The sequence below is a fragment of the Sus scrofa genome, chromosome 2 (assembly GCF_000003025.6).
Source record: "Sus scrofa isolate TJ Tabasco breed Duroc chromosome 2, Sscrofa11.1, whole genome shotgun sequence".
In the NCBI taxonomy this organism is placed as follows: domain Eukaryota; kingdom Metazoa; phylum Chordata; class Mammalia; order Artiodactyla; family Suidae; genus Sus; species Sus scrofa.
In genome coordinates, this window is record NC_010444.4 from 77,692,689 (window position 1) to 77,744,794 (window position 52,106).

General features: G+C 58.8%; 3 protein-coding genes across 11 annotated transcripts; 1 reads left to right on the forward strand and 2 right to left on the reverse strand.

Annotated features, from left to right (window-relative positions):
* On the forward strand, window positions 1,583-15,411 carry POLRMT (RNA polymerase mitochondrial). 7 transcript variants are annotated; one of them, XM_021084303.1, is made up of 21 exons: window positions 1,583-1,770; window positions 2,595-2,693; window positions 5,066-5,637; window positions 7,653-7,783; window positions 7,868-8,060; window positions 10,116-10,268; window positions 10,442-10,606; window positions 10,716-10,886; window positions 11,067-11,291; window positions 11,457-12,263; window positions 12,555-12,677; window positions 12,910-13,032; window positions 13,232-13,411; window positions 13,582-13,668; window positions 13,815-13,928; window positions 14,020-14,072; window positions 14,163-14,261; window positions 14,752-14,824; window positions 14,974-15,065; window positions 15,153-15,214; window positions 15,303-15,411. In XM_021084303.1, exons 1-21 carry the CDS (start codon window positions 1,683-1,685, stop codon window positions 15,350-15,352), a joined length of 3,660 nt encoding a protein of 1,219 aa, XP_020939962.1. In that variant the 5' UTR covers window positions 1,583-1,682; the 3' UTR covers window positions 15,353-15,411. The 7 variants fall into 7 exon arrangements, 5 of the variants coding, with proteins under 5 accessions (XP_020939962.1, XP_020939960.1, XP_020939959.1 ...); XM_021084301.1 differs by having other exon boundaries at window positions 1,597-1,770; window positions 7,653-8,060; XM_021084300.1 differs by having other exon boundaries at window positions 1,597-1,770; window positions 10,716-11,291.
* On the reverse strand, window positions 15,471-38,193 carry HCN2 (hyperpolarization activated cyclic nucleotide gated potassium channel 2). Its single transcript, XM_021084305.1, is given in 9 exon segments — window positions 15,471-16,832; window positions 17,931-18,095; window positions 18,280-18,520; window positions 22,425-22,571; window positions 23,681-23,899; window positions 24,915-25,076; window positions 25,709-26,132; window positions 37,557-37,839; window positions 37,842-38,193. Coding segments are annotated over 9 exon segments (2,694 nt in total). The 3' UTR covers window positions 15,471-16,131.
* BSG (basigin (Ok blood group)) lies at window positions 42,898-50,763 on the reverse strand. 3 transcript variants are annotated; one of them, XM_021076684.1, is made up of 9 exons: window positions 50,563-50,763; window positions 45,659-45,815; window positions 45,110-45,192; window positions 44,827-44,963; window positions 44,480-44,756; window positions 44,264-44,278; window positions 43,961-43,985; window positions 43,740-43,806; window positions 42,898-43,666 (listed from the first exon to the last, which is right to left on the reverse strand). In XM_021076684.1, exons 1-8 carry the CDS (start codon window positions 50,627-50,629, stop codon window positions 43,743-43,745), a joined length of 825 nt encoding a protein of 274 aa, XP_020932343.1. In that variant the 5' UTR covers window positions 50,630-50,763; the 3' UTR covers window positions 42,898-43,666; window positions 43,740-43,742. The 3 variants fall into 3 exon arrangements, 2 of the variants coding, with proteins under 2 accessions (XP_020932343.1, NP_001116558.1); NM_001123086.1 differs by lacking the exon at window positions 44,264-44,278 and having other exon boundaries at window positions 43,596-43,666; window positions 50,563-50,646; XR_002339547.1 differs by having other exon boundaries at window positions 43,961-44,756.

Consider the following 52,106-nt stretch of genomic DNA (forward strand, 5'->3'; position numbering starts at 1 on the left):
GGCTGTCTCTAGGACTTGGGGGGCCGGGCCCAGCTGATTCAGTCCCCCCACCCTTGGGCCAGGAAGGCAACCCTAGGTGTGAGCAAGGGCTGAGGTCACTGCCCCCCAGGGCATCTTGGGGTGGGTTGGGGCAGGTTGGGGAGGACGCTGCGTCTGCTAAAAACATTCCCAGCCGATGGCATCACAGTGCACAGACTCGCGTGGGCAGCTGCATCTTGAATGTGCTGTCAAGAGGCTTCCAGATCTGGGAGTCTGGCACTTCTAGAGCACAGGTCCAGTCTCTAGTCTGGGTAGTGGGGAGACTGAAGTCCAAGTGTCTGAGGACATGCGTGAACCTGAGCCGAGGTTCCTGAGGCTCACTGTAGTCTGGGCCCTGAGCATACCCCCAGGTTTGTCATTGCTTCCTCACCCTAAAATGCTGCTCAAATTCTAGCTATCCACATGTGTTCCTGCCTCAGGGCCTTTGCACTTGCCATGACTGCTTCCTGGAACACAGTTATACTGCATATTGTCATCCTCCACGTGCCAACTGATCCCAGTTCACATGCTTCCCTCCCCTGATCTCAGTTTCCTGAACTCAGCGGTGAGATGGGCATGCCTTCCAGGACTGATTCTTTTTTTTTTTTTTTTTTTTTTGTTGCTATTTCTTGGGCCGCTCCCGCGGCATATGGAGGTTCTCAGGCTAGGGGTCCAATCAGAGCTGTAGCCACCAGCCTACGCCAGAGCCACAGCAACGCGGGATCCGAGCCGCGTCTGCAACCTACACCACAGCTCACAGCAACGCCGGATCGTTAACCCACTGAGCAAGGGCAGGGACCGAACCCGCAACCTCATGGTTCCTAGTCGGATTCGTTAACCACTGCGCCACGACGGGAACTCCCCAGGACTGATTCTAAAGCTCTGGCCCTCCTTACTCCTGAGTGAGATCTCCATGGAGACCAGGGTTGGGAAGGTACAGGATCCAGGGATTATTTCATTCCACTTGTCATCAAATCAACTAAGTTGGAGGTTAGTGCGCTCCTCCCGTCCACTTTGCCCCTGGCCTCAGGAACTTGGGAACTAGTAGTGGGTAAACTGAGACCAGAAAGAGTGGATGACAGAAATGTCCAGGGAACAACATGACCCGGCTGACCCTTGGCTTTAGGGCTTGGACTCAAACAGATCTGGGCCTTCATTCTAGTGCCTCTAATATTGTGCTGTGTGACTTTGGGCATTTTGATTGACCTCTCTAAACCTCAGCTTCCTCTTCAGTAAACTGTAGACGGTAATAGTTCCCTCCCCAAAGCTATCGTTGGACCAATTAAGATCGTTGACAGGAATCTCTAAATTGCAGAACGCAGTCATAATTACCCGGCGACTATTTCTTAAACAACAAAACCCACGTTCCGGGTCCTCCCAAACATGGCTTGTATTCATCCCGTGCTGCTCAAACAACAACTCTCTCCTGCCCCGCCTCGCCAGCGAATAGCCAATCAGAGGGCTCCATCGGCGCGCATGCCCCTGTGCCTCGGGGTGGGGTTGTGGGGCCTTGCCCCGCTGCCCCCTGGGAGTTGTGGTTCGGGAGGCCCTTTCTGGGCACACGGTTCCTTCGCGGCCGCCGTAGGCCGTGCAACTATAACTCCCGGCAGGCGCGGAAGGTGCAGGCGCAGTGCGGTGGGGCGGCAGTGCCGCGTGCGGGTGGCATGTCTGCCCTCCGCTGGGGCCGCGGCGTGGCGGGGCTCCGGAGGGCCCTGTGGCCCGCGGGCCGCCATGGCCTCCTGACGGAGGAAGGTAATGCGGCGGAGACCTGGGGGCCACACCGCGACCCTGCCCCGCCTCCTCACCCGCGGCCGAGACCTCAGGCTTTTCGGCCCGGGAGTCCAGCTACTTCCCGACTTTTGCCTTTTGCCCTTGGGGGGTTTCCGGGAACCCAGTGACTCGACCCCACTTTCACTCGTCCTCGGCCCAGTCTCCGAACCGTCTGCGGACGGGGGTCGGCAGGGTACTTTGACCTCTGACACTTGATTTCTTTTGGAGCCCTCAGTCCACTCTTTACGGTTTAGGGATTTTGATCTTTGAACTCTTTACTTTCAGTTGGAGGAAACCTTCGTCCTCGATCCCACGCCCCAGTTTCCTTTTTTTTCTTAGCTGTGATGCCCCCTTCACCTTTGGCTTGTGGGTTTCTTTCATTTTATTTTTTGGCTTTTTAGGGCCTCAGATACGGCATACGGAAACTTCCAAGCTAGGGGTCAAGTCGGAACTACAGCTGCCGGCCTACACTGCGGCTCACGGCAACGCTGGATCATTAACCCGCTGAGTGAGGCCGGGGATGGAACCTGCGTCTTTTTGGATACTAGTCGTGTTCATTTTCACTGAGCCACAAGGGGAACTCCCTGGCCTGTGGGTTTCTTTCCAATGTGAGACCGGTAGCCACTGACTTTAGGGTTCCTTTGCCCCCAGATCCTGACATTTCTGTCCCTTCAAGGGCCCTCCTTCCCTTACCGACTGGGCGCCTGCCACTTTAGGGTTCCTTTGCCCCCGGATCCTGACATTTCTGTCCCTTCAAGGGCCCTCCTTCCCTCACCGACTGGGCGCCTCCCTGGTCTCTCCTGCAGGAACCCTTGGTGTCATTGGGGGCCGGAGAAGAAGTTTGTCTGCCAGCCCTTGTGAGCAGGACCGCAGGAAGGACTGGGGCCATGTTGAGCTGCTGGAAGGTGAGCCTGGTCCCTGAGGTCACTGTTCCCACCCCCCCGCCCCCTGCCTGCTGGCCACTCTGCCCGGAGCCACCTCCCTGGTTCTTCACGATGAGCCCAAGGAGAAGGCATGTAAGTCTGTAAGGTGGAGGGAGTCGTACTGTCCCACTCTGGTGGTCCAATTGCCCACTGCAGTGATGATGTGAAACAAGAACTGTGCGCATTGAGTTCTTGTAGTGCCCTTGTCCCCAGACCCACCAGGGACTCCCATTTTCCGAATGAGACAGTGGAGGCCCCAAATTGTGGCTGAAGAGACTGGCCTAAGGCCACACAGAGGTACATGGGCTTGGGTCGCTGTCTTTGTAATCCTGGATGGACAGCCTAGTTCTGGCGGCCTCCCAAGCAAGCAGGGAGCATCTGTCCTTTCTCACCATCTGTTATCTCCCTCCCAGTTGGCCAGTGCCTCCTGCTTCCCCTCCTGCCCCACGTTCAGTGTGTGTTCAGCAGCCAGGAGGGGGTTGGGGAGCCTTGGAAAAGAAAAACCTAATAGAAAATCCCAGGTGTGCAGAGGTAGAGACAGGAAACTTCTTTTGATTTCTCATCCATCTCTTTTTTTTTTTTTTTTTTTTTTTTTAATGGCTACATCTGTTGCATGTGGAAGTTCCTGGGCTAGTAGTTGATTCTGAGCCACAGCTGTGACCTATGCTGTAGCTGTGGCAGTTCTGGATCCTTTGACTCCCAGCCCCTGCATTCAGATTCCTAACCCACTGCTCCACAGCAGGAAATCCACCCATCTCATTTTATTTTTTAATTATTATTATTTTTTTTTGGTCTTTTTGCCTTTTCTAGGGCCGCACCCATGGCATATGGAGGTTCCCAGGCTAGGGGTCTAATTGGAGCTGTGGCCACTGGGGTTAGGGTTAGGGCCACATCAATGCAGCAACACAGGATCCGAGTGGCATCTGCAACCTACACCACAGCTCACGGCAACGCCGGATCCTTAACCCACTGAGCAAGGCCAGGGATCGAACCCGCAACCTCATGGTTCCTCGTCAGATTCATTAACCACTGAGCCATGACGGGAACTCCAACCCATCTCATTTTAAAGTAAAGCCCAGATTCTGGAAATCTGAATCACTTTCTGGCACAATCCAGCCTAGACCCCTCCAACTGGTTCCTCTCTCATAGAATAAATTTTATCCCCCCGCTGAGGGCCACAGAGCGCCGAGACCTCTGTCATCAGGAGCTTTGCACCCACTTGTCCCTGGTCACCCCCTCAGGGAGATCAGACGTGGCTGCCTGGGGTGAGGGGGTTGTGCCCATGTCCCTGCTTCTGCCTTGTGTCCCTCCTGGCACTTTGTAGCCCCCAGTTGCCTGTGTGTTCTGAAAATGTCTTCTGAGTTTTGAGCCACTCTGAGGCCTAGGTCCACACCTGCCTTGTGACTGTTTCTGCCCCGGGCCAGCTCTCTCCCAGGGCTCATGTTCCAGTGAGAGAGGCCCAAGGCAGATCTGCTTGGTCCTTATGTTCGCGAGTTCCGTGTTTGCAAAGTCTCCCACCAGCCCAACTTTACTTGTGACCCCAAAGACAGTACTTTCAGGGTCACTTGCAGACGTGAGCAGCAAAACCCTGAGCCACCTGACACATGGCTTCCCCCTGAAGAACGTCCTTTTCAGGGTGTATTTAGTACCACAGCTTTGCACTTTTGTGTGCTTTCCTGGTAGTTTTGCTGTTTACGTGCCCCTGGTGTGCTGAGGCGCCATCTGGTATTCTCAGCTCACAGGGGCTGGGACCCCGAGCCTTTTGAAGAAAACGTGTGTTCGATGTGTTTTGTTCAGGAGTGAGTGCAGGGTGGTATGGCCCTGCATTCGACATTAATGGGTCGACAGTATATGTGAAATAAGGCACCCATGTGAGAACTCACAAAATAAGGTTATGTGCTGATCCATTGGTGGAAATGAGACCACAGGCTCCCAGGAGCCCTGCGTTTCCCTGCGATCCGTGGTTCCCTGTTCACCAGCTCTGACCACAGCTTTATAGAACAGAGCTTTGAATTGTCGGGTAAGGGTCTGTGCAAAGGCCCTGAAGCCGTCGTGGCTGGAGATGGAGGTGGGGGTGGGAGGCACTGGGTAGCTTTTGTGGGTAGTGCTGCCCAGCTGGGTATGGAGGGAGATAGTTGTAGAAGACCCTCGGGCTCTGGGCAGAGCTCCTGGAAGGACTAAGTGGCGGGCGGTGGCGGCTGGGAGACAGGAGCAGGTTGCGGGTAACACCAGGAGCTTGTTTGGGACATTGCGTTTGAGAGGCTCAGGTGACTGGTGGTGAGGGGGTGGGTGGTGCGCGCCTCTTGCCACCTGGACCTTGGGGGCCTCCTGACTTCTGTCCTTCTGTCCCACAGTGCTTGAGGCGAGGGTGCGCCAGCTGCAGGCCGAGAGCGAGGCGGAGGTGACAGTGAAGAAGGTGGCCATGGCTCAGGCCTCGGAGGCTGGCGGCATCCAGCCACCCAGGAAGGCCCAAATGGGGGCTGGTGACCGCTGGGCGCAGAAACTAGATGAGGAGCAGCGGCTGATGGAGAGGCGCAAGGAGCAGCTGCGGGAGAGGGTGCAGAAAGGCGGCAAGCGGCTGTGGCGGGTGGAGCTGCGCAAGGAGCCCCGGCTGCTGAGCAGGAAGCTGGCGAAGCAGCTGCAGCGCTGGCAGAAGGGAACCCCCCAGAGCCCCTGGGAGGAGCAGCTGGAGCAGTTGCTGCAGGAGGCCCCGCAGAGGCTGAGCTGCGAAGAAGCCAGTAGGGATCCTGAGGCGAAGCTGGAGGGCCAGCAGCAGAAGCTCCTGTCCTTCTTAGAGTGCTGCCTGCACACGGGCCACCTGCCTCTTGCCCACCACGTGCTGGTCACCTACCACAGCAGGTCCCAGCAGCAGAAGCTGCTAACTCTCGCCATGTACAATGCGGTCATGCTGGGTTGGGCGCGTGAGGTAAGTGGCTGTCCTCTGGGAGCTGGTGCCTGAGGTCAGAGGCAGAAGCTAAGCTTTGTCTTTGAGTTCCAAAGCTCAGTCCTTTTTTTTTTTTTTTTCTTTAATTATTTTAGTAATTCTTTAGGTTTGTTTACTGTGAGTCACAAGTGGCTTTGAAAGGAAATTCTGAGAATGACCAAAAGGGAAGGAAGACTCTGAACTCCTATTTCAGAGTTTCCTTCTGGTTACTTGACCAGGGCTCTAGCTGGAGGGGTGCTGCAGACCCTCCTCAGCTCAGTGAGCATGACACTTTCTGCCTGGCTTGTCCTTTTATCTTTTCTTTTTTTTTAATGGCTGTACCTGTGGTACGTGGAAGTTCCTGGACCAGGGATTGAATCCAAGCCACAGCTGAGACCTGTGCTGCAGCTGTGGCAACACCAGATCCTTTAACCCACTGCCCAGGGCTGGGGATTGAACCTTCGCCTCTGCAGTGGCCTGATCCTTCACCCACTGTGCCATGGTGGGAGCTTCCTCTCCTGGCTTGTTTTTTTCTCCCATTTCCTGCAGTGGGCTCCCTTCGTTTTAGTGCAGGCATTCGCAGCTGTGAATGTCCCTCTGGGCACAGCTTTAGCTGCTTTCTTTTTACTTGGAGTTTCTCCTCTGACCTGTGGCTGCTTTGAGAGCTGCTTACATGTCCTTGCAGGAAAACTTCCCCAACACCCTTCCTCCTGCAGGCCTGTAGCCTGTCAGGAGCAGCAGGGACAGTGAGTGCCTGGTGGATAAGGGACGCACCGGCGACAAGTCCAGGTGCAGCTCGGGAAGGCGGGTCTGCGGCAGGGATTTTGCTGTGCTGACTCATGCACATGAGGCGACCCAGAGCAGCCTGATGGTGCCTCTGAGGCACCCAAGGTCTCCACGGTGACAGTCCTTGGGGCTTTCTCGCCTAGGTTGTGTTCACAGATGAGCTTAGTCCCAGGAGTTCAGCTTCCGTCCTAGGCTGTGGCCTCCAGCTCCCCGGAAGAGTTCTGTCTTGGCCACCGCTCCTGTCATTAGAGGAGCTTCCTGGGGCTGCTGAACGAGTGGCCGCAAACTGGGAGGCTCACAGCAACACAGGCCCATTTTCTTGTTGTCCCAGGTCAGGGTGTGCCCCCCACCCCTACCCTGCAAGGCTCCAGGGGAGGGTCCTCCCTGCCTCTTGCGGCTTCTGGGGGCCGACATTCCTTGGCCTGTGGCTGCATCCCTCTGATCTGTGCCTCAGTTGTCACACTGCCTTACCCCATTGTGCCCTCCCCTTAACTACATCTGCAGAGACACTATTTCTAACTAAGGCCATTTGCTGAGGTTCTTTCTAGGTGGGTGTGAGTTTGGGGGGAACTGGTCAGCCCAGCCACAGCACCGAGTGGCTTTGTAAATAATCGTTTCTGGGTGGGCGTGGCTGCCACTTGGACCTGAGTTGGAGGCCTCTTTCTTCTATGAGCTCACCGTAGACCACACCTCATTTCCCTCTGCAAAGCGGGGATCCTTCGGGGTTCTTGGGAGGAGTCAAGGCTTCAGCCCTGCTTGTGTCCGGGACAGGGAGGGTAGTATGTGAAGGTTCAAATGGGTGTTTTCATGGTGGTGACGTTATTACAGGTTCTATAAAGGTGGGGTGGGCTCGCTCTAGACCAGCGGCATTGAGCACAGCAAAGTGCTCTTCACCTGTGCCAGCCTTGCACCACTGTTTAGTCCAGCTTGAGTATCTCATTTGCACTCAGCTGGGTGGCCAGGTGGCCGTGCATGGCTCTGGACTGGGCTGCACTGCTCCCAAGACCGTGCAGATAGGGCAGGACCGCAGGGCGGGTGTTGGGGAGGGGCCCGAGAGGTAGGGGCAGGGCACTTAGCCGGTGCCCTGATGCAGGAGGCGAAAGCAGCCACTCACCACCACATGGTGCCTGAGGAGGTGGTAGCGACTTCCCGCACTGAGGGAGGGGTCAGGAAACTGGGCAGAGGAGCCTGCCGAGGGGCCCCCCTCAGACCTCCCTGGCTCGTTCCTGCAGGGCTCCTTCAAAGAGCTGGTGTATGTGTTCTTCATGGTGAAAGACGCCGGGCTCACCCCTGATCTGCTGTCCTACGCAGCTGCTCTGCAGTGCATGGGGCGTCTGGACCAGGATACAGACACCATCCGAAGGTGGGTGGGGGTCAGGGGCCCCGGGGACTCCCACAGCCGCTGGGCACTAAGACCAAGGTGGGGGCCGCCCTGTGTGCCCCACAGGTGTCTGAAGCAGATGGCCCAAGACGGGCTACAGCTAGAGGGGCTCTTCACGTCTGTGCTGCTGAGCGAGGAGGAGCGGGCCGAGCTGCTGAAGGCTGTGCGCAAGGCCAAGCCCACCTTCAGCGTCCCGTGCCCACGCCCGCCTCCACCCCAGGTCAATACCTCGCCGCTGCTCCGGGAGATCTATGCCAAGGTGAGCCCCTGCCTGTGGCCTGACATCAGCGGGGTTTCTCTGGAGGCGTCTCCTGGAGCCTCAGTCCCTCCCCCATCTCTCCTTGTCGGGACGCCACCCCTGCTTCTCGGACACGAAACAAGTGGGGCCTTGACCTAAAGGTGGAAGCTGGCAGTTGCCAACAGGGGCAGGCTGCCATGCGCTGCCCTGGCTTTCCACGTGAGGCTCAGCAGTAGGCTGAGCATGGGAGTGCCACAGGACAGCTGAAGCAGCAGGCAGGCAGAGGAAAGTGTGGCACCAGATGCACTGGGTTTTTCTTTTTCTGTAAAAATCTCCTACAGTTCACCTTTGAAAGGTATAATTCAGTTATTTCTGAGTACACTGGTTTCTGTTTAATTCCAGAACATTCCATCACCCCAAAAAGGAAACTCCATCCCCATTAGCAGTCACCCCCAGCCCCTGACAACCACTAATGCACTCTCTGAGGATGTGCCTATCCTGGACATCTCCCATCCATAGGATCACACACTGTGCCTTTCTTTTTTCTTCATCCTTTTTTTTTTTTTTTTAAGGGCCACACTTTCAGCATATGGAGGTTGCCAGGCTAGGTGTCACATCAGAGCTATAGCTGCTGGTGTACACCACAGCCACAGCAACGCCAGATCCAAGCTGCGTCTGCAGCCTTCAACCACAGCTCACGGCAATGCTGGATCCTTACCCCACTGAGTGAGGCCAGGGATCGAACCTGCGTCCTCATGGATGCCAGTCAGGTTTGTTTCCACTGAGCCATGATGGGAACTTCATGTGTATCTTTCTGAGGCTGTTTCTCTCACTGAGCATCATGGTCTCAAGGTCTGTCCACGTGGCAGCAAGTGTTGGTACTTCTCTCCTTTTCACGGCCGAGTGATGTTCTTGTGTATTGAGGGGCAACATGATGTTTGTCCATTGTCTGTTGTTCTTTTGTGTGTATGTCCCCTTTTTTCGGGGGTGGGGGGAGCCCTATGGCATTTGGAGTTCCCATGCCAGGGATCAAAGCTGAGCTGCAGTTGCGACCTGCACTGGCAGTGCTGAATCCTTTAACACACTGTGCCAGGCTGGGGTCAAATTTGCATTCTGGTGCTACAGAGACATTGCTGATCTCATTGAGGCACAGTGGAACTCGTGTTTCATGTCTTGTTTTTTGGGGGGGTTTTTTTTTTGGGCCTTGCCCTTGGCATGTGGAAGTTCCTGGGCCAGGGATGGCACCTGTGCCACAGCAGTGACCCAAGCCACTGCAGTGACAATGCTGGATCTTTAACCTGCTGAGTCACAAGAGAACTTCCTGTCTCTTGTGTGTTGATGCACCACATTGGTTGGTTGTACCTTTTGACTGTTGTGAACCATGCTGCTGTGGCCATCTGGGTACAGTTCTTTGTGTGGATGTATATTTGTGGTTTTCAGAGTGTTGGGTTTTGCTGTTTTTATTTTTAGGCGGGTCACACATTGACACGGTTCCAAGTTTAAAAAGAAAATGGTGGCACCCAGGGACTTGAACCGTCTTCCTGGGTGATCTCGCCTGCCCAGCAAGGCCAGGCAGATGCTTTTTCAAACCAGTGTGGTTGTGTTAAACACTGTCTAGAGTTCCTGTTCTGGCTCAGTGGAAGTGAATCCAACTAGTATCCAGGAGGACGCAGGTTTGATCCCTGGCCTTGCTCAGCTGGGGTTAAGGATCCAGCGTTGCCATGAGCTGTGTGTGGTGTAGGTTGCAGACGTGGCTGTGACATAGGCTGGTGACTACAGCTCCCATTCGACCCCTAGCCTGGGAACCTCTGTATGCCACAGGTGCGGCCCTAAAAAGACAAAAAAGAAAGAACCCCCCACCCCATCTGCACTCTGCTTTCCCCCATCGTCAGGCATGGATGATTTTCAGGAGACCTGGGAAAATGGATGTGATTCTGCCTCTGGACGGGTACGAGGTCCTGGGGTCTAGTGTGGGCAGCTGCTCTTCTTGACCTTGGCTAGGGGCGAAGCTGCCTCTGGGGACCCAGGTCCAGGGGTCAGGTGCCCAGGGCCTCACTACCAGTCTCTTGCCACCAGCCCAATTGCACTGTGTCCTACCCGAGGCTGCACCTGCCCCTCAAGAAGTTGCAGGAGCTCTTCCAGCAGCAGCTCAGCATGGAGCTGGCCACGACTGTCACTGTGGAGTCGGTGGAAAAGGCACCGCCACTGACCAAGGAGGTTCTGCACGCGGTAAGGGCCCATGTGTTGGGGGGCTCACTGCACAGCCCCCTTCCACCACCCCCTGCCTGACTGTCCCAGTCCCTGAGCTGGGGGCACCGGGTGCCCATGTGCTGCCAGGCCCAGGACAGCTGGGATTGGTGGGCATGGGGGTGACTCTCTGGCGTCCCCCCTCCAACCTACAGCGGCAGACACTGACCATCCTCCGTGCCCAGTGGGAGAAGGCGCTGTGCCGAGAGCTGCAGGAGACCAAGGAGAGTGAGGCCTATGCTGCCCATGAAGGCCGCTCATCGCTCTTCCCGTACCTCTGCCTGCTCAGCGAGAAGGAGCTTGTGGAGATGCTGTTGCAGGTGGACAGCTGGGAAGTGGGGGTGGGGTGGGGGGCGGGGCCACCATCGCTGCTGACCTGCTCCAGGGTCAGGAGGGAGCATGGAGCTTACACAGCACGCTGCCTTCCAGACCCTGCAGGTTCTGCCTGCACATGGAGAGTCCCTTTTCTACCTGGCGCACAGGCTGGGTCAGCGCGTCTTCAACCGGCACATGGTACAGAGAAAGCAGCTCAGCAACCAGGTGCAGGTGCTGGAGAAGCAGTACTCCAAGTACCTGCACCTGCTGGCCTCTGACACCCAGGTGAGGTCTGGGAGCTCAGGTAGGAAACGAAAACCTCACGCAGAGGGCCCATCCTCGCTCTGGGGCAGCTGGATCTGCCTCTCAACTCTGCTTCGGTTTCCTCATATGACACTGGGAGGGAACTGGGTGTCCAGTTCTGTGCCCGGACCCTCAGCCCCTGACCCACCCACCTACCCACAGGTGGCGGAGCCCTGCCTGCCACGGCAGTACTGGGAGGCACTGGGGCTGCCTGAGTACCCCCAAGAACAGCCCTGGTCCCTGTCTGTGCTGGTGCAACTAGGCAAGCGGCTGGCAGAGATGCTGGTGCAGGCTGTGCGGATGCCCAGCAACCTGGCTACGCCCCGGGACTCCAACACACTCATCCCCGTGCTCTATCACGTCTACTCCTTCCGTAGCTTCCGCCAGGTGGGCTGCCCTGGGCTCTGGGTGGCATGGGCCCCTGGGCCACGGCTGGGTCCTGCCAGAATCTTGCTGCAGCCACAGACCTGTCTCAGGGTCCTGGGGCCTGCCTCTGGCGCCTTTGGGGTGGCTGGTCCCTTGACTGTCGCCACCTGCCCTGTCCACCCGCAGATCGGGATCCTGAAGCCACACCCAGCCTTCAGGCAGCTGCTGGAGACGGCGGCAGAAGGCACACTGACCTTCGAGTCAACCGAGGTGCCCATGCTGTGCCCACCACTGCCTTGGACATCCCCCCATTCCGGTGCCTTCCTACTGAGCCCCACCAAGATGATGCGTTCAGTGGAGGGCACCCAGCAGCACCAGGTCCTGCTGGAGCGCTGCCGGCCCGCTGAGCTGCATGGTGCCCTGGACGCCCTCACCCAGCTGGGCAATTGTGCCTGGCAGGTCAATGGACCTGTGCTGGACCTGGTGCTGGAGCTCTTCAACAACAAGGGCTGTCCCCACCTGGGCGTGCCTGCCCCACCCCTTGAGGCCCCCCGGCCTCCTGAGGGCCGCCAGGCCCCCGACGCCTGCCTGCAACCTAACGTGCCGCCCACCCAGAAGGCCGAGCTGCGGCGGGAGCTGGCGCGCCGCCTGAAGATGGCACGGGAGATGCACAGCCTGCGAACTGAGGCGCTTTACCGCCTCTCGATGGCCCAGCACTTGCGGGGTCGCATCTTCTGGCTGCCGCACAACATGGACTTCCGCGGCCGGACCTACCCGTTCCCACCCCACTTCAACCACCTGGGCAGCGACCTGGCCCGCGCCCTGCTGGAGTTTGCCCAGGGCCGCCCGCTCGGCCCTCAGGGCCTCAACTGGCTCAAGATCCACCTGGTCAACCTCACAGGGCTGAAGAAGCACGAGTCGCTGCAGGCACGCCGGGACTTGGCGGATGAGCTGATGGAGGACATCCTGGACTCGGCCGACCGGCCCATGACGGTAGAGAGGATGGGAGGGCGGCAGCTGGGCCTTAGTCTTTTCCTCCACCTCAGGCCATTGGCAGCTCTGCCAGCTTCCATGCCGCAGTGGCTGGTCACTCAGGGCTATTGCTACGTCCCCCTCCCTGGTCTGTTGCTCTTTTCTCTCCATGCGTCTGTGTGTCTTCATGTTGCCTGGGTCCACCCTACTCTCATCTGTGCCCAGGGAGCCCTGTCTAGGCTGCAAGACCCGCCCTGACCCCACCAGACCTGGAGATCCCGGGCCTCACCTAGCCCACCTGCCCTCCTGCAGGGCCGGAAGTGGTGGATGGAGGCGGACGAGCCCTGGCAAACCCTGGCCTGCTGCATGGAGATCGCTCGGGCGGTGCGCGCCCCTGACCCCACCGCCTATGTCTCCCACTTTCCAGTTCACCAGGTGAGCTGGGGGCACCCAGTGTGGAGTGGCACAGTGTTCCACTCTGCGCTGGCTGGTTCCCACAAGGGGCAGTTCACACAGGCCCGGCCCCTTCCTCTCCGTTCCCCTTTGTGGGGGCTGCTGCCCACCTACGTGTGTCAGAAGCTGGGGGCCTCTCCTGTGAGCAGAGCTGGGGAAATGCAGACCTTCCCCCAGCCCTGCCCAGGCCCCCTCACTCTGCACCCCTGGCCAGGATGGCTCCTGTAACGGCTTGCAGCACTACGCCGCCCTGGGCCGGGATAGCGCAGGGGCCGCCTCTGTCAACCTGATGCCCTCGGACCTGCCGCAGGACGTTTACAGCGGGGTGGCTGCACAGGTAGGCACTACGGACCCCCCACTCATTCCCTGTCTTCAAAATCTCCAGGGCCTGTGTGAACACATGGGTGCTGTAGACCCTGTAGTCTTAGTCTCTGTCCTGAGCTTCCTGAGGGAGGTGTGAGAGGGGCCGGGGTGAGGCCCACGAGGGGCTGGGGGGCTGGGCAGGCCCCGCCCTCTGACCCCCAACACCTGCCCAGGTGGAGGTGTTCCGCAGGCAGGATGCCGAGCAGGGCATGCGGGTGGCGCAAGTGCTGGAGGGCTTCATCAGCCGCAAGGTGGTCAAGCAGACGGTGATGACCGTGGTGTACGGGGTCACCCGCTACGGGGGCCGCCTGCAGATCGAGAGGCGCCTCCGGGAGCTCCAGGACTTTCCCCAGGTGTGCAGCTGTGATCCCAGATCCTGCCGGCCCCACCCCTGGACACCGGGCAGCAGGCAGTTGTCGGGGAGGGGCTCCCAGAGGAGTGTGCCAACAGCTTCAGGTGGGGGGGCCCTGGGGGGGTTGTGGCGGGAACCTGGGTCCTACCGACCACCTCCCCCACCTGCCAGGAGTTCGTGTGGGAGGCCTCGCACTACCTTGTACGCCAGGTGTTCAACAGCCTCCAGGAGATGTTCTCTGGTACTCGGTCCATCCAGGTGAGGCCTCGTCCTCCCTGGACGGGCTTTCCCCCCGCGCCCCCTGCCCGTCTACCCCCCCACACCTGCCTGCGCCCCCCCCCCCCCCGCCAACTCCGCCCCTGCCCTGCCCTGCCCTGCCCTGAGCCCAGTGCCTGCCCCCGCAGCGCTGGCTGACTGACAGTGCCCGGCTCATCGCCCACATGGGCTCAGCTGTGGAGTGGGTCACACCGCTGGGCATCCCCATCATCCAGCCCTACCACCGCGACTCCAAGGTCACAGTACGTGCGGCCTTGCCCCCACCCCTACCCCCACCCCCACGGAGGCAGGGCAGGGCTCACCACCCCTGCACCTCCTGCCCTGACCCTGCAGATCAAAGGTGGGCTTCAGAACCTCAGTTTCAACAGCAGTGTGGACACCAGCCAGTGAGTGCAAGGGCTGGGCAGGGTGGGGCGCCTGGGCCAGAAGGCCGCCTGGGGAGGTTCTGGAGTCCCCACCTCCACTCCTCCCCCCAGGAAGCCCAACACGCTGAAGCAGAAGAACGGCTTCCCGCCCAACTTCATCCACTCGCTGGACTCCTCACACATGATGCTCACGGCCCTGCACTGCTACAGGTGTGGATGTCCCCTGTGTGGGCCAGGGGCCCGCACAGGGGGAGACAGCTCGTGAGCTCAGGTCCTGCTGGTGGGTCCTGCCAGCCAGGACCAGGACAAGGGTGGGGCCAGGGCTGAGCCCTCCGGCAGGCCTGCAGGACCTGGTGCCCAGGAGACAGGCCACCAGGTAGCAGGGGCTGGGAAATGGCTCTGAGAGTGAAGCTGGCCCTTAGAGGGTCCCAGACTCGGCATGCTGTGTGGCCTGACACAGCGGGACCTACGTGGACCTCCTGGGTCAGGCACAGCCGTCCTGGTTTCTCCTGAGTCCCTTGGAGGCGGCTGAGCATGGGTGGTGGGGGCATGTGTTGATGGTTGTTAGAAACAACTGCTGACGTGGGGATGAGGCTACGCTGAGCCCCAGTTCCCTTCGGAGGCCCTTGGGTGTGGATCAAGGGGAGAATGGACCTTGAGGTGTGGCTTCTCCTCATGGAGCCCCTCCCTCCTGCTGCAGAAAGGGCCTGACCTTTGTCTCTGTCCACGACTGCTTCTGGACCCACGCAGCTGATGTTGCAGTCATGAACCAGGTATGGCCCTGCCCCCGTCAAAGTGGACACCCCTGGTCTTGTGGCCTTCACCCTGTGGGACCTCACAGCCCCAGCTTCACCCCCTCCCAGTCACTCTCTCCCTATGTCCTGAGCCTGGTTCTGGCTTCTGACTGTCCCACCCCCACAAGGTGTGCCGAGAGCAGTTTGTCCAGCTGCACAGCCAGCCCATCCTCCATGACCTGTCCAGGTTCCTAAGGAATCGGTTCTGCTCTGACCCCAGGTGAGGCACACCCAACCCCAGCGCCCTCGCGCCCTCCGCCTCCCCACCCTGTCTGTGCTTCATCCCCCATCCTGCTCTTGGCTCCAGGGCCTCTAAGAATATCTGGGCCTCCAGGCTGATGGACACACTGCTGTCAGTGCCCAAGCCAGGTACGGTCCCTGGAGGTGCGGGCTCCTTCTGCAGGCTGGGGTTGGGGCCTTCCCTGGAGCCCACCCACGGCCTCTCTCTGCTCCACAGGGACCTTCGACCTGGAGCAGGTGAAGCACTCCACATACTTCTTCAGCTGACTGACCACCTCCGGGGCAGGCCACCCTGTACCATAGTGTAAATAAAATCTTGTCTCCACTTAGTGAGTTGCTGCCTCTGGGGCAGGGACCCGGCGCTGAGCAATCAGAGGCGGGCAGGCTGGGCGCCAATGCTGTCGTTTATTGCGCGGAATGGGGGCGTGGGGGTTAGTGGGGCGTGGGGGGCGGGCGCTGCTGCCTCAGCTCGTCAGTACATTCATCACACTGGCGGACCCCCCCGCCCCCAGCCTCACCCCTACGCCCAGGCGCGGCCAGGACCGCCGGTCCTGGGTGTTGGAGAGAGCTGGGCGTGCCCGCTCCGGGGAGGTCACCACGGACGTGTGCGCACAGGGACCGGGCTGGTTATTGCGTGAGCGCGACGGGGGCAGCGGAAGCCGGCGGGCCAAGTATTGCACTTAAAAAACAACCCTCATCAGTGGGCCACCGCGGCGGGCCAGGCTCCACCACCATCTCTTGCTCTCTTGCCCAGTCCAGCCCTGTCCCCGCGTCACAGTTGGGGGAACTGAGGCACCGAGGTGAAGGGAGCCCTGACGCAAGGCCGCCAGGGGCAGGGGCCATGTGGGTGGGCGCAGGGCGATGGGGGGCTCAGCAGGGGCTTGGCGGGGTGGTCCCGCCCGCCCAGGCCGCCCGTCCGACTACAGCTACCTACATCTCTCTATGGCTTCTGGGGCGGGCGGCCTGGGCTGTGCGCAATGGCATGGCTTTGGTCTGGATGACGGCCCGCCCCGGCCCGCCCAGGCTCACGGGGCGGCGCGCGAGGGTCACAAGTTGGATGAGAGGCGTGAACGCGCAGAGTCCAGCGGATCGAGTCCGCCACTGGCAGCGCCCGGCGAGGGCGAGGCCGAGTCCCTGCGATCCGGGCTGGGCGCAGCGGCCCGGGTGGCAGGCGCGGGCCCTAGGCGCGGTGTGGAGCTGCTGGCCGGGCGCGCCGAGGCCGTGGGGCCGGGACCAGGTGCGCCGTGGGGCAGCGAGGGCTGCGAGGCGGACAGTGGGCGTGAGGCGCGGCTCAGGCGACGCGCGGGCAGCGCCGGTCCGGCGCGGGGCGCAGCGGGAGAGCCGGGTGCGCCGCCATAGGGCGAGGTCCGCGGCGCCCGGGGACTGGCGGGTGCGCCCGGGGGGCTGGCGGTGGGCGCGGGCCCAGGTGAGGGGGCAGCAGACACAGGCCCCGGGGGTGGGCGGCGCACAAGGCGTGGCGAGCCTAGCGCCAGGGGCCCCACCAGCGGGCGCGCCACCTGCGGGCAGAAGCTCATGGCCACAGCTTGCTGCAGCGTGGCGATGGCGGAGGTGACTTGCGGCGGTGGTGGTGGCGGGAAGAGGCCGACGCGCTGGCCCAGCTCGGCCTGCTGCACCATCTCGCGGTCGTACTTGACGATCTCCTGGATGATGGCGTTCTCCTGGTTGTTGAACACGCCCGAGTTGAGGTCGTGCTGTACCTTGTGCAGCAGGATCGAGTTCTTCTTGCCTGCGGAGGGGGCAAGGCACAGCGTCAGACACCTGCTCTGCACAGCCGGCAGGAATGGAGCCCCCCTCCTGCATGCACAGACACTGAGTATCTGCTGTGTACTGGAAGCTGACACAGCAGGCAGGCATCACATGCCTTTGCATGAAGAAGGCACAGAAAGAACCTGTGTGTCTGCTGTGTAGACAGAGCAGGGTTCAGACACTGTATAGAAAGCATGCCTTGTACCTACCTATGCCTGTGGTGTAGAACACCATACCCAGAACCCCTGACTGTACACAGCCGGCGGGCTGCATGCCTACCATAGACACAGCCAGGATGGGTTGAACATCTATATGGGGTAGGTACACCTGTGCACTTACTTGTCACAAATATATAAACACTGAGTGCTTGCTGTGTACTGGGAAGTCCCTTATAACAGCTCTCCTCACCCCACCCTGTCTTGCTTTTCCAGACACTCACTGTCTTCGTTCCCACAAACAGCACCAGGGGCTGCCTCTCCCTGACTCCTGCGTCTAGTCATCAGCAAGTCCTTGCAACCTTTGCTGACTCCCCCCTGCTTCTCCTGTACCCAAGGCCACCCGCCACACAGGCCAGGCCACGAGATCCCTCCTGCACACACCAAATCCTCCCCTGCGTACTGTCATCAGGGGCTCCATGTGGCCTCTGAGCACACCCCTCACACAACAGTCCACCAGCCCCCTGAGCCTGGTCCCTGCCTTCCTCTCCAGCTTCCCTGTCTCCCTGGGCTTCTGGCCTCTTCCCTACCTCAGGGCCTTTGCACATGCTGTGTCCACTCCTAGACCAGACCTTCCCTCATTCTTCTGTCTGGGTCTCTACTTGGAATCACGAGGAAGCTGCCCCCACCTCAGCCCCGGCCCCTCCCCAAGACAAGCCTCTTGAGGGAGCCCCTGTGCCTCAAGCCTTATGGTCCATGTCTACACCTCCTAGCATATGTGGGCGCTCAGATATTTGTTTAGTGGACAAAAGTTGTGCATAGCTAAAAACATCTTGCCCCGAGAGTCAGGTGGGCCACACCGCCACCCTTCTCAGCCTGACCGCCCCCAACAGCCACACAGGCCAATAGCTGGGCCCACTCACCAATGCGGTCCAGGCGGTCGATGGCCACGGTCTCAAAGGCCCGCCGCATCATGGGGTACTCCTCCAGTACCTCGTTGAAGTTGTCCACGCTCAATGAGTAGAGGCGGCAGTAGGTGTCAGCCCGCACGCTCGCCGTGCGCCGGCCCCGCGTCAGCAGGCAGATCTCTGCAGGGAGCCAGGGGCATGTCCTCACTGCCTGGCAACACCTGACTGCCCCGGGCCCTCCCTGCCAGTGGGTGTGTTGCCTAGCACCCTCTCTCCCCTCCGACCCGGACCTTCCTGACCTTCACCCTGTTCCCCACCTTGCTCTCCATCCCCAGGCAGGGCCAGTCCTGTGGCCATAGCTCACCCCCAAAGTAAGAGCCGTCGGACAGCTTCATCTCCTTGTTGCCCTTGGTGAGCACGCTGACCACCCCGTGCTGGATGAAGTACATCTTCTTGCCGATGGTGCCTTCACGGATGATGTAGTCACCTGGCTGGAAGACCTCGAACTTGAGCTTGGTCAGCATGGCCGTGACGAAGTTGGGGTCAGCGTTGGCAAACAGTGGCATCGAGGCCACCAGCTTCCGGCAGTTGAAGTTGACAATCTCCTGTAGTGGAGCAGGGTGGTATCAGGGCCTCCATCTCACCCTACCTTTGGGACCATTGCTCTCTCAGGCCCAGTCTGTGAAAGGAGTTTAACGCTGTAGCTTGAATGCCAGCTTTTTTTTTCTCTTGGTCATGCCCACAGCACGTGGAAGTTCCCAGGCCAGGGATCAAACCTGCCTCACAGCAGTGACACCAGATCCTTAACCTGCTGAGCCGCCAGGGAACTCCAAAGCCAGCATTTTAATAGGCAAATATTAGAGGTTTTGCCACCAAAGACAGAATCAAGGAAAGATGCCCAAGGATTTCCTACTGTTTAACCCTGTGTTGGCAGTGCTGACCAAAGCAGGTAGACAGGGAAAAGCAGAGATGTAAGAACTGGAAAGGAAGAAATAAAACTTATCTCTTTACTATGCCTATAAATAGGGCTACCTGAAAAATCCAGATGAGTCAATGGGAAACTATAACAATAAGGGAAGTTAGTCAAAATAGCAAGTGATTCAATTTAAAAATCGATGTGGAAACAAAGAGCCTGGAAATGAAACAGCAGTGGTAGAAGTTAAGATGACGCTTATCCTCGCAAAGAAGCTTTGGGGGGAAGGAAACGTTCTGTGCTTGATCTGGATGAGGTTACATGGGGCCTTCACCTTATGGAACATCCACCAAGAGTGCCCTCGTGACGTGGGCACTTTCTACAGGGTACATGTCCATAAAGAGGAAAGCTGACCTTAAAAGGAAAATCCATAGCTTTTGTACATCCAAAGAAAAGCCACCCAGAAGGTAAAACCGATGAGAAGAGCGCATCTCCACCCACGTAAAGAGCTAAGTAAGAGGCGCAGCATGAGTGGGACAGGATGTGTCCACGTTTACATGGAGAAACACTGAAAACCCTCCCGAAGGCACAGGAGAGCTGTGGATGGTGACCTTGGCGGCACGGCTCACCATCTTCAAGTGGAAACCGTGGCCCTGTTCAGGGGCACAGTCAACAGCTCCATGGAAATGCTGCCCTGCTTACTGCCTAACAATGAGCTCGTCAAGTTCTCTTGGAACAAACGAGCAGAAATAGCAGGAAACCCGTGACCAGGAGGAGCACGTAGGCGGGGCTTGCCCTCCAGGGCGTTAAAACCTCTGCAGTGCAAACTGCAGGTTTGGCATACAAGGGGCAGACAGGCCGATGGGACAGAAAAGTCCAGAAATAGACCCAAGCACACAGGAACCTCAGTTTAAGGTAATGGTGTCCCCCCACCCCACCAAGCCACAGGCAAAGCCAGACATTTCAGCCCCATAGCAGACAAGCCCGGATCCCGTCCTTGTACCACATTCCCCGATAAATCCCAAAGGCATTAGGAATCTGCACGTGAAAAATGAAACTCTTATGTGTTAGAAGAAACTGGCAAATTCCTTTAAAACCCAGGCGTGCACAGCATGTATTGTGCACCTGCTATGTACAGCAAGCAGGTATTGGGGCCAACTCTGTATAGCAAGTCTGTATTGCACACCTGCTGTATGCAGAGTATTGGGCACCTACTCTGTACAAGCAATGAGGTGTCGAGCACCAACTGTATACAGAGGGTAGACGTTGAACACCATACTGTCACTCTCCTCAGCAAGCACACACTGAACACCTACGTGTACATCAAGTATGTTACATGGAGCACCTGATGTACACAGCATAAAAATTCCACATGAGGAGAAAACACAATAAGCGAAGTTAAAAGACAAATGTCGGAGTTCCCACTGTGGCTCAATGGAAATGAAACTGACTATTCTCCATGAGGGTGCAGGTTTGATCCATGGCCTCGCTCAGTGGGTTAGTGTTGCTATGAGCTGTGGTGTAGGTCGCCGATGTGGCTCAGATCTGATGTGGCTGTGCTGTGGTGTAGACCAGCGGCTGCAGCAATGATTCAACCCCTAGCCCAGGAACTACCATATGCCAAAGCCAAAGCCAAAAAAAAAAAAAAAAAAAAGACAAATGGCCATTGGGATGGAAATTTACATCACCCAGAGTTAAAGTCCTCCCAGTAGAAAGGATTTCTAAAAACATTATGGTTACCAAAGTGGAAAGGGGATGGGGCCTTAACTTAAAATTTGGGATTAGGGAGTTCCCATTGTGGCTCAGCAGAAATGAATCTGACTACTATCCACAAGGACACAGGTTTCAATTCCTGGCCTCACTCAGTGGGTTAAGGATCCCGCGTTGCCATGAGCTGTGGTGTAGGTTGCAGACGCAGCTTGGATCTGGTGTGGCTGTGGCGTAGGCCACCAGCTAGAGCGCTGATTCGACCCCTAGCCTGGGAACTTCCATATGCCTTGAGTGCGGCCCTAAAAAGACACACACAAAAAAAAGATTTTGGGATTCACAGGTACAAACTACTATATATAAAATAGATAAAACAACAAGGTCCTACTGTAACACAGGGAACTATGCTCAGTATTATGTGATAAACTGTAACAATCATCTGATAAAGAAATGCATATATGGGGAGATCCCGTCATGGCGCAGCGGAAACAAATCCAACTAGGAACCATGAGGTTGCGGGTTCCATCCCTGGCCTCGCTCAGTGGGTTAAGGACCTGGCATTGCCGTGAGCTGTGGTGTAGTTCGCAGACACGGCTCAGATCTGGTGTTGCCGTGACTGTGGTGTAGGCTGGCGGCTACAGCTCCGATTAGACCTGTAGCCTGGGAACCTCCACATGCTGCAGGTGTGGCCCTAAAAAGACAAAAAGACAAAAAATCAAAAGGTATATATGCATAACTGAACACTGTGCTGTACACCAGAAACTAATACAACATTGTAAATCAACTATAGTTCAATCGAAAACTTCTAAGAAGACCAAAAATTCTATAGAAAAACAAGCAAAAGTTATGGACAGTTCACAGAAAGAGAAAAGCAAACCAACCAACCCCTGATCACAGGAAAAGCCGCTCAAGATAAATGCACCTGAGGGTTGCCCCTTCCACCTGGGCCACTGGGACCTATGCCCTTGGAGGGAATCTGGACCTGCCCTCGCCTGCCTGCAGTTCCGGGAAACCCAGGGCACTAACTGCCACCCTCAGAAGAAAGCCCAGTGGCCACTTCATCTTGGCATCTTTCCTCCCTCTCCTCAGCCTTGCCATGGCCGTGCCCTCTGCAGGCTCACACCCTGCCTTCCTCAGAGTCACCAACCCATCCCCTCCTCACCCCAGGTCCCTCCTGAAGTTTCTCCCTCCGGCCCTACCTCCTTGAGGACCCAGGGCAGGGCACACAGTGGGCGCCCAGTAACTGCTGTGGGTTGAATTGATACGCTGAAGTCCTAATCCTGGTACAGGTGAAGGGAACTTATTTGGAAAGAAGGTCTTCGCAGGCGTGGTTAATTAAGATGAGGTCATAGTGGCCCTTACTTCAGTGACTGATGTCCTTATAGAGGGGACACAAGAGTTGCAGGGAGGGACCACATGAAGACGAAGGCAGAGATCAGGGCAACACACCTACAAGCCAGAGGACAGCAAGGACCGCCGGGCCCCCAGAGGCTGGAAGGGGCAGGAGGGACCCTCCCTGGGGGCCTCTGGAGGGAGCATGGCCCTGCCACACCTGGATCTCAGACACTTGACCTGCAGAACTACTTCTCCGGGAATACAGCCTGTGGGAATTCATGACAGCAGCCCCGGGAAGCTCCCCCGACATCACCCCGGCTGCAGGCAGAGCCAGATGAACAGCAGCCGGTCATGGAGCTGCCCAGCCCTGAACAGACTAGCTCCAGCCTGCTGCCCCCGCCGTGGAGCAAGACCCCACCAGGCAGGGGTGTCTGACCCAGGCCCCTGGAGGAGGGGGCATCTGGGGAGGCAGAGGCCTGTGGGGGGCCCCCCCGGCAAGGGCCAATGTGGGCCCAAGTCTAGCTTAAGTCCTCACGCCACGGCTGGGTCCTCACCTCCCGCAGGGGCCCGTTGAGCTCGCCCAGGATGCTGTCCTCGTCGAACATCTTGCCCTGGTAGCGGTGCTCGTAGTAGTCGTGGATCTTCTGGCGGAAGTCGGCGGGCAGCTTGTGGAAGGACATGTACTGCTCCACCTGCTTGTACTGTAACCGGGCGGGGCGGGGCGGTCAGCAGCCAGCTCGGAGCCCCCGCCGCCCCTCGGGTTGGACAAGGACAAAACAGGGTGCCCGGTGAACTCTGAGTTCCAGATCAACGGCAACCATGCCCTGTCTGAGTCTATCCCGGGCAGGACTGGGGACATGCTTATGCCAAGAAAAATCATTCCTGCCCCTGAGGAATGGGTGGCAGCTTGACTCCAGGCCCCCACAGGGGCTGGACTGGCCCCTGTGCCAGAGGCACCCCACCCTGCCATGGCCCTGGCTCCCCTCCCCGATGATCTTTCCAGAAATCACCCACCCTTGAGCAGGGCAGGGGGTGTGGGCACCAGGTGGGGGTGCCAGGCCCTGCCATCCCCAGGATGGGGCCCCAGGGCTGCCCCTGCTCCCTTCCGCTCTGCCCCGCCCTGCCCGGCCACAGCTGCCCTGAGCTCAGTGGAACCCGTGACGGCAGGCGGGTGGCGGCACCAGCTCATGTTTGGGTGAGAAGCCTGTGGCTTCCGGACAGCAGGGCTGCCTGGCCCCGGGCCCAGCTGACCCGGTGACCTGATGTTGGCGCTGCTGGGGGCTGCAGCTGCCCCAGCAAGGCTGTCAGGCGGCAGTGTGGGCCAACAGGGCCGTGTCTGGGGGACCAGGCCACCCTTGGCCTTGAGGAAGGGAAACTGAAGCACAGCAAAGACCCCCGGCCCTAGGATAGCCCCACGGAGGTTCCCCAACCAAGGCCAAGCGCCAGGACCTCTTTGCTCCTCCAGAGGCCTCCCCCGTGTCCTCAGGTGACCCAAGGACTCTGCTCTGTCCCTCTTGAGACAGCCCAGAACTCCCCTCATGAGAGCTCCCTGATGCCCCAAGGACTGGCCCTGTCTTACTGGGACACTTCCTTGGCCTGAATCCCCCTCTTCCCCTCCTGCCTTGCCCCCTCCCAGCTCCAGGCATCCTTCCGCCCAAAGGGCCCTGAGCTTCCTCATGGACCTCCACTTCTTCTAGACACAACCACAGAGCACCCAGGATCCCCACGTCCCCCCCACCACTCCCCTCTGTCTCCTGTCCTCAGCAGGTCACGTGGAGCTGGGGGCTGGGAGCTGTCTCCCCCCTCAGACCTTCTCCTGGTACTGGCGCCGTGAAGAGTCCAGCGACTGGATGAGGGCGGTAGCATGGCCGATGAACATGGCATAGCAGGTGGCGCCCACGATCATGCTCAGCATCGTCAGCCAGATGTCTGTCATGCTCTCCGGTGCCTGCCGCCCGTACCCGATGCACAGCATGTGGCTCATGGCCTTGAAGAGTGCGAAGGAGTAGAGCTCGCTCCACGAGTGGTTCTGCAAGGCCACGGGTAGGTGGATAGGTGCGCAGGCCCCCAAGGAGCCCCTTGACCCCGAGGGCCCCACCTGCCATCCTCCCCAGGCATCTAGGTAGTGAGCTGCCTGTGTCCAGAGGTAATCAAGAGAAACTGAGACTCAGGTGGGTGACACACGTTGTCATGGCAATTCAGCAGCAGGGACAAGTCAGAAGCCACCTCTCCACTGCAGTCCTGGGGAAGCTGAAGCTCTGAGGGGCCAGAGTCTAGACATGGGGGGCTCAGGAATCCCCACCCCTTTGCAGCCTCTGATAACAGCGTCTATGAGGGCAAGAGAATGTAAAAGTCCCACCAGGGCTCCTGATTACAGGGGCAAGGGGAGTGGAAACATCAAGTAGGACCAGAAGGCCACCCCCGCCTGCCTCGCCCAGTCCTCAGTTGACCCAGCTCTGGGAGGGGGCAGTCTGCCCGATTCAGGAAACAGGACAGCATGCCTGGGTGTCCGGCCAGACAATAAGCTGCCTCAGCCGAGCAGCTGTGCCAGGCGCCGGGCCGGGCGCCGGCGGGTTTTTCCTCTGCTGCTCCCGCCCGTCAAAGCCCACCTGCTCAGTGCCCCACGTGCACCCCAGCAGGAGGAAGGCTCCCTGTGGCTCGAGCCCCAACTCCACCACCTCCCTGCACCATCAGCATCTCAGCCAGGAAGCAATAGGTGCTTCAGAGTCTCCAGTTTTTATTTCTCATGTCTCTTGATATCATTTTTCTAAGGGTTATGATCTAAAATGGTCTTTTAAATAAATTCTTGTAAATAAAAAAGTGGATTCAATGGGGAAAAAAACAGCAAGATGATGCAGTCCCTGGGGGACAAAAGCTGTCCTATCACCCTCTGACTGCCCAGGATCTCCACGGTCCTGGTCTCTGCAAGGATCGAAGTTGGACCAGAGGGTTTCAGCCGCTGAGCGCTGCCAGGGGGCGCGTTGGGCTGGAACCGGGATGCCTCTCTCCAGGTCCCCTTCTCCCCTGGGCGGGGCGGGGCTCACCACCATCCCGTTGATGGAGACCCAGCAGTTGCGCGGGAAGTCCTGCAGCATCGGCACCAGGAACTGCAGGCAGCCATCCCAGTGGCACAGGAGCAGCATCATGCTGATGAGGTTGCAGATGCGCATGACCGCGCTGGCCAGGTCATAGGTCATGTGGAAGATCTGGGGGGTGGGGTGGGGGTGATGCTTGAGCTGGTCACTGAAGACCCCGTGTGGGAGGGAGAAGCCTCTGCCCCGGCCCCTCACGCCCCAGGCCCTCACCCCCTCCCCTGCCCCCAGGGCGAAGGCCACTCCCCTTGAGCTCCGAAAGGGACCTTCGCCTCACCGCACCCCGGCCGTGGCCGAGTGTGACCCCACTCCCAGGAGGCCTGATGCCTTTCAAGATAACGAGGTGCCTAGACTAGGGCACGTGGCCCCCTACCCAGCTTGCCACCCCAGGCGCCCAAATCTATCTGCCTGGTGGGCAGCCCACAGCTCTCTCCCAGGGGGGACCACCGCCTCTTCCCACAACCCTGTCCTCAGCCTGGGCCCTGGTAGCCCCGCCTTTTTGTTCCTGGTGCCTTCGTTGTCCCCTCCTAAAGTCATGGCCTCGCACCTGCATCCTAGCCCCACCCATCACGACCCTGCCCCCCTCAAATCTTAAGCCCCGCTCCTGTAGCCTTGTCACAGCCTCACCCCCATGGCACCCTACACCCTCGCCCTTCGAGACCCCGGCCCTTCTTCCCAGCCCCGCCCCAGACCTTGAGACCCGTCATCCTAGCCCCGCCCCACCTGAGCCCAGGCTGCCAGCTCACCTCCTCCCACTGATGGATGTAGCGAATGAGGCGCGACAGGCGGAGCAGGCGCAGCAGGCTGAGGATCTTGGTGAAGCGCACGATGCGCAGGGCGCGTGCTGTCTTGTAGACCTCGGAGTCGATGCCCTTCTCCACAATGAGGAAGATGTAGTCCACGGGGATGGAGGACACAAAATCCACTACGAACCACGTGCGCAGGTACTTCTTCTTGATCTTCTCGGGATCCAGGATGATCTCCGTGTTGTCCTCAATCACGATGCCCGTGCGGAAGTTGAGCACCAGGTCCATGAGGAAGAATGTGTCTGAGACCACGTTGAACACAATCCATGGGGCCGTGGTCTCATCCTTGAAGAAGGTGATGCCCACGGGGATGATGATGAGGTTTCCCACCATGAAGAGCAGCATGGTGAAGTCCCAGTAGAACCTGGGGGTGAGGCAGCCCATCACACCTCTGCTGCTGCCCCACCTGCCTCCGGGAAGCCCTCCCTCCCTGCCCCCAGCCAGCAGCCTCTGCCTCTGGGTTCCCTTAGCCAGGGTCCCTCCCATGGTCCCAGCTCTGGCCTCTTCTCTTTGAAGAAGCAGGAGACCTGGAAGAGCCCAAGAGGTCGCTCAAAAATTGATTAACTGTTTCCCAGGATCAAAAAAGTCCCACATGCCTGGTACAAAGTTGGTGCCCCAAAAGCACCATGGCTGAGCAGGGAGTGGGGAGAAAAGCAGAGGAGCTGGAGCAGGGAGTGGGGGTCTGGAGCCAGGAGTGTTGGGGTGCTGGATGGTTGGGATTACAGGGGTAGAGCGGACATGCACAGCTTGATGCTGCTGTGCAGGACTCCAACCCCAGCTGGACTTCAGGGGCGGGCGGTGCCAGGAGGCTGAGAAGGGGCCCTGGAGACGGGGCAGAGGCAGGGGTGCCCGCCCAGCAGGGAGAAAGAAAGAGGCCAAGGCCTGGCAGAAAGAGTAGAGGGCACAATGGCAGGAGGAACTTGAGTGACAGGATTTGGCCGCACCTTGGATGTGTAAGGTGACAAATATGCCTGAAAAGTGATGACCGGTTGCTTCACCTCCCAAGTATGCTCAGGACCCATACAAGTTCCTGAAGTCAATCCCAAAATTCCACCTAGGAAATGCTCTCAGAAAGAGGCCCATCCATTTCAGGAATATCTACTGACGGCCAGGCATGGTACTCTGAGTAAGGTGTCTGCCCATAAGGACAGACAGAGGCAGCAGAGGTCCCATGGAGAGATGCCCAGCCCCGCACCAATTGAGAACCATGAGAATCAAAATCTCTGTGAAGGGGGAATTCCCTGGCAGCTCAGCAGGTTAAGGATCTGGTGCTGTCACTGCTGTGGCTCAGGTTCCATCCCTGGCCTGGCTACTTCCACAGGCCTCGGGCACGGCCAAAAAACAAGGAAAAACAAACAAAAACCACTCCAAGGGGAAAATGTTGGTTCCTCAAAAAGTTAGTTATCCCTGTCACCCAGCAATTCTGCTCCCAGGCACACACCCAAGGAACTGAAAGCAGAGGCTCAAATAGGTGCTTGTGCACCAGTGTCCACAGCAGTGCGATTCACTACACCCAGAAGGTGGAAACAACCCAAATGCCCACTGATAGATGAACACAGAAACACACCGCATCTTCCACACAGAGCATCACTCAGCCCTGAAAAGGAGAGAAGCCCCAACACTCGCTACTGCGCGGACGGACCTGAAGACCATGACGCTCAGTGAGAGAAGCAGACACAGAAGGACATACAGGGTGGGGTGCCATGGATGGGAAACGTCCAGAACAGGCACATCCACAGACAGAGAGATGGACTGGTGGTTGTAGGAGGCTGGGAGTTTCCATTTGTGTAGATGAAGTTCTGGAGAGGGATAAGGGTGGTGTTCGCACAATGTTGTGATTCTACTTCACGTCACTTGACTGTACGCTTTTTTTGGCTGAGCCCGAAGCACACACAATATCCCGGGCCAGGGATTGAACCCGCGCAACAGCAGTAACCTAAGCCACTGCAGCGACAATACCAGATGTTAAATCCACTGAGCCACAAGAGGACTTCTTGGCTGTACACTTTTAAATGGTTAAATGACAAACTTTTTATTATATGTAAGTTAACACATATATAAAGAGAAAACTTGGGCCTGGGGTCTCGGGGATGAGAAGGGCTCAGATCAGGGTCTGAGCCCACACTCCCTGTCAAGATTCAGACAAAGGAGGGCCTCAAGTTTTGTTTTTGTTTTTGTCTTTTTGCTATTTCTTGGGCCGCTCATGCGGCATATGGAGGTTCCCAGGCTAGAGGTCGAATTGGAGCTGTAGCCACCAGCCTACACCAGAGCCACAGCAATGCTGGATCTAAGCCGCGTCTGCAACCTACACCACAGCTCACGGCAATGCTGGATCGTTAACCCACTGAGCAAGGGCAGGGACCGAACCCGCAACCTCATGGTTCCTAGTCGGATTCATCAACCCACTGCGCCACGGCGGGAGCTCCAGGCCTCAAGTTTTTTTTTTTTTTTTTTGTCTTTTGTTGTTGTTGTTATTGTTGTTGTTGTTGTTGCTATTTCTTGGGCTGCTCCCGCGGCATATGGAGGTTCCCAGGCTAGGGGTCCAGTCGGAGCTGTAGCCACCGGCCTACGCCAGAGCCACAGCAACGCGGGATCCGAGCCGCGTCTGCAACCTACACCACAGCTCACGGCAACGCCGGATCGTTAACCCACTGAGCAAGGGCAGGGACCGAACCCGCAACCTCATGGTTCCTAGTCGGATTCGTTAACCACTGCGCCACGACGGGAACTCCCGGGCCTCAAGTTTTGAGCAGAGTCACTGATTTTGCCCTTCATGGTGCAAAGAGAGATACGGACCCCGAGGTGGGGTTTCCAGGCTCTCCCACAGACCGTCCTCTCCATCAAGGCTGGAGCTCCCATGCCCAGTGGGAGAAAGGTCCAGTATGTGGGGCAGGCTGATTTCTGGGACTCTCTGAGCCCACCACGCCCTGGGATCTGCCTGGGGGGAGAGGAGACGGAGGCTCCCTGGAGCTGGAGGGACTCCCCTAAATTAGTAGAAAGAAGCAGAAAGCCTTCAACCCTGGCGCAGGCTTGGCTGCAGTGAGCTCCCTGCTGCAGGGAAGGCCCTGCTCAGCTCGGTGCTGAGCTGCGCTGCGAGGGAGGAGCTGGAGCATCGCGCTTGCCGGGTGACCCGGGCCTTCCACTTCGGGGAACTGATCCCAAGGAAATTGTCCAAGAGGAAGAGAAAAAAATTAAAAAGTGATTTGTAACAAGATGTTCACAGCAGCTCAGTCTGCGAGAGCCAAAGGCTGGAACGGACCCAATGTCTTAAGACTGTGGTGACAGCAGCCAGACCTGGACTCCTGCCCACTGGCAGGTGTGACCTTGGGTGAGTCCCTCCAGCCTCTGGGAACCTCAGTGTCCTCTCCACCTGGGTGGGGCCTGGGAAGTGGCAGGCTCGGAGGGTCCCTGAGACCTGCCCGGCCCCACATGCTGGAGCTTTCTCCCAGGGGGTGTTGGGGGGCCGCAATGGGAGAGCCTGGAAAACCCACATGGGGGCGGGGGTGGAGACCCTGAGAGCTGAAAGGGTGGGCATGACCTGGGGTGAGTGTTTAGGGCAAAAACAAATGACTGCTCACAATTCAAGGCCTTCTGCATGAAGCGGGACAAGGTGGGGACTCAGACCTCCGATTGGGGGCATCTGCTCATCCGCGAGACCCCAGGTTCCTACCTGCAGCTGCCTCACTCCCATCTCCACCCACAGAGCATCCAGACCAGAGCTCCTAACCCACCCCCACCCAAAGTGGGGACTCAGGCCCTGGGACAAAGCAAGCAGGAAAGAGTAACTGCAGGGGAGGAGAAACCACCAGAAGCCCAGACTTCAAGGCAGGGAGTTGGAAACTATCTAAACTGGGGAGTCTAGAAACCACAGGGGGAGTGTTTAGAAACATTCTAGGAATTCCCGTTGTGGTGCAGCAGAAATGAATCCAACTAGGATCCGTGAGGATTCAGGTTCGATCCCTGGCCTTGCTCAGTGGGTCGGGGATCCGTTGTTGCCATGAGCTGCATGCGGTGTGGGTCGCAGATGAGGCTCGGATCGGGTGTTGCTGTGGCTGTGGTGTAAGCTGGCAGCTGTGGCTCCATTTGACCCCTGGCCTCGGAACCTCCATATGTTGCAGGTGCGGCCCTAAAAAGCTAAAAAAAGGGGGGGGACCACTCTAAACTGGGGGGGGGGGTTAAAACCACCGGGGTGGAAGAGAAACAATCTAGATAGCCACCACAAGGGCCTCCTCCTTTGCAGATCACCTTCCACAGACATCCTCTCCTTTGCTCTTGGTGGGAGGACATCTCCCCACTGACAGACCAGAGAGGTGGCCCAGCCAGGGACTTGGGGTAGAGACCTGAGAGCCAGGCCTGCCGCCACAGGCCTGTCCTGTCTGCCACCCATGCTGGCCCAGTCCCATGCATGGTGTGGCCTGTCTCCCCAGGCCAGGTGGCGTCCCCTTGGCTAAGGACCTCAGAGCAGAGGGCAGGGCAGTGGACAGGGGCTGGGTAGACCTACCTGCTCCAACCAGAATGCCCCAAACCAGCCGAGGGCCTCAACCCTCGGTCAAGTCTGGTCCTCCTGGATGCGGACAGGAGGAGGGGAAGCTGAGGCCTGGGGCTGAGGGTCCCCGCCTTTCCTGGCCTTGCCCTCCCCATTGGGCTGTGCAGCCTGGGGCTAATTGCTTCCCTTCTCTGAGCCACATCTGCCTAATCCTAGCATCCTGTGCCACATCATGCTGCCCCAGAGACCCTGGAATGTCATCAGGGCCAGCAGGGACCTTGTGCACAGTCAGCCCTCAGCTACCCAGGGCCTTTAGCAATGGTTTAAATGTCCTCAGACCCCTCGTCCCCTGTAAAGCCCAGCTCTGGCCTATGTCCTCAGACCATTCATCCTTGAGGCTGGGGCTCCTGCGGGCTCAGTGGCCAGGACCCCAGCTGCCAGGCCAGGCTTCTCAGCGCACCTGCTCACACCCACACAGGCAGAGCTCAGCACCGCCACCCTGTGAGCTCAGGCTCTGCTCTGGCAGCTGCCCAGCTGCTCTTTCTGTGCAGGGGGAGAAACCAAAGCTGGAAAGTATGAAAAGACAGGACCCAAGTGGCCAGGCCGCTGGGCCAGAGCTGGGGACTGTGATGTCACCCTCCTGCCTCCTGCACTCAGGCCCCTCCCGTCAAAGTTCCCAAAGCTGAAGAGCAGCCCCGTTCTTCCAGAACTGGGCAGGGCAAGGCCAGGAGAGACTGTGGTGGACGTCTCTGCCCCCGCCTGGGCTGGGATGACCTGGGAGCTTGAAGCCAGTGGCTCCCTCCCTTCAGGGTCAGAGAACTAGGAACCAGGTGGGAAGCAGTCCAGGAATTACAGAGTGGATAGAGCAAATCCCAGAGGATTAGGGCCGGAGGTTGGAGATTAAGGACAAGCAAGGGATGGAGGCTTAGGGCTTGAGCCCAGGGTTGGGAGTCACAGATCCCAGCAGGTGTCAGGGATCAGGAAATGGAGACTCCCACGTGGGGGGTGGGGGTGGGGTGGCAGGGATGGCAGTTTCCCCAGACTGTGGGGCCGACTGTGTGCCAGGCCTTGGGGACCCCATGGTGGCCAGACAGATCCAGCCCTCCCAAGGGCCCCCAGCCTGGGTGGGGAGACGGGTGTTCCACATAATGAATAGCATTCTTCAGAGGCGCTGCTTTAGCTAGAGTGGGGTGGGAGGGCTTCTTGGAGGAAGTGGCACATGAGCAGATGAAGGAGAAGGGCTACTGAGGGGGGGCACTGTACCCAGAGCCGAGGGAACAGCAAATGCAAAAGTCCCATGGCTGCATGGAGTTTGCCCTTTCCGGCAGCTGGAAGGGCTCAGGCTAAAGCAGGGGAGTGGAGGGAGGGGAGAAGGGAGGCAGGGGGTGGGAGCTGGGTTCTTCAGGGCCATGGGGCCCTGACCATGGCAGATTTTTTTTTTTTTTTTTTTGGTCTTTTATAGGGCCACACCCCCCACGGCATATGGAGGTTCCCAGGCTAGGGGGTTTAATTGGAGCTATAGCCACTGGCCTACGCCAGAGCAACACCAGATCTGAGCTGAGTCTGCGACCTATACCAGAGCTCTCAGCAGCACCAGATCCTTAACCCACTGGGCAAGGCCAGGGATCAAACCCTCAACCTCATGGTTCCTAGTCAGATTTGTTAACCACTCAGCCATGACGAGAACTCCCATGGAAGCTTTTTTTTTTTTTTTTTGGTCTTTTTACCATTTCTTGGGTCGCTCCCACAGTATATGTATGGAGGTTCCCAGGCTAGGGGTCTAATCAGAGCTGTAGTCGCAGGCCTACACCTGAACCACAGCAACCTCTACCACAGCTCACGGCAATGCCAGATCCTTAACCCACTGAGCAAGGCCAGGGATCGAACCTGCAACCTCATGGTTCCTAGTCAGATTCGTTAACCACTGTGCCCATGGCAGCTTTTAAAGCGAGAAGGACAAACCATGTCTCTGAGACTCCCCTGCTGGCAGCTGGAAGGCCAAAAAAGGGGTAGAGGTGGCGTCCAGGCAGGAGATGGGGTGGCCTGTGCTGCTGGCATTTGGGGTGGGCTTGCTGTTGGGGGAAGTGAGGTAGAGTCTGTCTTGAGCAAGTGGGCAGCTGAGCAAAGTCCGCCCAACTCCCAAGTCATGCCCAGGCCCTGGGATGTTGAAAGAGGAGATGTGGGGATGTGAAGTTTTTAAAGCAGGGAATTTAGGGGCCAGAAATGCCAAATTCTGGCAGGAAGCCCCTGGGCTGTGGGGGCTCGGCCTCCTTGGGCCCCCGGCCCCTTACAGGGACCCTGGAGCTCCCTTTCTCCCAGCCCAGAGGGGCCTGGGCCTCGGCCTCAACCCTCCCATCTGGGAAGTAGGTTTGTTTGCTGTCCCCCAGTGCTGAGAGCCTGCATGCTGGATGCGGAATCAGGGAAATTCGCCCTGGTCCCTTGGGTGCCCCCAGTCCCAGTAATTCGGGGTTTATTCACATGAGCTCGTGTGTCTTGATCTCCCACTGACCCTGGGCCATCCGGGGTGGGGAAAGGCCTCCAGCCCTGACAGGATCTTCAGGCCAGCCCCTGCACCCAGTCCCTCAGGGACCCCAGTCAAGGTGACACAGACACAGGTCACCGTCCACGGGTCCTGGCTTCGCCTAAGCTCCTCTGAGGGCCAGGAACAAGACCCACTTATCTTTCCCCCTCACACCAGGCCCCCCAGCAGTAGATCATTTACGAACATTGAAATGAAATTCACCGGCATCAGGAGAGATTCAAGTCAGACTTCAGAGGCAATCACTTACAAAGGAAAGGCAGCAGGAAGCCATGTGCCCACACTCCCTAGGGAGGTAAGGCCTCTGCCCCAGACCTGCCTCCACTTGGCCAGGGCTGCCTCGGCCCCCAAGGGACCACCATCCAAGGAGGTGGAGGAAAGTGGTGGAAAAAGCAGACAGTGCAGGATGGAGGTTGGGAGTCGCAGCCAGGCAGCTGGGCCCTGCCTGGGCCATCTCGTCCTGGGACGCCCCACGCCCGCCCACCACCACTGTCTGCTCGGAGCTCTCCTACTTCATGCATCTCAGATGTTTCCATGTTGGAGCCCATCTGCCTGGCTTCCATAATGGAGAGTGGTCAGGTGTCGGGGACAGGACCTAACTGTATTTATTTCTCATCTGTTTTGCGGGGAGAGGCAGGGGACCCTGCCAGGGCCCCATGAACTGGGAGAGGCGAGGCCAGGCAGTGACTTTCTACCCAGGCCCCCACCCTGCTTTGCCCTGTGGGGGTCTTCTCGATTGTTCTGACTCAGGTGTGGACCTCAGGGTGCAAAGAAGGAAAATCAGCCCTCCTGAGCCTGGATACTTCCCGCTGTCCCTCAAACTTGCTCCTTCCCCTCCATGCCCCACCCCCATGGAAGCTCCTGGAACGTCTGTGTCCAGGCACCAGCTCTAGTTACTCATGCCTTAAAAAAGTTTGGAGCTGATCCAAAGCCACTCTTGACTTGACTAGCCTCAACTGGCACTCATGGGTGCTCCTCTGCGGGTTCCCAAATTCCTCCTGGGCAGGTGCCGCGCACCAGGCCCCAGATACCAGGCAGGGGCCAGAGAGGCAAGTCAGCAAAGCAAGCAGAAAAAGCCGCTTCCAAGTACTCCAGAGGTGTGGACACGAAACAGATGGAGAGGAGTGGGGTAAACGTGCCAAAGGGGTGTCGGGGGGCTGTGTAAGCCAGGGGATGAAGGAGCAGAACTGGGGTGAAGGCATTCTTCGGGGGCGGCACTGCAAAGGCACCCTGGGAAGGGGGGGTGAGATGCAAGCCAGCAAAGCAGAGAAGGTCAGACACTCCTCCCCCAAGGTGCCACCTCTCAATGGGAGAACCTGAGGCAGGGAAGCCTGCACAGCACTCCAGCCCAGGCACAGCAGGGAACTCGCTGCACACTGCCCCCAGCACCCCCTCCACAGCCTGGCTGGACGTCTGCTCCTGCCCCGGGCCTTGGCCCAGGCTGTTCCCTGGGCCCCATCACTGCCCTCCACAGCCCCCTGTCCACCATCCAGAGTCAAGAGCCTCCCGTTCCAGGCCTCTGCAAATGCCTCTCCTCCCTGGAAGCTCGTGTGGCTGCACAAAGCGGCGCAGCCAGGGCTGTTCCGGTCCGCCACACAGTAACTGTCCCATTCTCCGTGCCGGGCGGGTGCCGGGCCAATTTGAACAAAGTTGTAGCTCAAAGAATTGGAGACACTGCAGCCGAGGGCAGGGACCTAGAGGCTGGGGTGGGAGCCTGAGTCTCCCTGTATGCCTGCCCTTTTCTTTCGTTCTTTCTTTTTTCTTTTTAGGACTGCACCTGCGGCATATGGAGGTTCCCAGGCTAGGGATCGAATCAGAGCTACAGCTGCCAGCTTACACCAGAGCAACAGCACGCCGGGATCCAAGCCACGTCTGTGACCTACACCACAGTTCATGGCGACGCTGGATCCCTGACCCACTGAGCGAGGCCAGAGATTGAACTTGCAACCTCATGGATACTAGTTGGATTTGTTTCCGCTGAGCCACAACGGGAATGCCCCCTTTCCCTTTTAAATCTTGTCCAGGGCTCAAAACAGGCACCAGTGGGAGAGTCTCTCCACAATCATGTCATGAGGAAAACAGGAGGCCAGTGTGGACACGCAGACATGGGAAGGGCCCCCCCACTGCTCCACCAATGGATTTTAAAATGAACGCACACATAAACGCAGAGAAGACCCAGGGCCACCCACTTCTCTAGAATAACCCCCAGAATGCTGTTTCCTCCTATTCATTTCTTCTTGGCCTGGCAGTCAAAAGTGTGGACTGGGGGCCAACCTGCCCAGGTATAAATCCCCGCTTTGGCTGGGAAGAGCTGTGTGGCTTTGGAAAAGTGTCTTTACCTCTCTGTGCTCCCCCCTTCCTCATGTGTAAGTTCGGGTAGCTGCAGCACCCACCACCTAGCTGGTGTGAGGACCGGATCAATATCCTTAAGGTGCTCTGAAAGCCACAACGTCTGGCCCAGGAGGGGCTCCTGCTCTGGTCATGTGCATGGGGGTCTGTCTCCGTATTGACTCAGAGGAGTTTATTTATTTATTTATTTATTTTTATTTTTTGTCTTTTGAGGGCCATACCCATTGCACATGGAGGTTCCCAGGCTAGGGGTCTAATCAGAGCTGTAGGCGCCAGCCTATGCCAGAGCCACAGCAATGCCAGATCCAAGCTGCATCTGCAACCTACACCATAGCTCACAGCAACACCAGATCCTTAACCCACTGAGCGAGGCCCAGGATGGAACCCGAAACCTCATGGTTCCTAGTCGGATTCGCTTCCACTGTGCCAAGACAGAAACTCCTCAGAGGGCTTTAGAAGGGGTCCCATAACATGGGGGAGGGGTTTTAGAGGCACTGCAGCACCCCATCTTGGCAGAAGCTTAAGTTTTTTACTTGGACTCGCTCACTTAGTTCCAACTACAGGCCACACCCCCAACCTCACTGCTCACCTCCAGTTTACAATGTGTCTGCCTGAGGACCCACAGGTGACCGTGCTGGATGGATGGGCACAAGGTTAGGGACACCCGACTCCTCTCTCAGTACCCCCCCAACCCCTTCTGCATACAAGAGGAAGCCCAGGGCCACCCCCAGTCCCAGGGATGCCACAGGCAGACATGCTGGAGGGGTCGGAGAATGGCTCCTTTTTGCTGCCACCTCCCCCTGCCCACATGCCCCATGTCCCTTTTCAGCCAGCTGGTGTTAGCCCCCAGGCACAGTGGGGCCAGGCAGATGAGGGAGCCCTGGAACTCGAATCCATTATCCATTTCATGGATGGGAACCATCTCCATGTGGGTCCAGACCACGCAGAGGGATCCCATCCGGGCCCCAAAACCCAAGCCACTAGTCAAGGCTGCATTCAGCTCCCAGGAGGGTCTGGGTGAGGACCTGGAATCCTGGACTTTCTTCCAGCCTCAGTCCCTGACCTGTGTGCCCCTGGGTCTTTTCTTCAGGTGTCAAGCACAGGGGCTGTGGAAGGGCCAGGGAAAGTGAGAGGCCCATAGCCCCCCTTTCCTAGCTCTGGGGATTCAGGAGCAAATAGAGACTCCAGACTTCTGGGCTCAGGCAGAGGGCAGAAGAGATCTGGAGCTCCTGAGGATCCAGAGACCTCCAGGCTGCTGTCTGTGGTGCTGAAACTGTGTCTGCCCTGAGAGCCATGGTCCAGGGCCGCCACATAAACCCTCTGCACCCCAACTCACACACCCCACTCACAGACACATCACCTCACACACACACCATACACACACATCACACCCACTGCCCACCAATGCACACACACACACACCCCTCATCTCTCCCCAGCGCACACTGGGGGGATCCACCATGGAAACACACCCCCCCAGATCCCTTGGCCCATGCCCCCAGGCCCCCCGCCCTCCTCAGTCACATCCTCGTGATCACACACACTGTCTGCAGTGATATGCACTGTTCACACTCGCAGGCCACATAGCACACGCCCGGGAACAGAGCTGCAAACATACACTGTTGACCTGGCTCTGGGCTTTTCCACATATCAACCGGCTTAATCCACATCAACATCTATACAACCACCGACACCTGGGCACACCACAAATACGGCGTGATCTTCCGCAAGGCCTTGCCCTGAGACTTTGCACGCATCAACCAGCTTAAACCACATCAACCACTGACACCTGGACACACTACCCGGCTGATACGGCAGATGCGGCTCAAGGAAGACAGCCTGGAGACACCAGCACACTCAGCGCCCCCTCCTCGCAGGATACCCAGGCCCAGCGACCCAGGACGCGCCTCCTTGCGGCGTGGGGCGCAGGTGGAGACCGTGGGACCCGCCGTGTCTGCTTAACCCTTTCTCCGCCAGCCTCTCCAGGGCGCGTCCTTCCCAGGCGCCCTTCCTTCCTCCCTCCTTGCTTCCGCTCTGCCGCCTCCCCCGCGCCCACGTTCCCCTCTATTTGTCCTCTCCGCCCCTGAGCGCTCAGACCCTTGTCCCGCAGCGCTTGACGTGAGCCCACCCCAAAGGGCGGGGAATGTCAGGATGCGTGGGAGGGGGCGCGCCGGGGTCCCCAAGGGAGCCTGCGTGCGCCCCCCAGTGCCCCTCCAAGGGCGGAGTCTCGCGCCCCCAGGTCATTTCGGGGCGGGTCCGGACGCGCCCGAGGTCACTGAGGGGCCCCGAGGTCACCCACGGGGCGCGCCGCCCCGCCCTCCCTGAAGCGCTCCAAGGACAGCCCCCGCACGCGTCCGTTCGCTGTGCCCCTCCGCGCGGGCCAGCCCGCCCTCCGAGTGGGTGGGTGACTGTACCTGAAGTCGCTGTACGGGTGGATGATCCAGGCCCCCGCTGACTTGACGCGCTCCTGCTCCCGCTCCACGGCCTTCTGGCTGCCGAACATCCGCAGCGAGAACTTGTTGACGCCCGGCTGAAGGAGCGCGCCGAACTGGCGCTGCATGAAGCTGGCCTGACTGCCGCGCGGCTCCCCAGCCGGGCCCGCCTCCTCGCTGCCCGCCTCGTCCGCCGGCCCCGGCCCCGGGCCCGGAGCGGGCCCTGAGGCCGCTCCGCGGCACGAAAACGACACCTTGGGCCCCGCGCCGGGCCCTCGGGCCCCGCGGGGCTGCACTGCGGCTCGCCGCGCCCGCACTCGCCATTCGGGCTGCCCTTGGCCGTGCTCGCCGCGCCCGGGGTGCCCGGGCGGCCGCACGAGCTGTCGCGGCTGCGGAGCCGGGCCCGCGGGCCGCCCTCGTCCGCCGCCTCCGGGGGAGCCGCCTCTGTCCGGGGCGCCTGCGGAGGGGGCGCTGGGCTGGGGCCCGGAGGGGGCGCGGGCGGTGGCGGCGGCGGCGGCTGCTGCTGGGGGGGCGCGGGCGGCGGCGGCGGCGGCGGCCCCGGCGCGGGGGTCGCGCCCGGGCTCTCCCCGGGCCGCCCGCCGCCCCCGCGCGCGTCCATGGCGAGGCGGCGCCGGGCAGTGCGGAGCGGAGCCGCCGCCGCCGCCGCCGGCCCGAGCCCGAGGGGGGGGGGAGGCGGGGGTAGGGCGGGGCAGAACCGCGGGGGGCGGAGCTGCGGCTGCGGGGGAGGGGCGGGGGCGGGAGCCCCGCCTCTGCCCGCGCCCACACCGGGCGCGCCCCGCCCAGGTCCCGCGCCGGGGAAACTGAGGCCTCTGGGTCGGGGACGGCCCAAGGTCGCGCAGCTTGAGGCCTTGTAGACCCGATTAAGCCTAGTTCCAGAAGGGGAAACTGAGGCCCGCGAAGGGGAAGGACGCGCCCAAGGTCACCGAGCCCAGCTGCGGGCCCGGGGCCTCTGCGGGCAACCTTGGCAAGGAGCCTTCTGGCGCTTGCGTTCGCCTCTGTCCAGAGGCATAGCGGGGCGGTGACCACTGACACTGGGGCCCAGGAAGTGGGGCCCCTCCTGTGCCAGCCTCCAGCCTTTCTGGAGATTTGAGAATTACCATAATAAAAGGCCACTGGAGCCCAGGTTTTGTCACTTGAGCCCTTGGACAAAGACCCTTGGGGAGGTGACCTGTGGGGAGGGGTTAGGTGGGATCAAGACTAGGAGTCTCCAGACCCACAGTGGTCCCCTTCCTTCCAGCTGCTACATTTGAGGAAACTGAGGTTGAATTGGGCAAGAAGAAGAGCCACCCAAGGGTGCTGTTCACCACCCTCAAACAGTGTCCTAAAGCACAGTGGAGGGTGGGTCTCCCACAAGGCTAGTGGCATTTATTTATTTATTTAGGCTTTTTTTGCCACATTCATGGCATATGGAAGTTCCTGGCAAGTTCCAAGGATTGAATTCGAGCTGCAGCTGTGAAGTACGCTGCAGCTGCGGCAACACCAGATCCTTAACTCACTGCACCTGGCTGGGAATCCAACCGGTGCCTCCACAGTGACAAACCCCATCTTGTCAACCCACAGCGGGAACTCCCAAATGCATTTCATATCTAACACATTTTTTTTTTCTCTTCTTTTTCAGCCGCACCCACGGCATATGAAAGTCCCCAGGCCAGGGGTCTAATGTGAGCTGGAGCTGCTGGTGGCCTTTAAAGTGGGGAAATGCCTGAGGTCACGAGGATCCACCCCTTCCCACAGGATACCCACAAGTGAGCTGCACGGGGCTGCCCCATTTCTCCACCCCTTGGGACCAAACCACAGCCAGCTCTCCCTGCCTGCCCAACCCCAGGCCCCAGCAAGCACCGGGGGCTCTGCTTCTGGGGTTGGAGCCAGGTTGGGGAGTGATTCCTAGTATTAGGTGACATGGGGCACATGCCCAGGACTCTTCTTGGCCTCTGGTCCCCACCCCAGCTCAACCATTGTGTGAGGGGAGATGCCATGCGAGGAGGATGGTAGAGGAACAGAGACCTGACTGAAGGAGAGACAGGAGTGAAGACAAGAAGGGCCTGAAGACATGGGGGAGGAGCAAAGGAACATCCCAGCCTCCAGGGACCCTCCAGCCTTCTTAGCACCTTCAGGCTTGACATCACATTGGGTGCCACTACTGCCAAGGATGTCATGACCTGTCCTGCACACAGTAGGTACTCAACAGTGATTGAGGGAAGGACACATTTGGTAGGCAGAGCTGTGGCATCTCGTGTCCCTGTCCAGACTGTCCTGAGATGTGGGGGTGCTCCCAGTGGCCACACCTCTGCTGTGCCCTTGGCGAGACCCTCTGAACAGCCAGGGCCACTATCTGTCCCAAGGCTGCAGGAGAGGCCGGGCAGGCAGCAGAGTTGGCCGTGCCAGGCTGTGGCCCGCCCCAGGCAGATGTGTGTTCCAGCTGAAGGGGGATCTTTTATGCTCGCCCCGGGAAGATGTCAGTCCAGGCAGGCTGCCAGAGCCCTGGGGCTCTGGGCTGAGAGCAGGGAGGAGGCAGACCAAGGCCCAGCCTGGGGACCTGCGAGGCCTGGAGAGTCAGAGCAGTGACTCCAACCCCCAGGGACCTGGCCTGGACCTCAGAGTCACAGAGGACTCAGGGGCCCCTGCCCCTCTCCTGAAGACTCCTCCCAAACTCAGAGGCTCCACTTCGGGCCAGGCCAGCCTCTCCCACACACTCTCACCACCTGCCCACGCCAGAACATTCTTTCCATTCATTCATTCTTTTATCCATTTATTCATTTAATACTTACTAGGTGCCTGATCAGGGGCTGGAATTTAGAATGGAACCTAATAGGTCACCCTCACCATGGGGAGAGTGACAGTAGAGCGGCAGTGACAGACAAGTTAACACAGCAAACAGGATGGTTACAGATACTCTGTTGCCTGTTAGGTGGCGAGTGTTCACACCTGAGCCAGGATGAAGATAAGGAGGTGCTGGGTGTGTGGGGGTGTCCGAGCCAAGACCTGAAGTAGGGGAGGGTGCTGCGTGGATGCCTGTGGGAGAAGCATCGGCAGACAGCAAGGCCTGTGCAGAGGTCCTTGGGCAGGACGGTGCCTGGTTTGTGTGAGAAGGGATAATGAGGACTGGGGGAATGGGCGGGGGGTAGATGAGGACGCAGGAACACTGAAGGGTTCTTCAGTCTGTGTGGCAGGACTGGGGACCTACAAGTGCTTCTGGCTGAGGAAGGGGGAGGACACCGCCCAGGTCTGAGCTCTCTGCAGAAATGCCACTGTGCCAGGCAGAGCCCCGGTGTCCAGCCCTGGCTGCCGAGTGACCTTCAACAGAGCATCCCTCCCCCAGGCCTCTGACTGCCTGGTATCTGCACCATGAGGGTGGGGTCTCCAGTTCTGTGACCTAGGAGTCACCGGGAACTTCCTTTCCCTGTGGGGCTTAGTTGCCCGGGATGGACCTCCTGTTGGGGGCAGGGGTGTGTTAGAACCAGTCTTTCCACACCTCTGGCCCCTTCCTTCTCCGTTCTGACATCTGAGATTCCAAACCCCTCTCTTGCTGCCAACCGCTGTGGCACCTTGGGGTGCCCCCAGCATAAAGCAAGAGGTCCTCTCAGAATGAGGGCACAAGTGGGAGAGGGTTTAGGCTGGGGCTTGGGGAGGCACCCCCAGTGGCCTCCACTTCCGGCCATCCCAGTCCAGGAGGCACTATGCCCAGGAAAGGGGTGGGTGCCCAGGCTGGCTCTGAAGGAAGTCATGCCCAGCTTCTGTCCCTCTGCTGGAGGGATAGATCCAGGTCCTGAACCTCCAGGCATTTGGCAAGATGATCTCATTGGATCCTGTGACCCCTGGGGAAACTGAGGCAGGCTCCAGAGGCTGTGGCACAGAGGGCCATGTCCTGCTGGTGCTCAGCAAATACTCGCTCCAAGAACAAGTAGGAACACTTAGTGAAGGACTGCCTGCCATGCTGGCCAAGCAGCCCTGTGTTTACTAGTCAGGCTTCTCCTGTTAGCCTGTGTGAACAGCGTCCCTTTCTGGGGAGGGGGGGTCCCTGGCCCCCTCTCCCCACCACAGCACCAGGGCTGCTGGGATGCACCAGAAAAGCCTTTCTGTCCCCTCAAGGCACTGCCTGCTGGACAATCTGGCACTTTCGCCTGAAAGAAAGCAGCAGTTTCTTCCAAGCCCCAAGCCACTGGGCACCAGAAAGCAAGGTGGGTGGAGCCTCAGCCTGGAGGGGCAGACCCCAAGCAGGCACCCTGGCATGCAGTCAGCCTTGCCACATCCCACTGGGCCCTGTCCTCACAGTCACTGTCAGTGTTGCCCATGAGCAAGAACAGCCTTTGGACCAGAGAAAAGTTTACATGATGGATGCTCACACCCAGGGCCCTGGTGTGTCCAGCAGAGGGGCACGTGGGACAGGCAGGTGCCGCCCAAGATCTCTGGACCCCAGGTCCTGCTTAGTGGTGTACACATGGTGCCCCCTGGTGGTGGCCAGAGGGAATGTCTGGCCAGCAGCAGCTCCCCCCTACACCCCCTGCCGTCTCGGTCCCAGGGCCTGGGTTTCCTGGGACCAGTGGCCTCAGCTCCAGTAGAGGGCAGCTTCCCCAGGCTGTGCTGTGCAGGGTCTGTAAAGGAACCCCTATTCTCCCCACAGGTACTCAAGGGAAACCAGACTCAGGTGACTATTGTAGCACATCTTGTCAGCAGACAGGGGGCAGCCTAGTCCACCCTGGGACCTGTGGGATCTGCCAGGCTGGGGACTGGGCCACCCCAGTTCAGAACCTACTGAGCCTCAAACTGGTGGCCAGTGGGCAAAGTGTGTCTTCAATTTTTGAGGCATTGGTATGCAGAGGTTTCTTGCCAGTGTTGCCCTACCCTTCCTCAGGGGGAGTCCCAAAAGGGGACCCACCACCCCCACTTCAGCTCTGCCTTCTGGGCAAAACTCCAGCTCCATCAGGGTGAGGCAGCTGCTGCCCGCCCACCCGTCAGACTGCACAAGGAAGAGGGAGTGTTCTGCCCAGGATGGGTGGTGCCTGGTAGCTGTGGGTGGGGGCTGCTCATCTGGTCCTGGGGGCCCTGGGGCCCAAGAGGAAGATGATGCCCTGGTTTCATCCAGGTCCCTCTGAAGGCTGGAAAAAGGCTTAGAGAACTGCTGTCTGGAGATCCAGCAGTGAGTATCCACCCCATTCAGTCCTGGTGCAGGGGATCTCTCCACCTCCCACCCATCCCAACCTCACTCTTGCCCTCCACATCTCATTTAGCTTAGCCCCAACAGCTGAACCCTCGCTGCCCTGAACTTTCTTGGTTAAGACCTGGGCCTGGTGCAAACAGGAGCCAGGAGAGTAGGGTCAGCCTTTATTGGTGAGCAGGAAGGTAGGGCAGGGGCTCAGGCCCAGCTGGGGAGGTCACAGCAGCTCCTGCTCCAAGTGGAGAGCCGGACCGCCATCTTCCTGGGCGTATGGGAAGTGGGGAGCCCTGAGGGGGGCCACGTGGCCAGAGCTGTCCCGAGTCACCACACAGACCTGCAGTGACTCAACAGCACCAGCTTCACACAGCAGGAGGATTGGCACTGCACACGACCTGTGACCTTCTGCAGAAGGCAGGGAACTGGCTCTGGCCCAACAGGGCCCAGCAGCCTCAGGGAGATGGTCCTGGGGCGGGAACCTCAGAAAAAGTTCTGTCCTCCACACCCCACCCAGTGTGGCAGACTAGGAGGCCAACAGCCCAGGGGACATGGGGCGGGGGGGGGGGGGCATCAGGGTGGGGCTCCAGGCAGGTGGACAGTGAGGGCACAAGACAGAGGCAGTGGGGGCTGGGCCAGGGCACAGCAGGAACATCACAGGAGCCTCACAACTGCCCTGAGGTGCTTGTGAAATGTTTAAAAAGGGAAGCAAAACCCCCGAGGGACAGGATTCTACACATAGAAAACCCTAGCTTCGTTTTGTGAAAAAGAAGAGAAGATGTGTGATTTGAACACACAAGGTGGTTTGCTTTTGCTGGGCGGGTTTCCTTAAGAGGAAGGAACGTGGGGTTGTGCAAACACCAGGGGAACACCAGGCTCCTCCAGACAGGCTGGCGTGCCCATGCAGACTCATGCTCAGCACCTGCAGGAAAGGAGGGTGCTCAGACCCTAGCCCAAAGCCCTGCCCCCGCCCTGCCCCCCCCCCCGCCACTCACCTCTCAGCTGGCATTTCTCTGGCGAACGTTCTTGCCTTTGTCATTCACGTGGTGTCCACTGCTCTTCCTGGGGATGCAAGACGGCGTGTCAGGACAAGACACCCTTAACTCCCCCCTGCCCCGCCTACCAGAAACACCCCAGGTGTGCAGGGGAAGCTCCTCCAAGCCCTGCCAGGGGCACACCCGCCAGCCCCCCCTACCTCCACAAGCCCGAGACTCACAGTGGAGCAGAGCCGGTGTCCTCATCTGTGCAAGGGGCAGCACATGCAAAAGAGGAGGGGGGAGTTAGCAGAGCAGGCCCTATGCTGCCCATCGAACACGTGGGGATCCGGCACACCCCTGTGACAGGCACCCTCAAGTGAGCTCTCCAGGGTAGCAGCATGAAGGGCACCTGGGAGGGCTGTCTGTGTCCCCAACCCCAGCCCGCAGGCAGATGCCCCGGTCCCAGTTGCCCCATCATGCAAGGTCTGGGCTTGCTTGGCACCACAGCCCTGGACCCCAAGCAGCCACACAAGGGCACTCACCATGGAGGAGGCCCACTGGCAGCCCAGGAGGGAGGAGAGAAGGCAAGTGAGGCTGTGTGGCCACAGACCCTCAGCCAGGGAAGGGGCAGGGCCTCCGGGAGTCTCCGGGACAGTGGCCGAGGGGGCTGACCCTCAGCCCCACACTCCAGGCCGCCGCCCTAGCCCCATGGTGTCCCCACCCAGAAGAGGAGCAGAAGGCACATAGGGCCAGCTCACCATCCAGGACCTCATCCGGCTTCCGCCGCTTCTCATAGATGAAGATGACGGTGACCAGCACAAGCACCTCAGCCACGATGCCCAGGAAGGGCCAGAGGGCGGCAAAGCGGTTGCGCACACGCAGCACGATGACCGCCTGGCCGGTGCCCTCAGAGCTGGTGCCATTGCACGCGTACTTGCCCGGGTCCTCCTTCAGGTCCAGGTCTGGGATGTGCAGCTCTGTCTTGGTCTCCGAGGAGACCACGAAGAACTTGTTCTGGGAGCTGTTGGCGATGACCTGGGGGCAGGCAGATGTTGTGGAGGGCCGCAGCGGGGCTCAAGCCCTCCCTGGCCGGTGCAAGCCTCACCTGGTCCCCAGAGTCACTCATCTTGTACCATAGCCACTCGGTGACTGGCGGGAAGGAGTCCGACTTGCAGGCCAGCACCACGGTCTCCCCCTCGGTAGCGTGCTCTGACTTCTTCACAGCCTTGACATTAGGTGGCCCTGCAGGGAGAGCAGGCAGGAGCCTAACCAGGTGGAGGACAGAGGTGGAAACACCCTGCCCCCATCTGGATTAGGATTTGCGCATGCGTCCCTCCCGCACCCCACCTCCCCTCCAACACTGCCCTGCAGAGCCCAGGGGAGCCCACCCTTCACTTCCAGGTCTGTGCGGCCCGCGTGCTCTGGCAGGAAGATGCAGGAGTACTGGCCTGAGCGGTCGTCTGAGTCCACCCTGTAGCAGACATGGTATGAGAGAAGCAGCCTGTTGAAACCTCCACCGGACAGGCAGCCCCAGAGAACAGGGACCAGGGGTGTGCGGGGCAGCAGGCAGGATCACTCCACATCAGGGAGCCTGGCCCCACCACCCTCCAAGCTCATAGCAGTGTTCTAGGCTTCTGGAGCCACTCCTCGTCCCAAACTGGGTGTCACATTGGTCCCTGGAGTGCCCAGACCCCATCTCACAGGAAGGAGGGATGGGTTTGAGAGGTGATGAAGTCTTGCAGCCAGCTGCCCCTTGCTGGGTCCCAGACCTCAGCCCAAGCCTGTTTCTAATGTGTGCAAAGCCAGGCCACAACTACAACCTCCAGCCTGGCCAAGGCCTGGCGGCCAGGAGAGGTCAGAGCAGGCAGGGCCAGCAGCCCTGACCCCGCCCCATGATCAGGCCCCAGCCCCTTCCCTGCTGGGAGGGCCTCACTCACTCAAACTCTGTCCTCAGGTCAGGCAGCGCATCCTCCTTTAGCACCTTGCCCCCCTTCTCCCAGCGGTGGCCCGCGATCTCAGTGGCGCTGTGATTCAGGGCACAGGTGAGGCGTGTTTTGGAGCCAACATCATCTATCGAGGTCCAGATCCTGCTCCCTGGGCAGCCAAAGATAAGGTGAAAAGGGAAGAACCCAGGCCACTGGCTGCTTGTCCCCATGGCAAACCCGAGTGGTCCCAACCCCGACCGCACAGAGGGAGAAGCCAGGGCTGGTTCACAGAGCTGAGCACTGTGGGGCCCCTGGAAGGACCTCCCCTCGGGGTCAGAGGCAGGATTCTGGGAGGAATGGTCTCAACTGGCTGGGCCTAGGTGTGGGAACAGAAGCAGCGCCCACCCTGGTCTGGGTACAAGGACCAAGACAGTGACTGCAGGGTCCAGCGCCAGCAGACCCCAAATGCCCCTTTGGAAAGTCAGTCTACTGCTGCCCAGGTCACCATCCCCTCTGGGTGGCGTTGCATCTCCCCTCCCCTGATCAAGGCAGGCCGTCTGAGGTGGGTCAGGTGTGCTGTTTCCTCCTGCCTGTGAGGCTGGGGTGACCCCCAGAGCCTTGGAACAGCCGGCAGCCCTTCCACTGGTTTCTAAGCAGGTAAACCACCCCGTCCTCGAAAATGTTTTCTTTAGGAACCAAAACATAGAAAACACTTAGAACTAGACAGTAAGAGACATGGCTATGAGAGCTGAGAGACTGGGCTTGAGCTGGGAGGATTCCTCTGCAGGGAGGGCCCTGGGGCATGAGACCCCAGACCTCCATGTGTTTGGGATCAGGAGAGCAGATCAGAACAAGAACCCTTTTGCCGGGCAGGGCTGCAACCCCCATCAGTGGAGTAGCCACACTACAGCCCTGTCCCAGAGCAGACAACACTGTCCCTGGGGACGGTGGGGACTTTATAAAGGTGGGTCTGAGGCACAGCAGTGTTAGCGCAATTGTTAGCCTACCCAGAAGTGACCCTCTGGAAAGGCCACCCACCCTCACATATCTCAGAGGCATCCCCTGGAGAAGGTCATGGACACAGGACACGGGCTGAGAGCCAGCCCAGGAAGAAGCCTGTGGTGTAAAGTCAGGTGAAAGAGCAGAATACAAGCCTGTACTTGAACAACCCAGCCAAGTAAGAAGGCACTGAGGGGAAAGCAGCTACAGGGACACAGACGACAGGCCGGCAGCCAGGCAGCAGCTCTTAACACCCACTGGGCAAGCCACCCTCCCTAGGTCCTTGCTTCCTCCCTGGGGTTACATGGTGACTTCTGACAGTGTAACTATGCGAGCACAGAAAAAACACACGAAACTGGGTGGAATGATCAGAGGTCGTGACCCCCACTTGGACAGTCACCTTAGCCACCTGGCAGTCAGATCAGCGAACCTCAGTCCCGAGGAAAGATATCCCCACAGCAAGAGAAGAGGGTACCTGGCTGCAGAGGATACCAGGTTCACACTCACACATGAGCAGGGCTGGCCTGGGCTCCCTCCGTCCACAGGGACGCCTTAGCTGCTAGGAAAATGAAAGCCCGGATCCCAAGCCAGACTTTCCCATCAAGCCACTTTCTGGAACGGCTGCAGACAGAGTGCACTGTGTCCTCTTCAGGCATCTGAGATCCGGGCCTGGAGGACATGGGTCCTGCCCAGGCCTGCCTGTTAGGTTCTTGCTGGGCTGACCATGCTCCACTCTGTCCCACTATGGACTGGCCACAGGAGGGCCCTGGCTCCCCAGGTGCATTTCCAGCCTGCGGGACGCTGGCCTCTTGGTGTAGAGGTGGGACCCAAGGCCAGCCCATGGACAGGATGTGTGCATGGCCAGGCCTCAGTGCCCCACCTCTGGCTACCCACTGGGTCTTTCTTTAAGAGAAGACAGGATGTCTCAGAGGCCCAGGTCAGCAGGGACGGAAGCAAAAAACTAGATGGCAGTGCCAGGGGGAGAGCAAGGAGGCCCCTAGCGGTCCACACCTGTAGCTACTTGTGTATACACACATACACACACTCACAGGCACGTGTGCTCAGAGTTCCCAGGCTGTGTGGGTGAGCACAGCTACTGGCCACAAGGTCCTGGGGACAAGCCGACCTTCACATCTGCCCACCTGGGGCCACCAAAAGGCAACTCAAGCCTCAGGCCAAGCAGTTACAGCCAGATAGGGCATGAGGCTGGATGCTCACCTCTATACCACTTTCACCAAAGAAGGCCCCCTGGCAACCTGCACTTCTCCAGTCAAGATTTCCCAAGACTGCAGAACCAGCAGCTCCTATAGCAGAGCTGGGATTGGTGAGCAGGGTAGGAAGTCAGGCCAGAAGCAGCCCTTCTCCCAGACGGGACCTGCCTCTCTCCAGGAGACCTGGGCACCCAGGAGCTTCTAGAAAGATTAGTCAGGTCTTGTCCAGGCCCCACCCGGCCTCCTGGGGGAGAAAGAAGTACCTGCAGGCCACTTTTAGGTGGCAGTCAGGTGGGAGGCCTTAGCTCTAAGAGAGGGGCTGAGAGCTAACCAACCCCAACCCTCCCAGGAGGGGCCTCCTGGGCTGCCCCATGGCTGACACCCCTGCCCTCACCCAAGGTCCACAGACAGCTGGGGAACCAGCCAGGTGCCCCATCTGGCCACTGCCAGCCTGTCCGCCCAAGAAGCCCCCTGTGATCTGCCACATCCCAGTCAACCATAAAACAGGGCCGGGTCACTCCAAGTAGGCTACTGTGGCGGTGGCCCTCCCAGGGTGACCACAGAAATGCTGCCACAGGTGATGTTACTCTGTGACACTAACAGGCCACTGGACAGGACCATTAGGAAGAATGCCTCAGAATGCTCCTTGGAGTGAAAAGTACAACCTCAGCCACACCGACCCTCCAGGAGGCCCAAGGCAGCAGCACCCCTAGAAACTAGAGGCCCCTGGCCATGGGCAGCAGCTTGTCCTCCCAGAGCACCAGGAACAGGGAGATGCCTGACCCTCCTCCCCAGAAAAGTGAAAACTCAATTCTGGCCAAGTGACTTGTAACCCACGTTCTCAAGTAAAGTCACCTTCATCTAAAAACAGCCACTCTCCTCCGTGCCCACTTGGTGGCTGGGCCGGCATGAGGCCAGGCAGCCTGGCAGTAAACAGCCTGAAGTGTTCAGGATGCGGCAGCTAGGTAATGGAGAACATTCCTGGGATACCAGCCTCAACTCCTTACCCCCCCAACCCTGCTTGGAGGAGGTTCCCAAAGCCCCTTAGCTGAGGCTCAGAGGGGCACCCAGCTAGCAAGCCTGTGCTGGTCTCCCCAGCCCTCCCAGGACGACAGGACCCTGCACAATCCTGGGGAGCCAGGGTCTCCTACAGGAGGATCATCCTGGAGCCTCAGGTGACAAAGGTGCTGAGGACACCACTCCTGGCAGAGTCCTCCGAAGCAAGTTTCTAGAGAGCTGACCTGGCCAGGAGAGGCAAACACTGCCACTCACTCACCCCAGGTGGAAAAAGGACCCATGACCCAGACGTTTAGGTCATCCCTAGTCCCTGGGAAAGGCAGGAAGTGAAAAGGGAAAGCTAAGGCACAGACACAGCATAAATTCACCAGGACTACCAACTGCACACACCCCAGGTGATGTGCGTATTTGAGGACAGCCCCAAGGTGATGACAGAGGAGTAGTGCTCCCAGCAGAGGAAGATGGAAGGCCCTCCCTTCCCTCTGGCCAGGGCTGCATCTAAAGGGCACTCATCTTGCCTGGGGCTCCTCTTCCCAAAGAGAGCAGGCAGCGCGCCTGCCAGGGGCCGTGCCCTTGCCCAGAGGCGGTCAATAAATGCCCATTGTGATTATAAGGAAAAGGAAAGAAACTGAGGCCTTGAAGTGGGTCACGGGTAACCCACTTACTGAAAAGCTGGTGAAGCTTTTACAAGAAGCAGCCCCTCCCAGGCCCTGCCCAGCCCTATGCAGTTTCCTGCTATAACAGCAGCCACTGAGGATAGAAGCTGGCACACTCCTGCTTCCCCCAGGGGGAAGTCTCAGGCCCAGCTGGTCTGCACTTTGTTCTCTCCCTGCCGCTCACTATGAATTGTTAACTGAGAACCAAACGAAGTCCCCATCGATTCGGGAAGAAAATGTCTCCCTCTCAGGCAAAAGAGAGAATGGGAGGGCTTGCTTTCTCCGGGGAAAACACGCCTTAATCCATCTTCCAAAGACCATTCTCTAAAACACGTCTTCCCACCCCACAGTCTACCGCTCCTGTGAAGAGCTCTGAAAACAAAACGCTTGTTTGTGCGACTGTAAAAACAGCTCCCCCCGCCCCCACGCTTCCTACTCCCAACCCAGTGGCTCACGATGACCTTGGAATACCTCCCCTACCGGCCAGGGCCTCAGTTTCCACCCCAGTAAAAAGAAGAGGATGGACTAGCCGCCATCTCCTTCTGGGCCCCGAAATCAGGCACAACCAAAGGAAGCGGAGTGTCGGCCTCCCTACAAGGGTTAAAGTGTTCGGGGACCCCAGGAGCAGCTGCACAGCCAGAGCGAGACACGAGACCTAAATCCCAGGAAGAATGACAATCCCTTCAGCCGGAGAGCCGGCTAGCCCCAGGGGCCGTCACGTACTTGGGTGCCCGCGTCCCCTTGGGGACAAGAGCCCACTTCTCGGATGACAGCCAGGCTTCGGCGCCCGGGGGCTCCCCTGCAGCCCCCGCCCCAGCACACCGAGCAGAAAGGCCCATCCTATGCTGCCTCGGGCAGGTAGGCTCCAGGCCGGAGTCTCCCTCCTCCGAGGGCCGGGGTCTTCTCCCCCACCACCCGGGCCAGATTCTCTCTCCCCACTCGCCCCAGCCGGGGTCTCCCCTGGAGCGGAAGGAGGCCACTCCATTCCAAGTTTGTGCCCCCACCACCCCCGGAGGGCCCCCAAGACCCTCACCTGCCCCAGAGCCGCCCTGGGTGCTCAGTAGCACGAGCCCCAACACCACGAGTCTCACGTCCGCCATCCTACCGTCCTACCGTCCCCGCGCAACCGCCGCCTGCGGCGCTATAAGAACCGGGAGGCCGCCGGACGCGCGCACGCAGGCGTCTTCGCGGAGGCGGGGACGCGCACGGGGCGTCTGCCACCACTTGCGCACGCGCATGTACGCACGTACGCACGCGCAAACCCCTTTTGGCTCGTGCTACGGAAGCCGGGTGGCCCTGCGGTCCTGAGGCGTGGCTACGTTTCTAGGAAACGGGGCGGGGCCTAAGAGGCTGGGCTGGCAGCCTCGCTCCTCCCTAGTGCGAAGTAAGATCCGAACTGTACGCGCAAAGTGGTCAAAATGCTCAACTTCTGTGTACAAAAAAATTTAAAAAGCATCGAGGGAGGCGATGGCGATCGATGTGAACAGCCCCCTGGGGTGGGGGCTGCCAAATTTAGCAAATAAAAATAGCTGGACAGCAGTTAAAGTTTGAATTTAAGCTAGAGAACCAGTAATTTCTTAGTGTAAGAGTACTGTGCAGTGTTTGGACACAGTTGTGCAAGGAAAGCATTCACTCTTTATCTGAATCGAACGTAACTGTCCGTCCTATATTTGGCTGGAAAACCTACCCTGAGGTTTCCGTGTTTTACAAGTTTTTTTTGTTTTTGTTTTTGTTTTTATGACAAAATAGGAGTTCCTACTGCAGCACAATGGGATCAACGGTGTCTCTGCAGCAGCAGGGACGTGGATTCGATGCCTGCCTAGGTCCAGTAGGTTAAGGATCTGGTGTTGCCACAGATGCCGTAGGTTGCAGCTCTGGTTCAGATTCCATACCTGACTGGGAATTCCACAGGCCATAGGCGCCCAAAACAAAAATAAAAACTTTTATGCTTCAAAGAAGAAAGTGAAGGAGTTCCCACCGTGGCTCAGTGGTTAACGAATCCGACTAGGAACCATGAGGTTGCGGGTTCGATCCCTGGCCTTGCTCAATGGGTTAATGGTCGGGCGTTGCCATGAGCTGTGGTGTAGGTCGCAGATGTGGCTCAGATCCCATGTTGCTGTGGCTCTGGTGTAGGCTGACAGCTACAACTCTGATTAGACCCATAGCTTGGGAACCTCCATATGCCACAGGAGCAGGCCTAGAAAAGGCAAAAAGACCAAAAACAAACAAAACAAAAACAAAGAAGAAAGTGAAAAGACAACCTACAAAATGGGAAAAAATATTAGTAGGTCATGTATCTGATAAGGGACTTATATATAGAATATATAAAGAGAAGTTCCCCAGTGGCTCAGGGGGTTAAGTATCTGGCATTGTCACTGCAGCAGCTCAGATTGCTGCTGTACTTCAGGCTGGATCCCTGGCAGGGGAATGTCTACAGGCTGCAGGTGCAGCCAAAAAAAGAAAAAGTGTCACCCCACACACTGGACTGTTAATCAGACATGAAAAGGGCTAAAGCACAGACACTGGCCACAACACTGATGGATCCTGAGACCACGATGCTCAGTGAGAGAAGCAGAC

Coding starts and splice junctions, on each gene's coding strand:
- POLRMT (XM_021084300.1), top strand. CDS start 1,683: ATGTCTGCCCTCCGCTGGGGCCGCGGCGTGGCGGGGCTCCGGAGGGCC. Junction 10,269..10,441: donor CCAAGGAGGTTCTGCACGCG/GTAAGGGCCCAT, acceptor TCCAACCTACAG/CGGCAGACACTGACCATCCT. Junction 14,262..14,751: donor ACGGCCCTGCACTGCTACAG/GTGTGGATGTCC, acceptor CTCCTGCTGCAG/AAAGGGCCTGACCTTTGTCT.
- BSG (XM_021076684.1), bottom strand. CDS start 50,629: ATGGCGGACGTGAGACTCGTGGTGTTGGGGCTCGTGCTACTGAGCACC. Junction 44,757..44,826: donor TGAGTGACTCTGGGGACCAG/GTGAGGCTTGCA, acceptor GCCTGCCCCCAG/GTCATCGCCAACAGCTCCCA. Junction 43,807..43,960: donor GACACCGGCTCTGCTCCACT/GTGAGTCTCGGG, acceptor TTGCATCCCCAG/GAAGAGCAGTGGACACCACG.